The sequence below is a fragment of the Musca vetustissima genome, unplaced genomic scaffold (genome assembly GCF_032173495.1).
Source record: "Musca vetustissima isolate MV318-11 ecotype Yass unplaced genomic scaffold, APGP_CSIRO_Mvet_v1 utg22990, whole genome shotgun sequence".
Lineage (NCBI taxonomy): Eukaryota > Metazoa > Arthropoda > Insecta > Diptera > Muscidae > Musca > Musca vetustissima.
Window position 1 is genome coordinate 431,012 of NW_026883958.1, and position 72,089 is coordinate 503,100.

Sequence of the window (72,089 nt, forward strand, 5' to 3'; positions counted from 1 at the left end):
ATGGTCAATGTCCAATGTCGCTCAAAATGTTAACAGTTAAATACAGCAACAATGACATTGGCAAGGAAAGCAATCAAATATTCCTCTTCAATATAAAAGCCGACCATTCACTCTCTTTTCTACAAAGAGAAAAAATAACAACTCTCTGAAATTCAATGCATTTTCCCCCCACAAGAAATTCAACCAAACAGCCAACACACAACACAGCATAACACCATAAGAGAGTACGAGAATGAGTACCAGAAAACAAAACAACAACCAGAAGAAGTTAAACAAGTCTTAACGTGGCCAATATGTTGTTTGGGTTCTTGTTGCCGCTGCTGTTGTTGTTGCTAGTTTAGTTCAATGACCGACCTACTCAAGCGCGTTATACAAAAGTGGTGGAGAAAAATAAAAGAGAGCACCATACATGATAGAAAGCATTCTCTTTAAAAACAACACACAGGGTGAACACAAGCAAGCCATTTTACGATGGCATACACATGTGGGAGTTAATGCTCTCTTGCTCTGAGAGCCAACATATTTCCATTGCCAAAAACAAAACAAAAAAATTTGTAGAACGAATGTCAAGGCAGCATTGCACATGTGTGGGGTTATTGTGTGCATATGTAATGATGGTATTATTGTGTGCATATGTAATGAGTTTAAGTTCGTATGTTGTCGGTGGAGGGGTGGGGTTTTTGCGAATGTGAATGGGATAACGGTAAATTTTGGTTGTTGTTGCTTGTTTTGCCATGCTGTTTGGCTGTGTGTGTGTGGGGTCCAAGTCAAAGAGACATTATTTTTGTATACAAAAACAAAATATGTTGTTGTCGTTGCCATTGCCGTAAGGTTAGACGACATGATTAAAATGTGTTGTTCTATGGTGGTTAACAACATCGCTCATCATGAATGGCGGGCGATTGGTGATGATGTTAACCTAGTGGTTTTCGGTTAATGACCTCTCTATAAAGTTATATAAATAAAAAAAATCTACATATGAATGAAATAATAAAATAAAATAAATAATAAATAAAAAACGAACTACAACAGCATGAATGGGAAATTTGTTGATTAGGATTTCATTCAATTAATAGAGAAGAAGACAAAATGATGGATAAGGGATATGGGAAATAAAATTCTAATAAAACCCTAAAGACAAGCAAAATTTAAAAATTTTAAAATTTGAAAAAAAATATTTTTTTAGGAACATCAACAAAAATAAAATGAGCAAATGGCAATTTATAATAATCTTTATATTAAAAAGGTCAAAATAAGATTTTTTCAAGTTTACGACATTTTTGTCAAAAAAAAAAATTAAAAACCATACAATTGTAAATTTTAGAATTTCCCAACATTTTTGCTAGTTTGTTGGACTTTATTGTCAAAAATTTTATTTAAAAATTATGCAATTAGTAAAAATGTCAATTTGAGATTTATTCGACATTTTATACAATCTCAAAAAAACTTCAAAAACTTGTATACGATTATTTTAATATGTAAAAAATTGGTTTTATTAGGTTTTATACATTATCTACGAATATATATCATTTTCATACACGTTTATACCTATTTATGACATTTTATACATCTCATACAAACTTAAAAATTTTGAATTGCAATGTTTGTATTGATGTTTTTAATCAAAATATTCATTTTGCCCGGTTTTATACGTTTTCTACAGGTTAACGACATCCATGACTTCCCCACCTTTTTTTATTTCTCTATATATATCTTCTCAAAAATGTTATTGAATTATTTACAATATGTAAACCATCCATTTTGAGAGATTTTATACATTATCTACCAATATATGACATTTTTATACATATTTTTGGCATTTTATATATGTCAGACAAAAACTTAAAAATTTTAAATTGCAATATTTGTATTGATGCCTTTAGTTTAAAATTGTCAAAATATTAATTTTGCCCGATTTTATACGTTTTATACATATTTAAGACATCCACGACTTTTCCATTCATTTGTTTTTTATGTAAAAAACCAAAAAAATTATGGAATTATCCAAATATGATTAATGAATATGTAAAACATTACGTTTGTTAGGTTTTATACATTATCACACATTTTATACATATTAATGACATTTTATACATTTCATACAAACTTAAAAATTTGGAGTTACCAAGTTTATAGTAATGCTTTTAGTTTAAAATGATCAAAATACTAATATTGTCGGGTTGTATACGTTTTATACAGGTTTACAACATCCTCGACTTTTCCAAAATTTTTTTTTTTTTTAAAAAACTTTTCAAAAATTTTATGGAATTATTTACAATGTAAAACATAAATCGTATTCCTTTTTCCAAGTTTTATACGTTTTATACAGGTTTACGACGTTTGCTGCCAATAGATTTTTTTTGTTTAAACAACAATACAAAAGCTGTTGAGCCTAATATTTTGTTTTATATTTTTGGGATTTTGCGACATTTGTTACGTTTTACACAAGTTTTATACAAGTATTTGACAATTTCTAAATTTATTCAAATTTCTAAACACAATATTTGGCATTTCATTCAATTTTATGTTAAAAAGCTTTTAGTTTAAAATTATCAAAATACTAATATTGTCGGGTTGTATACGTTTTATACAGGTTTACAACATCCTCGACATTTCCAAAAAAAAAAAAAAAATTTTTTGTAAAAAAACTTTTCAACAATTTTATTGAATTATTTACAATATGTAAAACATAAATTGTATTCATTTTTCCAAGTTTTATACGTTTTATACAGGTTTACGAGATTTACGACGTTTGCTGCCAATATACATTTTTTTTTGTTTTAAAAACTATACAAAAGCTGTTGAGACTAATTTTAAATATTTTTCTTCAAATTTTTGGCATTTTGCGACATTTGTTACGTTTTACACAAGTTTTATACAAGTATTTGACATTTTCTAAATTTCTTCAAATTTCTAAACACAATATGTGGCATTTCATTCAATTTTATTTAAAAAGTTATAGTTTGCAAACAGCTCTCTTTTTATACGTCTCAATCACTCTCTCTCCCATTTGGGTTCTCTAGTCCTCTCTTGCATTGCCTCTCTCTCTCTCTCTCTGTGTGTTTATGTTCAATGAAAAAAATCGCTGTCTTACACCCAGCCACCATATCTTATGAATGGTTTTTATGACTGCTGCATAATCTCCCCGTTCTAGGACCCCATATTGCCAGTCAGTCGACCTGCCCTTATTCTCCACCCGACCGCCACCCCACCCCACCAACAAAACATAACTTCCCTACATCAACACTAAAAAGGTTGACGACCCGACACAACAAAGATTCAAGTCAAACTTTCTGCAGAGTTGCGAAAATGTCTAAGCAATGTTTTTGTTGTTGTTCTTGCTTTTGTTGCCTTTCTCCGTTGTCTGGCAGCAGCATAAGTGTCCGTGTGTGTGCGTGTCTGTGTCTGTTACAAAAAAGGAAACAAAACAATAAACAACACGATACGACTCGGCTCGACAATATGACACGAACAAAAATGCAAGCATTTTTTTACCATATCAAACACGAATGCATACGAAGCTTAAAGGAGAGCAAGAACAAAAACATTGCTATGTGTGTGTGTGTGAGTGCATTTGCAAAACACAGATAGGAATTGTTGGTGCAGATTCCTTGCTTTCCTTTGTCGAAAATCTGCAAAGGCCCAAACACACAACGCAACTGACAGCAGCATTGAAAGTTCTAACTGTTCGTAGATTTAGTCCTATCCCGGGCTGCTAACGTGTAGGGCAGGTCATGCCTAACCATAAAAATTCTCTCTAGCATAGTTTTCGAAATAAAACAGCAGCGGCAACAACAACAAAAACAAGAAAATAAATCACACACACACAACCAACTAAACGAAGTAAAAGAAGACTGATTTTTTATAAACGAAAAACAAATTAAAAATAATTCAAACCATTCAAAGATCATCATTCAAGGAAAAAACCAACAACAACAACATGCTCATCATCTCTAGTAATAAGTTATCAATAGATTTTTACAACAAACTCAAGACAAGTGTACATACGTATATATGAACAACAAAAACCAAAAAAAAAAATTGAAACGAAAAATCTAGAATTGCATTTGACATCTTTGAAAAGAATTCCTTCGAAGTGAAATTGATGAGAGATTGTGCCACCGCAATGTGTTCAGGATTCAGTAAATTGTTGCGACGATATCCTTTATATTTTCGCGATATCTTTGCATTTGTGAATATATTTAAATCGCGTTTAAAACAAACCTAAAACGAACAGAAAAGACACGAATTTCAAGAGACTGCCGTAAAGGACTATCCTAGAATACAACAATAAAACAAAAAATATTAAACAACAACAAGCAAATACCAACAAAACTGAGAGAGTGAAAGACTGATAATTTGTAATTACATTTATAAGCAAGCAATCATTACATCTATAAGTTTAGTTTATATAAAAAAAAATATTTAATAAAAAAAAAACAAAAATTATTCCTTACAACAACCAGCTACAGCAAGGTAAATAATTTTTAGAATCTATTGTAATTATTTTAAATTGGTTTTTTTAAAAAAAATATTCTTAGAAAAATATTTTTATTATTTGGAAATTATTTTTTTTTTAATGAAAAGTGTGGGCCTGAAAAGACAAGGCAACGTCACCGCGACAAAATTTACTTTCCGTGGCCAAACGAAAAGGGGGTGGCAACGCAGCAAGTCATTTCTTATTGTGCAGGTCTGGGTTGAATGCTAATGTTTGTTGTTGATTTCATTCCGATCATAGGGTGTAACGACAAAAATTCATCTGTGAATTATTAATTTATTTTGATTACTCAAAATACTTGGGGTTATTTTATCCATTATTTTTGGATAATGTTATTTTTTTTGTAATCCTGATAGTGCGGATCATTTAAATAAAACGGATAACGATTTTTTTTATTATCCAAAGTAATGAAAAATGAAAAAAGCATTCCAAATGGAGTGGATAAAGTTTTTTTTTATTATCTAAATTATTTTTAATTTATTTCCCTTGTCCAAGGAAAATGTTTTCTGTTATTAAAACAATATTTTCCTGTTATCCTCATAGGACGGATACAGTTTTTTTTATCATCCAAATAGTACGGATATCCAAATTATTCAGATAATATTTTCCAATTATCCAAAGAGGACGGATAATATTTTTTTATCCAATTATTACGGATAATGTTCTTTTCTGTTATCCAACTCTGGATAAATGTTTTTCGGTTCTTCAAACCATGCGGATAATGTTTTTTCCATTATCGAACTCATTCAAATAATATTTTTCTTTTATCCGAATAGTGCGGATAATATTTTTTATCATCCACATAGTGCGGATAATGTTCTTTTCTGTTATCCAACTCTGGATAAATGTTTTCGGCTCTTTAAAGCATGCGGATAATGGTTTTATGTTATCCACATAACTTATATAAGATTTTTCTGATATTCAATTATCTTGTTGTCCAATTATTCTGTTATCCAATTATCTGTTATCCAATATCGGATAATGTTCTTTTCTGTTATCCAACTCTGGATAAATGTTTTCGATTCTTCAAGTCATGCGGATAATGTTTTTCAGTTATCCGAATGGTACGGATAATGATTTTATGTTATCCACATAACGTATATAAGATTTTTCTGTTATCCAATTGTTACGGATAATGATTTTCTATTATCCGTATAACTCAAATAATGTTTTTATGTTATCCATATAACGTGGATAATGTCTGCATGTTATCCAAATTACGTTGATAATGATTTTATGAGAATAATAATTTTTTGGATAATGTTTTTTATTCTTCACATAATACGGATAATATTTTTATATTATCCGCATAATATGGATAATATTTTTTCGGTACAAGAAATAATGGGCTATGGTTTTTCGGTTATCCGCGTATCATGGATAACATTTTTAAAGATGTGGATAAGGTATTTCCATTATCCCAATAGTGTAGGTAATGTTTTCAGCTTATCCACCTAACGCGGATAATGTTTCTGCATTATCCAAATCATACGGATAATTATTTTTGTTTATCCACAAAAAGTGAATAATAATTTAAGTTTATCCGAATAGCATAAAAACGATTTTTAGTTTATCCGCATAATGGGATAATGAAATAAGCGCGCGGATAACATTTTTAGATTATCCAGATTACGTAAATAAGGGTTTGAAGTTATCCACACAATGCGGATAACGATGTTAGCACATTCAAAGATCGCGGATAATGTATTTAGCTTATCCGAGCAAAATTGACAAGGTTTTAGCTTATCCACACAACGTTACAAAGTGGATAACGTTTTTTGTTTATCCACACAAAGTGGATAAGGTTTTTCGCTTATCCATAACAGAGTAAATAATCTTTAAAGGTTTGGACAAGGTTTTGAATTTATTCCCACAATTGTTTTAATTTTATTACAGCCTGGGTTTTTAGTTTATCCGCACATAGTGGATAAAGTTTTTTAACTGATCCGAACAGGGTCTTATGCTTATCCGAATAATTTTGATAATATTTTGAGCTTAGCCGCACAAAGTGGACACAGTTTTGAACATATCCGCACACCATGGATAACGTTTTTAATTTATCCGCACAATGCAGACTAAATTGGATAAGCATTTTACCTAAACAAACAACATGGCTAAGGTTTTGGGTTAATGTGGAAAGCCTTTTTGATTATCCACATAGCCAAAAACAAAATTTTTTTATTCACATTTTTTTCAAATATAAAACTCTTTCAAATTTCATAACCACAGTTCCCCAAAATTTCCAAGTTCATCCTCACGCATAAAGATTTCCCGTGGTTAAATAACAGCACCCCGAAATTCTAAAATTCTCCCATTTTCTATTTTTTTTTTTTTTTCAAAATTAATTCTTCCCAAAAATAAAAATTTCCCAACACACCCCTTTGTCCAAGGAAAATGACTCTGCTTCTTCTTCATCATCATCAAAATCCTGCTACCATTGTCCTTTTGTTGTTGTTGTTGTTTGGTTGTTGCAACAACGTTGACGCCATGGCCAGGTTCAATGACCGGCATAGCTTCAATGAAAGCACCAACAAAATGAAAGCACAAACAACAACATTAAGGGCAATGCACAGAACAGAACCATACACAACATCACTGGTGTTGTCTGTGTGCGTGTGTGTGTGTTCTGGCTGCACAAAAGGATCTGCACAAAGACAGACAGGATGGCAAGCAGGCTGATGCGCGCGCATTCGTTCGTATAACGTAATCGTGAACCTGCGACAACAATGATGGTCATAAACCTTGCCGGTGAAGGGCCGGGCTGAAGCGGTTCGGTGGGGGGATAGGTGAACTTTCGGGGAGGTTGTTTTGTGAATGATGGGGAAAATTAAAAGTGAAACTTTGCTCAATTTTCCTGCAGACAAATGGTAGACGTACTACGCGACGCCTTGCCGAAAAGTTCATTGACCGAAAGCAAATGGCGTTGACGCCAGCGAGCAGATTGCATGAAACGCCGCAAGGGAGGGGAGAGGAGTGCAGTTATGTTATAACTAAAATGGAAAGCAATGGAAATTCTAAAGGAACAAACTTAGCATAGCCTGACTGGCTGCCTATCTGCATGGCATCCATGGACCTTGTCCGAGGTTTTAGTTTGTTGTTGTTGTTGCTGCTGTTTTATTATTATTGTTGTTCTTGTTGTTTGAAAAGTCAACGCCCGTTTGCTTGGGTTGTTGTAACACTAACACTACACACTCTGTATTGTGTAAGGACCCTTTTTTGTGTGGCATCAGCGGCTAGACATGACGACGCAAGAGTGCAATATTCTTGCTTTCTAGCCAAAACACTGAGAAGTGGCTGGAGGGGGCAAGGGGGCGAGCTGTGCACCACAGACTATGTGTATTGGCTCGTTTGTCTTTCGCTTTTCATTTGGGTGTGTATACCGAAGGATACAAACGACCACCACGACGAGGACGATGACGATGACGACGACCAAAGAGATGGAAAGGCAATGAACGGCAACGTCAACAACCGATTTGGCGCTGGTTCAATAACCTGAACACTGAACTCTACAAGAACAATAACAACATGAACTTATGAGTATCCTCCGGATCCCGAGCCGGCCTGCGTTCGCCTCTGCCTGCCATTCGTTATGGGCGATTTATGTATTAAAAGCGAAAAGCAATGGAAGTCAGCATAAAATAAAATCATATGCAACTCATAAGGATACAAGGCGAACCCAAACACTAAAAGGGTTCATGTGTGTGTGTTTGGGAAAAAATTTTCTGTCTGACGTGTTTGTTTTCTCTGGTTGTTGACATTCAAATGGGTGCGACTAGACAATGGATTTTACAACAACAACCAGCCAGTGTCTGGTAAAGTTTTGTTGTTGTTGTTGTTCGCCAAAACAAAGGGGGAGGGGATGGCTGGAGGTCGGTCTCAAGTTGTTGGCAATATTTATTACACAATTTATATACATATATGTGGAAATGCCTTAAACCATTAACGTTTACATTGACCTACCTCCCCCTTTACCGCTCCTCTCAAAAGTTCATTCAACTTTGACTTGGGGTTAACTGAAAGTTCAGTCCTGGCTAAGGCTGCTGAGTCTGCTGTTGTTATTGATATTATTCCAGCCGGAAATAAATGAATACCAATTTTAGAATAAATAATTGTTTGCAATATTTTTCTGATCGTCATTAACAAACGCCCTTTTTTCCCGCAAATGTTTTTAATTGCAACGTAAAAAACACTTTCACTGCGCAATAGTTAATTAAATATTTTGTTGTTGTTGTTTTCGTTTTTATTTTAATTGTTTATTATTGGCTTTGAAGGAGATAGTGGCAAACAAAAAAAAAAGACAATTACTGATAAGAATTGAATTGGAATTCTTAGACAAAGAAGCCCTTTTTGAAAATTGACTCAGGGGTACTTTTGCTGTAGATTTTGAAAAGATTGAAACAAACATGACAGATAAAGGAAATTGAAAAAATCCATATATTTAAATTTATATGAAAATTTTGAATATTGGCATTTCAAATTAAAGAAAATTGATTTCAAAGTGAAAAACAAAAAACTTTGTCAATTTTAAAATCTTTTTTTTTTTTTTTTTTTTTAAATATTGAAATATTTTTGCAGCATTAAAAAATTATTACCATAAAAAATTAAGTATAATTAAAAAAATTGAAAATTAAAAATTATGGCTTATTTTAGGAAATTTATTATTTTTTTTAAAATAAATAATTTTGAAATGGCAAAACAATCAGTACAATAAATACTACAAATTCGCACAATTAATATAGCATATTTTATCCAAAAATATATATTGATAAAGTCAATTAAATCGTCATTTACTTTAATTTAATTTAATCGTTTTTATTTATTTTTATTTACTTTTTTTGAAAAATTCCTGACCTTCTTAATAATATTTTCCAAGAAAAAAAAACGTTTTTCAATTTCTCATTCGCATTTTCTCGAAATCGATCAAAGTTCACATATTTCCATTAAAAAATTATATAATTTTACTACACACATTCGTGTTGCAATGTACACGACCCATCACATCCACCCACAACCCCAACAAATTCTCCACCCCCCCCATTCAAATGAACAACACACCACACATTCATTGCATGTGTAGTATTTTGTGCATACACATGCACGCACAATAGCAATAATATGCGAGTAATTGCATACAAGCGAAAGTGACAATAACAACAAATATACTCACACCTCAGACAACATGTGAGCTCTCATAAACAGCAGACAAGCAAGAGAGGGAGAGAGAGAGCAAGCAAGACAACCCCACCATATTACAGGAACATGCATAACAACCCTTTCTAATGGCAATGAGATTCGAATGCATGCATTCTCTTAACTAGGGAGAGACAAGATTTATACTCTTTTATGTTGATGTCGGAGCACGCCTGCGCTTTAAGTTGTTGCCGATGAAAACATTACCAATTTTTCAAGGTTAAAGTGCAATGATATGCAAGAGATGGCAAACAACGATTGAAACAGTAGACAGAGTCGCAGCCTCCAACTCCCTAATTTTACACACACACACACACACAGCATACAATGGAGGACAACGACAACATGACAAATATTATCTCACATACAACAACACACCAGTAAATTCAAGGTCAATGGAGTAAAGGGAGGGAGATGTTTGCCATTAACACTATATAGAGAGAAGAGAATTGAGGTGCAGGAAGAGGGTTTTTTAAGGTGATTCGAAAGGGGTTGGGGAGTAAAATTGAGATGTAGGGAAAGGGTTTTTTTTTAACGTTGGGGAGTAAAATTCTATAAAATGCCTTATTAGACTCTAGTGAAGTTGAACCAACATTTATGAATTAAAAAAATAATAAATAAAAATAAAAAAATAAATAATAAATAAAAAAATTAAAGGGGAATTTGACCAAACCGTTTTTAGTTATTTTTTTAATATAATTTTTTGTAATTTAATTATAAAATAGGTATAATTAACACAAAAATATTATTTCTTTTCAAAAAGTACAAACAATTGTAAAAATCCCCAAAACCGACCAAATTTAAATTTATAAAAAATTATACTTATTTCTTTGTGAGAATTTTTTTTTATTTTATATTGATATCAGACATAATAAACAATTATAATTTAGTTTTTTTAATTTATTTCTTTATAATTATTATTAGTTTTTTTGAAATGTTGAATTAAAAAATCAAAAAATGTCCAAAAAACACCAAATTCCAAATAATAAAAAAAAATCGATCAGAACTCTAAATTTCAACATTTTGTTTATACTTATAATTCATAAAAAATCAAATATAAAAAAACCTAAAAATACCCAAAAATACCCAAACCGACCAAATTCTAAAATTTATGTTTTCATCCTTTTTTTTCTTTGGAATTTTTTTTTAATGACACATTTATTGGTTAAAATCGTGTAATTGTATAAAAAAAAACAATTCTATAAAAAAATGCCAAGAACCGACCAAATTATAATTTTCGACAAATTTTGAATAAAAATTTAGCTTAAGTAAAATAATTTCTATTAATTTTGAGTAAAATTTTCCAAAATCTTCAATATTCCTAAATTTAATTATTTGGAATTTTTTTGTTTCTAAATATTGACATTATTGTATAAAATTAAAATTTAAGTAAAAATACAAAATTTACCAAAACCCGAACAAACATATCAATTGGTATAAAAATATCGACCAAATTCTCAAATATACATTCTTTGGCGAATTTAGCTTGTACGCAACATATATTTTAAACATTTAAATGGAATTCTAACTTTTTGTACCAATTTTGGGTAAAATGGCCCAAAACCTCCAAAAATTGGTCAAATTTCCAATTTAGTATTTTTTATGGAAAATTTATGTTTTTTCTAATAATTTCTAAAGTAAAACGGTCAAATATAAACCTTATTTTTTTTTAATAATGAAAATTTTTCCAATTAAAAAATTCCAATAAACCAGGAGTTTCCCAAAACTTCGAAATCAATACCGGCTAGATGTCAAAGGTTGTAAAATTCTACGTTTTTTTTTTATAAAAACTATCACACCAGGAAATTTATACTTTCTTCAAACTACTGCTTCCCACTTAAAATACCTCTCTCTCCTCCTCGCTCAGAGAAGCAAACTTTTACTTTACTTTACATTTCATTTAATTTTTTTTTCAATTGCTTCGTTTTTATTTAAACAAAACAAAATCAGACAAATAAAAAAAAAGATTTCCTATATTTACTTAATATTGTGCATTGCATTGTTCTTTCTGGTTGCTCTTCCCTAATGCACAAACAAACAAACACATGCACACACATATCACGCTACATGCACTTACATATTTACCCAACACTACACACTAAGTGCATTGTATTAGAGAGAAGATGAAAAAAAAACACTGTGATGGCCTTGAAAGCTTATCAATTTCATTTGTAAAGCTTTGTGTGTTTACATAGAATTTAGTTAGAGGTTTGAGATAAAAAAAATGGGCAAGAGCATGAGAGCGCATGAGAGAGAGAGGGCAACAAATAACGAGTGCATGGAAAAATAAACAAAACAAAACAAAAAAATAACTCAGAGTGAAACCGCATTACATGATGGAGTGCAGCAACAAATAACGATAAAGAGCAGTTGGATGGGCTTTTGTAAATAAAATGACGTTTTTTTATTTTATTTTCTTTTAATTTTTTTGCTGGTGATTTTGAAATAAATTAATCATTACCACCTTGCTAATAATAATATTGACTTTTTTGTTGTTATTATTTTTTTATATAATTATCATTATCATCATCCCTTGGTATTTCTTTTTGTAACAAAAAAAAAAAATAAATAAAATTACATACTTCCTGGTTGATGATTGCATCATTTATTATTTTTTTGTTTTTGTTTTGTGTTTTTGGTTGGCTTTATGGCAGCAGATGCTTTACAACCATTGCCGCCATAATGCTGTCTAAAACCTTGTTCCTCTCCCCCTTAGCTCTTGTCATCACAATCATCACATAGCTGGTTTTGCCAAAATAGCAACGCAATTCTTTTCTTTTTTTGAAAAATCTAAAATGAAAACATAAAATTTCAGATCTATTGGTCGCCAGACCCCATTCATAGTTGTGTTGCTGTTGATTTTTTTTTATCGAAACGCTATCGCGTCGTAGATGTTTTTCATTTCATTTGCCATTATTTCATAGCTTTTGCTGGTTTATTGGCAAACGGCGCCGCCACCACCGCCTTTTATTGCTGATGTTGTTTTTTTGTTGTATTTTTTCAAAAGAGAACTATTTTAAAATTAGAAAAAAATGTGCATTCGCCGCAATTGTTGTGGTTTGCATTGCTAATTTTTGCACTTGCACTTGGCACGCATTTTTAATACACAAAACTAGAACAATAATACAAAAACGATTTTAGCAACAGCAGTGCCGGCTAGAAAATCATGAAACACAGGAGAACAAAAAAAATGAAATAAATAAAAATGAAAAATTATTATATTATTGAGAAATTACAAATCATACCAAAATTTAGTGCCAAAAAAATTCCTATTTTTTAAAAAAAAAAATATTTTGGATTTAAAAAAAAATTATATGCAATAAAAAAATTGATAAAATCACATTTTTTATATGTTTCATAAAAATTTGTATTTTTTACATATATATATATATATATATTTTGAAACGTTAAAAATATATTTTTTCACAAAACAAGAGTTTGTAAAAAAATATTTTTTTATTCATAAATATTTAAAATTTAAAAAAGAGGAGTTCTTTATTTTTTTTTACTTTATTTTTTTTTATTTTTTTTTTTTGAAACCTAAAAAAATATATTTTTTCACAAAACAAGGGTCAGTAAAAAAATATTTTTATTTATTCTTAAATGTTTAAAATTTGAAAAAAGAGGAGTTCTTTAATTTTTTTTTTTTTTTTTAATTTAAAGAAAAAGTGTTTTAATAATGCATGTATTTTTGAATCATATTTTTTGAAACATATTTTTAATAAATAGGGGATTTAAAAAATTATACATTTTTTAAATTTTAATAAAGCGGGGATTAAAAAAATTTTATTTTTTTTAATTTTTATAAAGTTTGAGTTACAAAAATATAATTTTTTCGATTCTCTCCACTCTTGGCTTGTTAATATTTTTATTTATTTTATTTTTTTTTTTTGTATTTGTATTTAAATTTGTTATTTAATATATTTTCCTTATTTAAAAATCTTTACAAATAATCCGTTCTGTTGCCTAGTGTAAATGCCAAATAAGTCTTTAGTCATTTGATGTTTTCGATTTTATGAATTTTTACAATTGCATTTGTCTTGTAAGTCATATTTTGTTTTGCTTCCTACTCGCATTTAAAAATAATACGATCTCTTGTAGCAAATACCTCTTTTTTCACGCGCTCTCTCTCTCCTATCCACCCTTTACACAAACAAAATATTAGAAGATGACCACAAGATCACTCACGAAAAGTGGTGCGTATGAGCAATTCATATGAATGGCAGGCATGATGATGATGGTACTGATGAGGTGGCGTATAAGTTTCCGTAATTAAGAAAACTTTTCCGCCTTGTGATCATACAGAGAAAGTCATTACACATACACACATATGTGCGTGTGTGTGTGTGTGCGGACATTTGAGAACCAGGAAATCTTAACAATGAGTACTTGTGTAAATTGAGAGTAATTTACAGTAATGTCTAAACGAAGTCATTTAGAGAATAACGCAAGTGGACAGAAAAGCATTAAAGCGCATCATGACCTTGAAACAAAAAATAATAAAATAAAGCATAAAAAAATATTATCACAAAAAAACATATTTTTGCAAAAAAAAAAAACATTTATAAAAATTATTGTTTTTTTAATTAATAAAATTTCTATTTAGAAAAAAAATTAAAAGAAACAAATTCCCTTCCTCAAAAGGTGAGCGTCCGCATTCTAGTTTTTATTTGTTTTCATTTTTTTCTTTTCCTTTTGATTTGCTATTTGTTTTACAATTCGTTCAAGTTGAATGTCAATGCAATTGTGTAGAGACACACACACCCATGCACACATACTCACATGCATTCTTATCATATGAAAACAAAATCATCCAATGGACGGTTAGCCGTCGCCTATGAATGTGCTCGAACAACATTATCTAGCGATTTTTTTTCAATAAAATGAAATGTCCTTCAAAAGAGATGTGTGAGTTTTTTTTTGCTATGTTGAGCGCCAACGTCTCTGTCATCTTCATTTTGTAATAGCGCTTAAAATGTAGGAATAAAAAAAAGTGGCAAATAAACCGTTTTATTTGGCGCGCTGTTTACAATACACTTAGCTATAAATAATATTTTCCCCCACAACACACACATACACACTCAGAAAAAAATCATATCAGAGACTGAGAGAGCATGAGGGTATAGAAGTGAGAAAATGCAAACTAAAAAAATTATGAGATCTTCTAATAACCAACTGACGTTCGTTTATTGCCGGCATTACATGGTATGTTATTAGGGTTGGACAAAAAAAAATAAAATTAAAAAAATATATATTTAAAAAAACAAACAAAATGAAAGTCCAAAAACAAAAATCACATAAAAAATTTAAAATGATAGAAAAATCTAAAAGGGGAAAATTATTACATTAAAATATTAAAACATTAATTTACAATAGAAAAAAATAAAATCTGAACAATAAAAAAATCCCTTCATTTAGAATACTATTAGGGTGGGACGAAAAAAATTCAATAAAATTAAGAAAAAACTCCAAGAAGGTAGAAAAAATCTAGGAGGGGAAAATTATTTAATTAAAAAATTACAGGAGAAAAAATAAACTCTTAAAAAAATTTTTTAAGAGTCATTTTTTTATAAAGAATATTCAAAAAATACCCTATAAATTGTAACTCATCTCTAAAAAAATTTAATTGATCATCTTCATATTCAGTAAAAATTTACTTTCATAGAAGTTTCAATTTTTTTTTAATTATTTTTTAACATTTTCTTCGATACACCTTAATATCCTTTGTCTATATACATTATTGGCATTAAAAATGTAATTTTTATGAAATTTCAATTTTGTTAAATTTTTTTATTTTATATCACATTTTTTCGTCCCACCCTAATATTTTTAATAATTTCCAGTAAAAATGACAAATTTTTGTAAAATTTCAATTTTTGAAGTTATTATTTTATATTACTTTTTTTTCGCTCCACCCTAATATATCGCATCTATATATGGTCATCATAATTTGCGGTAAAAATTCAGATTTTTTTTAAATTTTTTTATGTCACATTTTTTCATATGTCCAATATACAGAAAAAAAATTAAATTTGAAAAAAAAATAAATTTCAAATATTATTTTTTTTTCTCAATTTGACAAAAATAATTAAAATGTTTAAAATAATTTTTTTTCTTTAATATCGCCCATCTATATATAATATAATAATTTCCAATAATAAAAATCCCAATTTGAAAAAAAAATAAAATGTTTAAAATAATTTTTTGTGCTTCAATTTTTTCGTTCCACCCTAATATCATTATAATTTGCAGTAAAAATGACAATTTTTTATAAAATTTGAATTTTTTAAATTATTCTTACGTATTAAAGTTTTGTTCCACCCTAATATATCACATCTATATATGGTCATAACAATTTACAGTAAAAATTCAGATTTTTGTAAAAAAATAATTTTTATATAACATTTTTTTCCATTCCACCCAAATATCTCCCACCTATATGTATATGGCCATCATAATATCCAGTAAAAGTTTAAATTTAAAAAAAAACACAAAAATTTCGAAAATTATTTTTTTCACTTTTTTCGTTCCACCCTAATATCTCCCATTTATGGTCATAAAAATTTCCAATAAAAATCTCAATTTGAAAAAAATAATTAAAATTTTTAAAAATTGTTTTTTTGTGCTTCAATTTCTTTCGTTCCACCCTAATATACCTGCCAGACTATATATACCTCATTGTTATGGTCATCTAATACAGCATATTAATGTCGTCTTCATATTATGTGTGTTTTTGTATTTTTTTCTGCAATTACAAATCATGATTATATGCACTCTCTTGTTTGCTCTCTTCTCACTCTCCTCAGTAGAATCTACTCTCTCAGTAGAAATTTGCTTTGCATTATATAGTATTTATTTACGAATAAACACTTTGAAATGCATTTTTTTGTCAATTACACAGACAGACTGACCAACACACAAACAGACATAGACATGTCGTTTCGTTTTCATTTTTCATATAATCAGAGAGTGACAAGCAATACTTCCTTGTTCGAATATATAGTATATATGAAAATTTATAGACGATTTAAGGGTGGTCGGATTTCTTTTTTTTTTTTTTTTGTAATACCGGTAAATATTTAGACATAGGGAAGAAAGTTCTTAATAAATATGACATATAAAAGTGACACTTATTAGACATAAGTGACATCGTAATGATATAAAAATAATACCCTTGATGAAACAATAATCTCCTTCTGGGGGAAACATAATTCCCTATTGAAAAAAAAATATTTTCCTTTTGGGAAAAAATATTCCTTTTTAGAGAGAAATTTTTTCTTAATGGGAATATTATTCTGGAAGAAATTTTTTATATTTTAAGGTTATAAAAAATTATTTCTTAAGAAAAATTGTTGACATTTTTTTATTTGAACTTCTTCAATTCCCTGTTTTTTTTTTTAAATTTTAAAAATATCTCTCTTGCCAAGCGGAAAAAATAACAAAAAATTATGGCGCCATTTCAAAAAAAAATTGTCACAACAATTCCCCGCCCTTCACAAGCCGGCTGCCTCCTAAAGCTTTTCAATATAAAAAAAGAATAATAATTTATGATACCAATCTAAAATATTATTATTATTAAAAAATGGCTTATCTTATCTCTACGGCTAGGATTTCAATATTTATAAAAGCTGTTCCTGTTTTTTAGTGTTATTGTTGTGACCTACACCACCAATAAATGGGGTATAACAAAGAAGAGCTAATGTCGGTGGTCGTTTAATTCTTCTGCGCTAACTACACACACTCACACACAAATGACGATGATGATCATATCATCATTGTTATTATCAATTGAGGCGCTTCGGGACCGCTAGCCAACTAACACCAATACAACTAGAATAGAAGCTTGCACTGCCGTGCATATGACTGACGGACAGTGTGGTGTCGTAGCTTATTTTTGCCGAATAGTTTTTTTGTTGCAGTTGTTGTTATTAGTTTTTTTTTTTGCATTATGTAGTTAAACGTTTTTCGCGGTTTCGCAGTTTTCCGCATGTTTCGGCATTTAGAATGTTTTTGCAAGTGGCTCGGACGGTTATGTTACGTTATTGAACAGTATAAACGGGTGCGTCTAGAGAACGTTGTCAATAGCTGAAGCAAAATAAATAGAAATGAAAAGCTAGTTGCGCATTGATTTGCAGTGGAAGAAATGAAAAGTTGTATTCTAATTGAAGAGACAAGACCCCTTTTATTATTCTTTTAAAATAATAAATTTTCAAAAAAGGGAAAGTCAAACAATTTTATTAAAAAAATAAAAGTTTTTAAACAGAAAATAAAAAAAATGGTGACTTCAACAATGAAAGAGATTTTTTACAAAACGTTTTTATTTAGCAAATGGATTTTTACGCAATAAAGAACAAATGATCCTTGCGCTCGCAAATAACAAACCAAAAAAATTAAGTAATTTATAAAAAAATAATTAATTTATAAAAAACTCAATTAATTTATAAAAAAAATTATAAAAATAAAAATATTGTGTTCATTTTTTTCATGTAAGTTTTTTATCGTATAATTTTTTTTTATTAATAAAAAAATAATGTGCACATCCCAAAATACTATTATCCTCATGCGTTAATTTATACTCTTTCCGCTAAAAATCATTCTCTTGAGCTCTCACTTAAGTTCTCTCTCTCTCTCGCGGTTGTTCTGCCTGTGTGTCGTTTAAAACACGGAAGAGGAAGACCACAAAATAAAAGCTTTAATGTGCATCTTCTTAACAGTTGAGGGGGGTTAGAACATCTCCACACAAAAATTCCACACTCAGGCTCTCTCTCTCCCATACACACACATAGAGTGCAACTAATATTAATTACAGAGTTGGGAAGATGTAATTAACTCAAAAATTGCCTATTAAATAGGGGAAAAAATTAAAATTGTTAAAAAAATAATTTTTAATGACGGAAAAAATTAAAAAAAAAATATTTTAAAAGGTTGGTAAATAGAAAAAAATTTTTTTTTAATTAAAAAAAATATATCGGATGACGTTTTATATTTATTTATTTTTGGTTTGAACATTTTTTTAATTTTAAAATTTAATGTTTTACAAAAAAAAAAAATAAATTTAAAAAACGATTTTTAATTCAATAAAAATTTCAGAAATTTTGCAAACAAAATATTAAAAAAAAATTAAAATAATTAATTTATTACTTTTAAAAATTCAATAAAAAAATACACCAAATGCTATTTTAAATATAGGTGTTGATTTTTTGTTTTCTTGATTTTCCTAAAAAAATATTTTTTACAAAATTTTTTTCTAATGGAAAATTAATTTTTAAAATTATTGGAGAATATAAAATGAAGAAAATAAAATTATAATATGTCGTTTTTAAGTTTTTTTTTTTGATTTCTTCATTTTATTAGTTGTAAAAAATCAAAACAATAACAAAAAATATTTTTTTAATTTTTAGAAATTAAAAAAAAACAATTTAAAAAAAATTAAATTTTTTTGAAATTTTATATTTCCAATTAGGTTGTTAATTATTTACAAATTTTCTTTGCTTTTTTTTAAAAACATATTTGTCCTAACATTTTACCTAAATTATCGTTTTTTTAATTTTCAAAAAAAAATAATTATATTGAATAAAATCTTTGTTTTAAAAAATAAAATAAAAAATTATTAAAATTGTATAAGGTTTTTAAAAAAATTACAAATTAAAAAAAAAAAAACATTATTTGAATATTGTTTAGAATTTTTATAACTAAAAAATGAAATGAAACAAATTTCTACAAAAAAAATTTTATAAAATTGTTTATTTATTTATATGTAATTTTGAAAAATTAACAAAAATTTCTGTTAATTTTGTATTCAAAAAAATTTTTACACAATTATTATATTTTCTCGTCAATTTTTTTTTTTGCGCAAATTGAAATTTTTTCTTCCAGTAAATATTTTTTTATTGAATTTTTAAAAGTAATAGTAAATATATTTTTTTTTTTTTTTTTTTTTTTTTTTTAAATTTTTTTTTTTTTTTTTTATTTTTTTTTTTTTTTTTTTTTTTTTTTGAATTAAAAATCGTGTGAGATTTTCTCGAAACCTTCGACAAACATCCCATCCCTGCTCTCTGTTAGATTTCTCTGTGTTTTTGTTGCGGCTGCAATGCATTTTGCCTTTTATTTACATTTGATGCGTCTATGAATGCGTATGTGGGTGTGTGTGTGGGTGTGTCTGTGTGTGTGTGCGAGTTGAGTGTAAATGAGTTAATACACTCAGCACACTTGCACACTCACACCACCAAAGGCATATGCAACAGTCAGCGCCAACCACCCTCTTCAACCATACACACACACACACCCATACACTAGTTCAACGATATGGGTCAGTAGGTAGTGTGGTTGAAGGGACTTCAAAAGTCAGTGGGAGGGGGCCTCTGCTAAAATTTCAATTTCCGCATTTATACTTCTGGTATTAGTGTTCACAGCGGCTAGAACTTTTAGTTGGAGTAAAGTTTTTTTTTTAATTTGCACACCACAAAAAATCTATTACAACCACACCAAATGTAAAAAATAAAATAAATAAGCACACACTTGAAAATTGCCAACAATGTCTAGGTTTAGTTCTAATTGGGGGCATTCTATGAATCAAGTGCAATTTGGCATGTGGTCGCGTAAGGGTGTCAGGAGAAAAAAAAACGAAACGTAACAAAAAATAAAAATGCATTTAATTTTCAAAAAAGCCATGAGGCCCTAATAACAACAACAATAACACAAGTGAAACACAAAGTTACAACAACGAAATCAACTACCTCGTTTTATAAAAACAATTTAAGAATTTTTTTTCACAATTTTGTTATATTAAAAAATAGGTAAGTTTTTTTTATGCTTTTGTGAAAGAAAGAAAACTTTCTGGATGAAAGAAAAGCTTTGCTAGAAAATTTTTACTCAAAAAATCGCACACACACACAAACGCAGCCAAAAAAAACTAAAAGTGAGTCTTATTAATTATAGTATCAGCCACACATACACACACTCAAACATACACAACTACACACAAACTCGGACAAAACAAATTACGCACCAACACTTTCAAGTGCAATGAAACCAAAATTGTCTTCACCCCTTTTTCAGCAAGGGAAGTAAAAGGGGGAAGTGATTAGTTAAGGAAGGGGATGACGGGCCAGGGGAGAGCCAATCAGACAGAAAACGACGAGAACGACGAACAACTAAACTAAAGTAAAAGTGAATTTCTATAAAAATGCAAATGCATTCAAGTGTGGGAAGAATATGAAAGACCGCAAAATACCAAATGCAAAAAAAAGGGAGAACGGGGAAGGGGCAAGGGGGTGCATGTAATGCAAACACTTACACATTTACGCAAATAGTATTACAATGAAAAGATGAAAAAATATATATATATAAGCAACAAGCTAACCAGCAAAAGGGTACTGGCCAGGCTGGCTGGATAACCTTGAACTTTAGTTTTAAACTTTTCCAAAAGAAAATGAAATACAAAAGAATCAACAAAGAATTTTAGAAATTAATTAATTGTTTTTTTAATTTAAAATTTTTTATGTTAAATTTAAAATGTTAATAATTTATTATGCTTTCCTTTTATTCTTCCCCTTTCTTACAGATTAATAAAACATTTATATATAACAACAACAAATAACTATCCAAAGGCCCCCCTTTTTTGGTAAAGAAACCAAGAAAAAAAAATCAAATCCCCATTTTTTTGGATAACGGAATCAAATATACGGAAAACGCTCAAAAAATCCTTATAACTCCCCCCAACTTTAACCTCACACACATACACACACACACACAAAACCAGCAACATGAATATACAAACGGAAACCACAAATTGCAGTCGTAGCCAGAACAACAGCAACAACAATCATCATGCTGCCACAAATACCAACAACAAACACAACAATGAACAAATCGCTGCCGCCAGCAGTTCAACGGGTCTAGCCAATCGGCCAGAGGCCCGTAGTCCCTCGCCGGATGGCACCCAAGATTACGATGTAACCCGTATGAGAGAAGAAGACTTTGAACGTTTGGCCGTCTACATTGTGCCCGATGTCCAGTGTGAACGAGGCCTACCAAATCGGGCCGATAAAACCCTGCCACGCAGTTTAACACTCAAACCCTCGCTGGTATTTTCATCAGCTAATGTAAAGGTACATTTCGGCGAAAAACAACAACAACAAATAAAAAAAAATATTTAATCATTTTTATTGCATTTTTTTCTCTCTTCCAGACTGAAGGTGTTTGGAGCACCGGCGTCATACCCAGAGGCACCCGTTTTGGTCCCTTTGAGGGTGTGCCAACACCACACTATCCCAATGATCCCAATACGGCGCGTTACTTTTGGAGGGTAAGTTTTGTCTTTATTTTTTTTTTCATTTCTCTTATAATTATCACTCTCTCTGCCGTTTCCTTGTTTACTCTCTGCGGCAATCATCTCATCATCATTTTTGTGAAGCATTTTATGGCACTTTTTCTACATAGGAAAATATCCTTCTCTTAGAAAAAATTTCTCTCTCACTCTCTTTTCAAAAATATGTGAGAGAACATTAATCCAGGAGAGTCTTTAACGGAGAATTTACATATAACGGTTAGAAATGGAAAACATTTCTAACTATGGATACGACAAGAGGTCATCTACAGGCATCGGATAATATAAAAAAATGTCTATATGCCTTAGATACTATTAAAATTTTATCCGCATTTTTGGGAAAAGTCCGTGTGACTCCCAAACATATTTTACATACATTCGTTGCTAAGCCATTATTCACATAATTCGGATAACCAAAAATCGCATTATCCCCACTAAATGTGTATCATCAAATCATTACCCCATTCAACCCTCTCTCTTTCTCTCTCAATAACTATCTCTCAAATTATTCAAAATTCAACTAACCTAACAAATCATATTTTTTTCTTTATTTTTATGTTTTATGCCCAAACCCTAATGTGAATCTAACCTAAAAAAAAAATATTCCAAATTATTTATTATCCAACATCATCATCATCATCACCACCATCATCTCTACAACACACATTTGACATAAATTTATTAACAAATGGTCAGGTGCAGGGAACACGTCATATAACCTATGGGAATATAAAGGTATTATTTTTTGGTTTGCTACTCAATCGCTTGCTCTCTTTCTCTCTCTTTATCTGTCTCTATAACTTTCCTTATTTTAATTGGTGTCTAAGTCTTGATGTTTAGTTTGTTGTAATGTTTATGTAAACGAAAACGACCTCCTAAATTCATGCGGCCGGTGTCCCGAGAGATCCCAATGGCCAGGCCTGATTTAATGTGGAGAGTCATTGACTTAGTGATAACTCTCTCTCTCTGTCTATCTCATTTTCGCTGTCATTGTATTGTCTTAGTGTTGTATTGCAAGAAATAAAACAATGAGTAGTGTTCTCTCTCTCTTTCGTTTGTTTGTTTCCTTTTACTTTTTATACTCAATAGTTTCTTTATTTTTGTTCTCTTCCTCTCTGTAGATCTTCAAAGATGATGATTTCTATTATTTAGACGGCTCAGATCGTTCCCAGGCCAATTGGATGCGCTATGTGGCCTCCGCCTACAGTCTGGACACCATGAATTTGGTGGCCTGCCAACATCAGGAAAACATCTACTTCTACACCACCCGCGATATAATGCCCAACGAGGAGCTGATGGTGTGGTATTGTAAAGATTTTGCCAAACGTCTGGGTTACGATGTGGATCCAGAGCGTACTTTGTTCGGAGCCTGCAAGGAGGCAAACGAGGACGATGAGGAAGCAGAACCTGAGGATGAAGCCGAGTATCACAAAAAATCACGCTCTTGCACACCATCCTATAGTATGCCTGCTCCTGAAATTCCACCAGAAATTGCCTATAATCACATAACCTATGTTATGGGTCTGCATTTGCCACCACCGGCAGCGACATCGACCACAAACCCAATGCCAAATGGTAGGCGGTCACGTTCGCCCACATTGAGTCCTTCCCCGCCAGCCAATCCCCAACAACAACAACAGCAACAAGCACAAATTGCAACACACCCGCATATCCAACACAGCCAAGGAACGGCGGCAACGACCGCCCGTTCTCTTATTCGCCACACCCACCATCAAAGTGTTTTGCATTTAAAACAAGAACCTGCCAGCGTGATTGTTGCCGATCACTGTGAAACAAAGGAACCCATATTGGTAGGTGGTGGCGGTTCACCACTTTCCTCCCACAAGGAGGCGCCCTATGAACACCAGCTAACCCCCAATGACGGCAGTGTGCGATCGGTACGTTCCGATGAGGGTTACCACAGCAATGAATATCACGAGGATCGCTTAACGCCATCTGGTGGCGACGACAGTGATAGCGAAAGTGAACACAACTATGTATTGGACTGCTCCAAGAAGGCAATAGCTCCCAAAGAAACTGTGATTGCCCATTCGCAGAAGGCCATGGTGGCCAGCAGTTCAAACACCACCGCCGGCAACACCAACAGTAGCACAGGCGCAGCCTCTGCCGCCATTGTGGCCAATTCCATTGCCATTGCCTCCAGCGGGGAGTGCGGCAAAAATGAATACCGCAAGTTCAAAGTTAAAATGCCACTGAAATACGAGTTTAAGAATAGCATCAAGACTGAGGCAAGCAATGCCACCACCACCACCGCAGGTTCCACCACAACCAGCCTAAATGATCTACAAGCGGCCAGTTCCAGTGAAGATGAAACCATTCAAAGGCCCACTTGTACATCATCAACCCAACTGGATGAACTGATGGATGCTGCCGATTCATGTCGCTCCAGTCGTCTCATGGAATCTCCAGCTACCACCACCACCAGCCAGCCAGCTTCCAGTACCGTCATAGTCTTGGAAAATAGTCAGAAACGCACAATTGTCCCCTTGACCAAACCCTACTATGAGGCCGAATCCAGCTCACCACCACCACCAGGTGTGGCGGGTGGCCAGGGTGGCTACATACGCTATACCCCACCCTCGAGTATTTTGGAAACCATTTTAACGGGACAACATCAACACCGCCTAGAAACAGCAGCAGCCGCGGCGGCAGCAGCTGCAGCAGCCGTTGCCTGTCATCAGGCCAACTCGGCCACACCACCACCCTCCTCACCCACAGAAATGGCTTATTCCTATAAGAAATCCCATCGTTATGGCAACGCGGTGAGTCCCGATTCCTCGTCAAATAACATGGCTGTTGGCTCGGCCATCAGTGGGGAACATTCCTCCAGTCATGAAGTGGAATCCGATATTCACATGAATTCCAAGAAGGAATTGTGTTCCTCTCCTCCCGCAGCGGGACATGCTCAACATCATGTACTATTCTCACCACATGGGGTACATGCCGCCTATGTCAACGATGGTCAACATACACCACCCTATTCCACCTACTCGTCCTATTCGAACAGCAGTTTAAATGGCCAAACGGTGAGCGTTCTGCATGCCCCGACCTCAACGTTCCATTCACCACCACACAGTGCTCAATCGCCTTTCGATAGGCAATCACATTCCTCCAGTGGTTCGCAGCAGAATCTGCACATGCTCCAAGGCAGCAGCCAAATGTTGAATCATCCCCTAATGCAACCACTGACCCCACTACAACGTCTCTCCCCTCTAAGGATTTCACCACCCAGTTGCCTAAGTCCCGATGGTAATTCATGTCCACGAAGTGGCAGCCCCCTCAGTCCCAATTCGTTAGCCTCTCGTGGCTACCGTTCCCTACCCTACCCCCTGAAAAAGAAAGATGGTAAAATGCACTACGAATGCAATGTCTGCTGCAAAACCTTCGGCCAGCTGAGCAACCTGAAGGTCCATCTGCGCACCCATTCCGGTGAACGGCCCTTCAAATGCAATGTCTGTACGAAAAGTTTCACCCAATTGGCCCATTTGCAGAAACATCATTTGGTCCATACGGGTGAGAAACCACATCAGTGTGATATCTGCAAGAAGCGGTTCTCATCGACATCGAATTTGAAGACCCATCTGCGGCTGCACAGTGGTCAGAAACCGTACGCGTGTGATTTGTGTCCGCAGAAATTTACACAGTTTGTTCATTTGAAGTTGCACAAACGTCTGCACACCAACGATCGGCCTTATGTGTGTCAAGGTTGTGATAAGAAGTACATTAGTGCCTCAGGGCTGAGGACCCACTGGAAGACGACCAGTTGTAAGCCGAATAATTTGGAGGAGGAGTTGGCAATGGCGGCGGCAGCTACCACCGAATGTTTGGGTAAGGAAATTTTTTGAGATTATTTTCAATATTTGTGGGGGGTGGGGGAATTTTTGTGGAAACTTTGTTTGTCGTAAATGTGTATAAAATGTCGTAAAGTTGTAAAAAATGGCAAAAACGTATATACAATGCATTAAACATGCTTAGTTTGTCGAAAATATTTCACGGAAGTGATATTGTCGGTTTGTAAAACTTTGTATAAAATGTCGAAACCTTGTATAAAATGTTGTAAACATGTATAAAATGTCTTAAGTCTGTAATATTTCTTGAAAATATGCCATAAACTTGTATAGTTGATCGGAACATTTAATTTCGAGTTAAAAATGCATGTATAAAATGTCGTAAATTTGTATAAAAAGTCGTAAAAATGTGAAAATTATTTAAAACTTTTCAAAAACGTGTAACAATAAATATTTATGAGTGTATAAAATGTCGTAATCGTGTATAAAATGTCGTAAACATGTATAAAATATTACAAGCGCGAATATAATCCGCAAAACATTTTATATGCGTTTACAATTGCAATCACTCTGTTAAGAAAGATATGTATAAATTGTAGTAAACATGTATAATATATTGTAAACATGTCAAATTAGTCGATTTCATATTAAATATTTATTTCCATGTTTCGTGGCATATGTAAAGTTGTCGTAAACTTGTATAATACGTTGTAAACCCGTATTACATAGCAAAAAAATTGATTTTTTCTTTTAGATATATTATTAATAAATTTTATTTTTTTTTTCATTTAATTTTAGACAATGAGCACCCTGAACCCGATTCCCGTGAGGCCTTCGAACAAATGCAACAACACATGAATGTGCCCCATCTGAGGCACCTAAACGGTTCAACGGGTCAGGAACATTTAAATGGCCAACGTGTCTTAACGCATCCACAGCAGCAACATTTGGCCCATATGCAGAGTCAACATGTCAGTATGATGCATCCGCATTTACCAGCACCACACAACGCCGGCATGCTGCTGACGACAGCCAATCAACAGCAATCCCAGCCACAATCCATGCATCAGGTGGTCCATCAACAACATTTACTACAACAGCAGCAACAACAACAATCATTAAAGGTTAAACCCCAAATCCACATGATGCCCGGCTCGGGAGTACACGATGGTAATGGCCCAACTCATGCTCAGGTTGCAGCAGCGGCGGCTGCCCATGCTGCAGCGGCAGCTGCGGCTCATGCTGCCGCTTCCGGTCATTCATTGGGACCAGCTCAAGATAATCGACCCTCAGTGATAGAATCCAGTCAACCCATGATTATAGAATGTACGTAAATGCCCGAAGGCAAACCAGGAAAGCAATTGTCTCAACAAGGTCTCTAAGATCCTCGGGGACATAATGGTTGAAGCATAGCTGGAAACAATGGTGAGAATGTTAAGGTTTCGGCAAATAGGAACCTTTTCGCCCGCCAGAATCACAAAAAACCAACATCCAAACACACACACACAAATCCAATGCCTACAAACAAAACAAAAAAGAAGATTCCTCTACCAAGATAACCAAGTGCAATACACAAATCGGTATTATTAGAAATAGAGAATTTTGGAAATGGAAAAAAAAGAGAAAAGTTTTTGGACTTTGGAAATTCTCTTTTTTATTCTGAAGAAAAACAAACAAACAAAAACAAACAACAAAGAATAGAAAAATTCTTGAAAGTCGATCTCAACAATTGGCAGCCAATTATAAAGAAAAAGAATGAAAACATGAAATGAAAACACAAAATACCCGCCCTTCAAAAAAACAAAAACTCCTACCAAACAAGACTAGAAAATTAAACGGAAATTCCCTGCCCTCCCCTTTACTTTTGTAAATATTAAAAACAAAAAACAAAACAGTGTGTTTAACGCGCTTTTTCCAAGCATTCCCTCACAAAGCCCCCCTTCTGTCGCCCCCTAACAAATCTTGTCTATTATTAAAATAACAATCAAAAAATTATAATTACAACAACAAAAAACATACTCCGATATTGTCTTATAAATTATTATTATAACAACAAAAAATATGAGAAAGAGAAAAAAAGTGCATTTAATAAAAATTTATAAACATTTGATAATTTTCACCATAGCAATTTATAATAAAAACAACAACAACACCCAACATACAAATACATACATACACACATAGCATCATAATAAACCAATTTATTCATATTGAAACATACAATTAAAAAACCACAATAACAACAAATATTTGTAAATACCGTTATAACAACAAATATCAAATTACATAAAAGTTGCCTTATTTCATTAGATTTATATTATTATTATCATTAAATTAATTAGTTATATATACATATAAATATAGAATTATAATAAGTATGCAAAAAATAATAATAATTATTATTCATATAATTAAAAGAAAAACAACAACAAAAATTCATTATTTTACAAAACAGCTTAGCAGAAAAGAGGGGAAAAATGCAAAACCAAAACAACCAAAAGCAAATGATCCTTAAAAATAATAATAACTGATCTTTTTTTATAAAAAATATTGCTGATATTTTCAATAGAAAAAATCACAAACATATTTTTAAAAATATCAATGATATTTTTTTAAAGGAAAAATATATCAGTGATATTTTGTGTATGGGAAAACATGTATCACTAATATTTTTTCTGTGAGAGAATATATATAATTACCTATAGGATAAATGTGTTAGTAATATTTTTCTATTGAAAAAATGTGTATATATTTATTAAAAAAAAATATTAGTGATATATTTCAATAATATTTTTCTATAGTAAGAAAAAAACAATGATATTTTTTTTATAGTAAAAATATATCAATGATATTTTTCTATAGGAAAAATATATAGTGATATTTTTCTATAGGACAAATATATCAGTGATATTTTTCTATAGGAAAAATATATCAGTGATACTTTTGTGTCAGTGATATTTATTAAAAAAAAAATATTAGTGATATATTCTTAAATATTCAATGATATTTTTTATAGGAAAAATATATCAGTGATATTTTTCTATAGGAAAAATATATCAGTGATTTTTTTCTGTATGAAAAATATATCAGTGAAAATATATCAGTGATATTTTTCTATAGGAAAAATATATCAGTGATATTTTCCAATAGGAAAAATATATCAGTGATATTTTTCTATAGGAAAATATATCAGTGATATTTTTTCTATAGGAAAAATATATCAATGATATTTTTCTATATAAAAATATATCAATTATATTTTTTCTATAGTAAAAATATATCAGTGATATTTTCCAATAGGAAAAATATATCAGTGATATTTTTCTATAGGAAAAATATATCAGTGATATTTTTCTATAGGAAAAATATATCGGTGATATTTTTCTATAGGAAAAATATATCAGTGATATTTTTCTATATGAAAAAATACAAGTGATTTTTTTATATAGGAAAAATATATCAGTGATATTTTTCTATAGGAAAAATATATCAATTTTCTATAGTATATATCAGTAATATTTTTCTTTATGAAAAATATATCGGAGATGTTTCTCTATAATAAAAATATATCAGTGATATTTTTCTATAGGAAAAATATATCAGTGATAGTAATAGTTTTTCATCTGTAAAAATATATCAATGATATTTATTCTCAAAAAAAATATTAGTGACATATTCTTAAATATAGCAGAGATATTTGTTTATGGGAAAATACATCAATGATATTTTGTTCTTTAGTAGAAATATATCAGTGATATGTTTTCTTCTAGAAGAAATATATTTGTCATATTTCAAATACTATGCGTAAAATATATCAGCGATAGTATTTCTGTAAGCAAAATGTGTCAGTGATAATTTTTTATATAGGAAAATGTTTGTGATATTTTTTTCTTGAAGAAAAATTTATCAGTGATATTTTTTATTTAAAAAATTTTCAGTTATATTTTTCCTAAAGAATATATTAGTGACATTTTCTTAAATATATCAGTGGTGGTTTTTAGAAAAAAAACTATATCAGTGACATTTATTTAGGAAAAATTATATCAGTGATATTTTTTCCATAGGAAAATTTATCAATGTTATTTTTTTTTTATTATAAAATATATCAGAGATATTTCTTTAAAGACAAAATATATCAGAGATAATTTTTTTAAGAAAAAAATAGATTATTGATAATTTTTTTCTATAGTAAAAATACATCAGAGATATTCTTGTTATAGAATAATATATAAGCAATATTTTTCCTATAATAAACATTTTGATCAGTGATATTTTTCCAATAGAAAAAAATAAAATGATTTTTTTTCAGCCTTGAAAACTTATTTTAATTTGTTGAAAAAATTAGCATCATTTTCGTATTTTTATAAACAAATATTTTTTGCAAAAAAAGCATTTTTTCGTACAGAAAAAAATATAAGAGGTATTTTCCTCGCCTAGAAAAAATAAAAAAATAATTTTATTTGTATAAAAAGTATTTTTCGTGCAGAAAATATAAAATTCATTTAATTAAAAAAAAAACAAAATATTTTTTTTTTGTAGAAAAATAATTTTTTTTCGCACTGAAAAAAAATATTTTATATTTTTCCTCGTTTAGAAATTTTTTTTTTTTTTTTTTTGAATAATCCAAATAAATTTTAATGCACCTGAAAAATTTTTCTAAAATATTATTTATACATTTAAATAAAAATAAATTATTTTTCAATTCTAAAAAAATAGGGAAAATATTCCTTAAATTTCAATAAAACCATCTTTTTTAGGTGTTGAAAATTAAACGGATTTTTTTCTAGATGGAATCCATATTTCTAATATTTATTTTCTATGTTGAAAGAAATCTAATATTTTTATAAAAAAAAAATTATTTCCCCTCTAGTCTGAACTCTAAGTTGTTTTGTATTTTTTGTTTGTAGAATATTAAAAAAATTAGAAAATATTATTTTTTGTAAAGTTCTTATTTTTTTGTTCTATTTGTAGTGTAGTTTAATGAGAAAAAGATGAAGAGAAGAAGAAGAAAAAAATAAAAAATCGTAGCTGAAAAATCGGTGCTTTTAAAAGCCTGATTTCATTTGGCATCTGAAATTCGGCAAAAAAAATCAAACTTCAAATTCCATTCACATACACACACTTACATACCGAAAGATTCTAAATAAAAATTATAAAACTGTTCCTAAAAAATAGCAATATCTTGAAAAAATTAATAAAAAAACAAATGATGCCGCTTAGTAGGATTGCCAAATGAGACAGGTGAATATTTTTGGGAAAATATTATGTTTTTTCAAAAAAAATAATAAAAATAAAGAAAAAACTAGAAACTAAAGAAATATTATTATTATTATTAATATGATTAGAAAACAAGAAACTTGTATAAAAGAAACAATTATATATATAAAGATAGCAAAAAATTAAGCAGTATTTCTAGAAAATATAACAACATATTACCCATCCCCCAATAATTTTCTCTTATTTTCTTTAAATGTGTGAAAACCCACCGCATTTTGTTGATGTTTTGAAAAATAAAACAACTAATGTTTTTTTAAATATTCCTTATATATTCCCTCCCCTCCCTTATTCCTAATTTTAATTTAAGTAAACAAGAAAAAAATCAACCAACAAAAAAACAACAACAACACAAATAAAAAAATGAAATTTTTTGAAAATTTATAACATGAGGCTGATTAGTTTGTAAGAATAAAATATTATAATAAACAATTCATGGAAATTTTGTATAAAAAAAAAATATATATATAAATATATATAAGAAAAACGTGAACTTGTCAGAAAACAAAGCTGAACTTCTACGAATCTTTGAAGTAGAATCAGGATAGGTTTGCGTCTGATATAAAATAAAAAAATAAAATAATTACAAAAATCTAAACCACAACTAATTACTTTGTAATCATAGTTTTCCTTAAGCAACAACAACATACACATAATTATTACAAAAAAAACAAGCATATATATATTTATATTATTATACAATATTATATACAAAAAATACAACAACCAACAACAATAATATTAAATAAAACAAAACAAAAACAACAACAAATACCATAAAATTACAATAAAACAAACAAAAAAATATTTGTACGTTAAACATTTAAGATTTATACAACAACAACAACAACAAAAAAAAAGAATGGAAAAGAAACACAAACCAACAACAAGAAAATCATTTGTATGAAATAATAAAAAAACACAAAAAATTATTAAAAAAAACTATGCTTATAAATCAGAGATTTTTTTATTTTCATTTTTGAAAATTGGCAAAATAGGAAATCAGGTTTTAGTTATTTTCATTGGCCTTCTTGTGGGTATCCCTTGTATTTTGGGTGAAAAATTGGGTTACAATTTGCCCTGCAAAATTATGTCTACTATAATTGGTTGGCAAGAAGCGCGGAAGCTTCACATTTTGTCTAAGATTTTTTGAAAATAAATGAAAGAAGACTGATTTGTAAACAAAGTTCCTAATCAATTGGATTGGCAAATTGTGGCCTATGAAATTCGCCAACGATATTTAGGAATTCCGTTTTTTTCGGGTGAGACCTCGTAGTCTGATAAAAATAGAACCCGTTAAGGTCTGATGAAAAAATGAACGTTATTTCGGAATTTTTTAGGGAAAACTAAGAGGACTGATAAAAATAGAACCGTCAAAGTCTGATCATAAAAAGAACGTTTTTTTATAACTACCTTTTCTTTTTTTTTAAATAATCTCCATCAGATTTAATAAAATTAGGTCTGTTTTTTTCCAAACCACGAAAACTTCCGGAACCCGCATTCATGATATATCTCGCATTTACAGTCAAAGAAAATAGTAAACAAACCACTTACATTTGACCGAAATGGACATGATTTTTTTCGGTATTGGAACTTTTGGACGACTCCATTGATATGATTGGACCTGGGTTTCTATGCCCCAGCCCTGTACCCATAATTCGTCACAAGTTAGGTCATTTTGAGATAATCTAAATCGTCGTTGTCAATGTTCAACTATATATTTTTTTGATTACAATAATATTCTATGTCTATTTAGTAGTGTCCGTCTATATGTCACGACAGAGCCTCAAATATTTAAGATAGATCTTTGACTTTTTGCTACAACTCCTAGGGTGCTTGAAAATGAAAGTAAAATATATCGGCAAACAATTTATTCGATAATTTAGAAAAGTTTTCTCAAGCAAATTCTGCATTTTTTAAACAAGTCTCCATATAAGCGTAGCATGGGCAAAGATCTTTCCAATAATTAACTTTGGGTAATTTTTTAGTGTATCCCAAATTTTTGTATTTTAGGTATGTATTACAATATGGCTCTAATTTGATATTTGGAGTTTTCATTTTGATCTTCCTATCAATAATTATAAATATTGGTCTAATTTTGATTTTAGCCCCATATAGGCATTTTAATGATCCTAGGCGTATTTCCCATATCATTGAATTTTTCCCGTACTAATAATATTTTTTCTATAGTAAAATTTTATCGGTTATATTAATTTTTCAAGGTGGAAAGCCTCTTTTTCAAGGCTATATCAGTATAAACAGTTAAAAAAATCTAGACCCAAAACAATATTTTTGTTCTGGGCAAAAAAAAAAAAAATACCCAATATTTTTGGATACAAAAATTTATATTTTTTTCGACTTAAAAACATCTATAAAAAATTTACAGTGCTTGAAAAATATCCCTAAAATATTATTTATACAATTGAATTAAAAATTAATATTGTTTCTATTCAAAAAAAAAAAAAAAAAAAAAATCCGAAAAATATTTCTTATTAAAACTATTGAGCGGAGCAGTATTGCCGGACGGGGCCGACCACGCGATACCCTGCGCAACAGCACCTCCTCCTTACACCGACATATTTTCCGAATCTTACCAATATTCAGTACAGCCCTTCTAATCCAGATTTTCTTTAGCGTGGTTCGCCTTGTGGCCATAGATCGACTCGAAAAAAACACAAAAATTATGTTTTCGATCCACTTCATCTCAATATTTTTATGTGATCATCACTATAACTGGAACCTCTTGGAAAATTTCAAAAAGATCAGCGCTATATTTTCGCCCTCTGGTGTGCTAATGGGTTACTAAATAACATCTGAATACGAAAGCACCTGAAAATATTTAAGTGTAAATCCCACATTCGAGTACATACGATAATATAATTAGTATCAATTTAAAGGTCAACCGCTCCTCTTGGATATACTATCAGCTTCTCGGGTCTATGTCCTTCAGGGGTAAATATATACGCTATAGAATACAAATTTTTTAATTTTTTACACAAAATTCAGGGTCCATTTAACCCGCTAAATATTGACTGATCTTTATCAAAACAGGCATGCTTATTCTTTGGACCGATTCCCTTCTCCATGTATATATTCGTGATGTTTGGACCATAATAGTATAATCTGGAGCAACCAGAAAATCATACAAAAATAAAGTTTTTGGTCCTTTTCATCCACTAAATGTTAGCCGATCTTTACAAAAAAAAAAAAAAAAAAAATAGGAGTCTTCATTGGCCGGAAACCATCCCTCATGTTAAATTTGGGGAAGATTGATCCATAACTGTGGCCTGTATCGTGTTTCCGAATTATAATGGACAGACGGATGGACACACATGCCTAGATCGACTCAGCTAGTCGAGATATGACAATAGGAATACTTACTTGGGTCTAGGACCAATATTTCGCGTTACAAACTCTGCACAAATCTATAATACCCTGACAGCATAGTTGTGTAGGGTATAATAATATTTTAATGGCCCTAGTGGCCCTATACGCCCGCAATTTTTTACAATGGAAAAATTAGAAATGCGGCTTTCATTATAGAAAAATTGCGGATTCGTCTTTTTTGAACACCTGTTTCTACAGGATCTACCAGATCGAAAAAAATTTAATATGTGTTCATAAAAGAGAAGTTTCCAAAACACTTAACAGTTTTCTGCTTATACCGCGCTTTTTGTGCTAACCTAAGAAATTTCCAATCTGCCCTCGTATTTTGGTATTTCGTTTCGTCCTGCTCTCTATTTACAAGAAAAAAATCTACTAGTCGATTTTTCCAATCCAATTTTTAAAGATGCCATTAAAGGCATTTTGCAATCCATGAAAAATATGATAATAGCTTGGTGCCAAATCCGGACTGTATGGGAATGCATTAAAACTTCCTAAACAAGCTCTCGAAGTTTCTGGCGAGTCACTGTTGGCCAATTCTGACCGTTTCTGGTCAATTGTAAATGGTTTCAAACAGTTTGGTGGTCGATTTTTAGCTCCTGGGCGATGTTACAACTGCTAACATGTCGGTCAACTTCGATCATTTCTCCATTTTTTTAGGCATTTTCGACGACTGGTCTACCTGTGCCAGGTGAATTTTTTGTATCAAAAATTCCTGAACGGAATCTACGAACCAATTTTAGCCGCTTAGCTTGCATTTTCGCCTTTATCAAAGAAAAACTGTAAAATGTACCGAATTTTCTCTTTGTTGACTTTTCATTTTTAACACCCTGTAACTCACAACCGAATGCACCAAACAAAAAACAGAACAGCCATCTGCCGAAAAACTAATAACATTTGTTTCTTTGTCGATATTCTACACAATTTATTCTTTAATAAAAACACCATTATTTTTATCTGAGGACAATTTTCTATAGTCGGACAAATATACCTTGAATTTTTTCTAACATAAAAAAAAATATTCCAAATATTATTTTGCAATATGAAACAATAAAAGGAATTGTTTAAAAAAATACTCAATTTTCTCTAGATTTCAAAATATTTCTACTTTTTATATAATTGTTTATTTTTTCTTTCTTTCGATATATTTTCTACCAAAAAGAAATGGAAAAGGTTTTTGAATTTTGTTTCGTATAATTTAAAAATTCCACATGTTGGCTGAAAGTTTAAAACCGAACAAAGTAACCACTAGTTTTTTAAACGTTTAAACCTAAATATTTTATGATTCTGTCGAATTTTTTGATAATTAAAATTATAAAGACTATTTTATATTACTTTATATATAATATATCATGAAAACAATTATGTTCATATATGTTATATCATACACATCAAACATTAAAAAAAGTGAACCTTCATTATCTCTGACATTATTCATAATCTCTAAAATAAACCCCCAACAACTATCTTAATCATGTACATTCATGCATATACATAAATAATAATAAATCATAAAACTAATCCAATTATAATTTCTCTGTTCTTTTTTGATAATTATCAACAACTCTAATCCTCATGCGAATATTAATTCATATACATGTATGAATTACACAATTAATTATTTCATAACAAACAAATAAATACATACGTACATACATGAAATAATTTATAAACAAAAGGAAAACGATATTATTACAAAATCATTATGTATATTAAAAAACATAAATAATCGAATCGATTTGAACATAAGAAATGAAAATAATTTAAGTCATTTAATATTTACGCATTCTTTATTGTTTTATTTACTTTTTTATTATTATATAGAACTCATATCACGCTCATATGAATGCATTCAATATTTTTTATTATTTCAAAATAAAAACAAATAATATTTTGTATCTCAAAGATAACCACAAAAAAATAAAGAAATGAAAAAGCTTACAATCGAAAACAATGAATTACAAAAAAACAAGCAACAACAACAAAAATACATAAATTAAATGTTGTTTCATTGAAGTTGGGTTTTTGGTCAGGGTGGGAAGAGGTACATGCATCTATTTATTTAAAGAGGGTCCCGTTTTTCCCAGCTTTGTAGATAAAAGAAGATAATCGATATTCAAATGATTACGTTGTTATCGTCAATATAGTTGTATATGAACAGTGTTACCGTTACACTGCATTATTGTCAGAACACATTTTTATCGACGCACGATAAATATGTTAGAATTTACGATATATCGAATATAGTAAAGACAACAATCACCTAGCATTTACCGACATCTAGTGAACAAAATAAACTATAAATAATAGTATTGTCGATAATGCAATTGGTGGCACTCAGTTATCGACTCTGGGAATATAAAAATTTTGTAAACTTCGACCCGTACGTACATTTTATGCCTACCATTCATAATGAGGATGACATTGAAAATACCTAAAATTGACCGGGTCCTTTATATGGGCGATATGTCATGGTAAATTTCTAAGATAAAAAAAAACGAAATAAAGAGAAGGCTAAGATAGACCGAAATTTATATTTTTTGGCAGGAAGAATGAGAACTCAAAATATCAACATAGAGCCTCGGTAAAAAAACATGTATGAAATATTAAAAATATCGCAAATTACGGGGTAGAATTATATGGAGTCTACCTCGAAACTTGTATTAATATTGAGATTTATTTTTAGAGAGTTTTTCTACCCAATGAGAATTCAAATTATATAAGTATAGTGAAATTGATTTTAAGCGTGGTACCGTTATATAGGTTCTATCAAAAAGTGGATTTTATCTGCATACAGGCCAAGATGGGCTATATCGGTCTACGTTTTGGACTAACCCTGATATAACTTTACCCCAACATTTACGGCATTTTGAGTTTTTATTGGTTACCAAATCTCTTCCCTATCAAAAAACCAGTGAACGGAGCAGTATAGTCGGACGGGGCCGATATGATACCCTACACAACTACCACGGAACTCTAACTTTCTGCGGTTCTATATTCTGAAATTGGCAACATTTCGTAATATTTTCACCCACTTGATCGATTATAGGTCAACAGCGCCACTATCTAACCCTGGCATATTTCCCATTTTTTTCTTGAAGTGAATTTTTACGCCATAAAATAAAAACTGGTCACTTTAGGTTTTGGTTGATTTGGCCCTCGGAATATTGACCGATCATCATCTAAACAGTCGCTCTAAGTATTTGATCACATCCCCTTCATCTTGTAAAATATACGATGTGCTGCATATAATAATTGCCTCTAGAAACTAGAAAATCTGACAAAATTAAAGTATTCCGTTCATTGCACCCTCTGAATGAAATCTCAACTTCACCGAAAACTATAGGCGTCGTCCTTGGAGGGGCCATCCCCTTCAAAGAATAAGCACGCCTGTTTTGATAAAGATGGGTGTGGAAAATGACAAAATTTGTATTCTATGCTGAAGGGCATAGATAGTGTGTCTAAGAGGAGTGGTTGGCCTTTAAATGAATACCAATTTTATTGTCGTATGCACACGGATGTGGGAGTTACACGTAAATATTTACAGGTGATTACACATTAAGATATTATTTAATAAGCCATTACCACAGAGCTATGATTCCGCCCTCTAGGAAATATAGATCTGATCGCTTTGAAATGTTCCATGAGGTTCCAGTTATGGCCAAGAACAACGCCTATAATTTTCTGTGATGATCAGACAATAATTTTGGGATGAAGTGGACCGAAAACTTAATTTTTTGTGTTTTTTTTTCGAGTCGACAATTATGAGCCGAACATTAATTACAACACAACCCACGAATATTCAGTACAGCCCCTCTATGGACAAGTAATTAGAGGGACTGTACTGAATATATTTGACCTCTAATCGGGCAAGAGGGTGCAACTATCATGAAATATTGCCCAGGCTCGAAATAAAAATCCGCAGAAAGTTAGAGTTCCGTGGTAGTTCTGTAGGGTATAGTATGGTCGGCCCCGTCCGACTATACTGCTACGCTTACTGGTTTAAAAATATTTTTCATCTAACAAATATGGTGCGTATTTTTTTTTTCATCTACCAAATAATAAAAGTTTTAACTTCTATTCAAGGAACCTCTATTTAATGCGTAGACTTTTTGAAAACAATTTTTGTACTTCTTATTAGAAAATCAAACTATTAAAGTTATTTTTACATAAATTTTCATGATCATTATGCAAAAGGTTCCTAAATTCGACTTTGAGTATTTTTTTATGAGGACAGTTATTCATATTATGGTGCTGATTTGTGTAGGTAAATCAAATCAATCCAGCATCAAAAATATACATATTTAAAATCACGAACCTACCCTCCCTCCTTGTGTGGATTATTTCAGCGCCCCTACGTAATTTTATAGTCTATTTTATGTTTTTTCCTTTCCTCCAAAAGCAAATGAAAACATTTGGTCACACTTTCTATTCTAATTTAAAAATAGAACAGAAACAAAAACAACAAAATTTCTCTTCTCTACGATCCTACACAAACCGCATATGTTTTAATTGGCCACTTCCTATTTTTACGCATTTAGGGGGAGTAGTGTTAGGGGGTGTCTCTGTAGGATATGCAAAAAATTGTCAGCTGCCGAACAATCTCCTAACTTTGACAATTGTATTTCCATTTCAGTTTTTGATTACATTTGTAAAATCTCATTGAGGCGTGTGTTTGGTATTATTCCACATTCCATGTGTAAATCATTTGACATCTCTGTTAGTTCAATGAATGGAGGGGAGGAAAATGACATTGTAATACTTGTGGTTAGAATGAAATGGAAATCAGTGCAATGGACAGATAATTTCCGTTTTAATTCGGAATTCCAAATTCAGCATACATTTAATGTTATATGTAGGGTCTCTATGGACCTCTATTAAAAATTGTCAAGAACAAGTTCTTTAAAAACCAAAACCATGAAAATTAAATTACAATAACTTTTTGTTTTCCCCTAAAAGCGGTAAAAATGGGGAATATTTTGATAAGTTTCTGCAAGGATTTTTTTAACCCTCCAAGGACTTTGAATTCTACATTACAGTCTCTTCTGAACTTGTGGCAAAAGTGTTCAAATTACCAAAAGGCGGCGGGACCATTGTATAGGAGTTTGGTCAAAATATGGATCTATATTGTTAAATTTTGTCTCACTCCATGAATTCGGAATGTCAAATTATAGGGTCAAGGTTAAAACATTTAGAATGTTTGTATAATTTTCGGCCAAAATTATTTTTCACCTTACGATACTAGGAATTTCACATTACAGCCCCTTCCGTTTGGAAAATGTGGCAAAGAACAAACTTTGAAATACCGAAAATGCGGTGAAGCTATTATAGGGAAGCCAACTAAAAGTCTGGATTTATCTTGATAATTTTCTGTAGGTTTTTTCACCCGCCAAGAACGCGGAATGCCAAATGCCCATAAAAACGGAGCGGGATCTGTATGTATGGTCTAGGCTAAAACATTGAAATATTTGGATAATATTCTGTAAAAATTTTTTCACCCTCCGATACTCGGAATTTCACATTACAGGACCTTCGGTTTTGGAAAAGACTTCTATCTGCCTTTCGAGGAATGATTTTCATCTTTAGATACACACAAGTATCTTCAGAGTATTAATGACCAACAGAGAGTATTCTGATAAAGAGGGTCTTATGTCTCTAGAAGTCCATCAGAGGGTCTTTTGTTCGTAGAAGACCATAAAGGGTATTTTGTCTACAAAAAGTTTTCTCTCTACAGAATATTCACAGAGGGTCTTCTGCCTGTGGATGACACACAGAAAATTTTGTCTATAGAAGACACAGAGAGTGTCTTATGTTGATAAAAGTCCAACCGATGGTATTCTGTTGATACAAGACCCTATGCCTACGGAGTATTATTATTGGTATAATAATACCCTCAAAGGTTATTCTATCTATAGAAGGTCCAGAAAGTATATTTTCAATTGAGGAAGTACCGAAGAAGAACCTCATATGTACTCCTGTCAGTAGAAGACCCACAGAGGATCTACCTTCTGCCTGTAGAAGAAAAAACGGAGGGTCTTATGTTCATAGAAGGGTTCCTCTGTTCATAGAAGGGCTCTTCTATTCATAGAAGTTCCACATCATTATCTTCTGTCTATGAAAGGTCCACAGAGTTTATTATATCTATAAAAGGCCAACAAAGAACATTGTTTCCAAAGCAAGTCTATAACGTATCTTCAGTCTGTGGATGATCCATATAAGATCTTGTGGCTATAGGGGACACAAAGAGGGTATCTTTTGTCCGTAGAAGAACAACGGATCTCCTATCTATAGAAAATTAGCTACAGAGTGCGTTATATTTAGGGGGATTTTTTTCTATGTATAGAAATGTAAAAATATAACTCATAGGGTCTCCTGTAGGCATTAGACCCACAACAAATAATGTACATTTTGTCAGTATAAGTTCGACAGAATTACTTTTGTCTATAGAAGACCCACCAGCGTTTTTTAGTTTATATGACCCACTGGAGTGTGCTCTACTCGTCTTCAGAAAAATACATTTTATCCGAAGAAGATCGTCATAATGTTTTCCGCATATAGACGACCCAAAGAGACGCTTCTGTCTGTAGCAGAACCCATATAGGCCATATAGGCTCGGCTGTCCGTAGCAGGCCCACAGTAACATATCTCAAAAATAGTTAGAAGACCCATAGATGTTTTACAAATATGCTACCTATAGAAGACCTTCAGATGACCCCAAAAGACGCTTCTATATGCTGCAGACTCATATAGGCCGTCAGATCGTAGAAGGCCCATAGTAACATATGACCGTCTATAAAAGTCCCACAAATGGTACTTTAATATCCCCAATGAATATTTTGTCTATAGAGTTCCTTCCAAATGTCTTTTGTTTATAGAACACCAGGAGAGGGGTCTTATATTTAATTTTTTTCTGAGGATCTTTAAAATTATATATTCTATCTAAGAAGTCTCTATGTTGGCCTTCTTTGTATACCACCAGAATACCCAACTAATCTACAAAAGACCCAAAATGGCTCAGATCCGTAAAAAGTACTTCATTTCCGGGAGGAGACCACTGGGCATATATGAACCTTTTTTCTGTTGTAAGCACAAACTTATTGTGAAAATACACCTTCGTAGCTGGGGGAACTATGTCGGTGTCAAGGCTTTAATCCATCGTATACCTATTGAAGAACCTTCTATCAATAGAAGTCCCACGGTATTCGATGGAGAACAAGACGAAGGTTTTATCTTGCAAAAATCCGACTTCACACTATTTTCCATAGTTAGTTCTAACTAAGTTCCACTGTACTTGACAAAGGTTTATGTCTTAACTATTCTCCCCCATCGAAATTCATTCTCATTGTTTTGTTGTTGGAAAAACAAAGAAAATCTATGGCGCAACACAACCATCATAGATCAAACCACCAACAAGCTGTGCGTACGGAAACCCAAAATTTCATTGAGAGCTAGACAAATTTTGATTTAGAGTGGCAATGGTGGTGGTGGTTGTGACACGGCGACAACCATAACACCGAATCGGTATCATATCACAACAATATTTTTTGTAGCATGAATGAATGAAAATCGCCTGAATGACTGACTGACTGACTAGATGATTGGTTTGTTGGTTGTTTGACTGAAAGAACGAAAGAAAGCCTTGTTTGAGCGTTTCGTAGAAGTTGTGATCTGGATAGTTGCCTGCTTGTTGCTTATGAGAGAATTCGGCCTTTGGTAGATTCTTATTTTTGGGAATCTATGGATTATTTTGGTGTGTATGAACTGTGGAGGGATAGACAGATGGATTGGATGGATGGATGGGCAAATGAATTAACGCACACGGCCAAATGGTTAGCTGGATGAATAGATGAACGAGCAGACAAACGAACAAACATACAGACAGATGGACGGACGGACTGATGAACGAACGAACGGACTAGAGTAAACTGCGTATTGATAAAATGTTTGATATTCTTTTTTATTGTTGTATTGTATTTCAGCTGGTGCTGTTGTCGTTGTTGTTGTCGTCATTATGCGGTGGTAGTAAAACCATAGCTGACATGGGATTTTTCTGTATGGTAGTTGTTGCTGCTCTTAAGACTGCTGTAAGCAACAACAACAACTTGAGTAGCAGCGGCAGCTAGTTTCTGTAGTTTTGGATTTAGTTTGGAAATAGTTTGCCATTGAATTTTCGGGGGTTCTTAGAAATAGTTAAACTCAAACAAACATCAGTGTGGCTGTGTGCGTTGTGCGTGTAACATTTGTGTGCATTCGGCAGAAGAAAAAAAACGTAGAGAAACTCCAAAAAGAAGAAAAAACAATAACACGCATCAGAAACAAATAATCATTAATAGAGCAATAACAAGATAAATACATTTTGGAAGAATTTTGAAAATAAAAAGAAATAAAAAATAAATATTAAATAAATAAATTTTATAAGTGCCTATAATAGTCATTAAAATATTCGAAAGAAATCAAAATTATAACAAAACAAAGTACAGTTCGTATAATATGGCCAATAATACAACAGCAACAAATACTCCGCATAGTCCGGAAAAAAGTGAAACTTCATTGGAAAATCAAAACTCACAATGTGAAAATGCTGAAACGGATAACAATCATCCCTTAGGAAGTAACAGTGGTAGGACAAGATTACGTCCTGAGGGTAAGTGCGATAGTTATATGGTTTTCAATCAACAAGTCCACATTTTGGGAGACTTTAAAAAACTGTATATTCATTTAAGATCATTTAGAGGTGGTGCTATGCATAGATGTAATATTGAAAACATTCTATCTGTGGAACTAGAACATTATTGCCCACATATTGACCTTAAAGGAGGAGGTACAAAAAGTGGACTTTTTTTCTACAAAATTAAAAATATATTTCGAACAGATATTCTTAAAAATATTTACGCTTAAAAAGGCTGAATTAAAAAAAATCCACATTTTTTTCTACTAAAGAAGAAATAGGTTCTCTGGTCTGTAGATTATCCAATAAGGCCCTCCAAATTTCTTTGGTTTATAGAAAACCAAGAGACGGTCTTATATCTATAATTTTTTACTGCAGAGTGTATTCTATTTGTACAATTATATATTCTATATAAGAAGACTCTCAGATGGTCTTCTATGTATGATAAACTGACCAGATTACCCAACTAACCAAACATAAGACCCACACAATGGCTCAATGGCCCATATACAAAATTTCATTGCCGGGAGGAGACCACTGAGCTTATGTGTGCACAGGGCTAGATTTTTTTCCTAAAAAATCCACTTTCTTTTTTTCTATAAAAGATCCAATGGGTTCTCTGGTCTATAGGTTATCAAATTAGGTCTCATATCGGTATAAGACCTATAGAGGGCCTTATGTCTATGAGGTACCTAATAGGGTATTCTCTCAATAGAAAATTCAATGGGGCTTTTATTGGTATACGACCCACAGAGAGGATTCTGTCAACAGGGAACCCAAAAAGGATATTCTATTTGGATAATACCAACAGTCTATTGAAAATGCTCCTATATAAGAAAACCTACAAAGTGGGTCTACAGAAGACTCAAAGAAGTATTTCTGTCTGTAAAAACGCACATAATATATAAGAACCACAGACGATCGTCTGGCTTTAAAAAAGCCCACAGAGGGTCTTCTATCTGTAGAAGATCCAAAAATGGCATTCCGTTTGAAGAATAACCAACTTGGTTATCCGGTCTGTAGGTTCTCCAATTAGGACTTATATCGGTATAAGACCCATAGAGGGCCTTATGTCTATGAGGTACCTAATAGGGTCTTCACTCAATAGAAGATTCAATGGGGCTTTTATTGGTATACGACCCACAGAGAGGATTCTGTCAACAGGGAACCCAAAAAGGATATTCTATTTGGATAATACCAACAGAGATTTTCTGTCTATTGAAGACGCTCATATATAAGAAAACCTACAAAGTGGGTCTACAGAAGACTCAAAGAAGTCTTTCTGTTTGTTTTCTGCCTGTAAAAAACGCACATAATGTATAAGAACTACAGACGATCGTCTGGCTATAAAAGGCCCCACAGATGTTCTTCTATCTGTAGAAGATCTAAAAATGGCATTCCGTTTGAAGAATAAAGGTCGCATGTCTATAGAAAAGTCAAGAGGACCTTCTATATACAGGGCTTTCAATTTATTGAATATCCAAACATAAAATTATGACCCTCAGAAGGTCACATGTGAATGGAAGAAGCAAAGATATAATGCCTTCTGTTTGTAGAAGATCCACAGAGGATCGACTGACTATAAAATTTCTGCCGAGGATATTTTGTCTATAGAGATCCCCATATAATATGTTGTCTACAGAAGGCACACAACTCCTCTGTAGATATTTTTAGGAGATCCACTGTATGTCGAAGATCCCAAATAGGATCTATAATCCAAAGAAGTCAAGCTTAAGGACTTGACTTCCTATACTATACTTCTATACACATTAGGCTGATAAAAATCCACGCATCATAAAAAGGAGCATTTCAAATCCACATTTTAAATCCACGCCTTATATGAGGTTTAAAAAAATCTTCACGAAATCACGTCGCATGTTAGGCCTTAAATAATATTCCTTAAAAAATCCACACCTTAGGTTTTTTTTCTAATAAATTAACAAATTAAAAATCCACACCTTGTTTGTAATTTTTTTTTTTATATAAAAATATTACGAAAAATCATAAACATAATTATTATATTATTTATTTTTTTTGTTTTTGAAAAGTCACTGAACTTTTTAGTTCTACCCTCGTAGTCTAACAAGCGGAAATATGTTTTTTTATCACAAAACAGGACATTATCAAAAAAGATCTCTCAAAAAATCATAAAAAAGACAATGAAATCAAATCTGGAAAAAAAGTGTTCCATTAACAAACAAAACCAACCAATATTGTGTGTGCAATGCAAAAATACAAACAAACACATGCACAAAAATTCTTTTATTTTGTTTTAAGTTCAAAAAGAAAACAATGGGAAAACAGGAAAACAAATCCCAAAAACAAAAATTCCATTCACACGCTGAAAAATGTGTGCGTTTTTTGAATGAAGCAATAAAATGCTATACGGAATGTTTGTGATAACGCCACCATGCCCAACAAGTAAACTGTCAGGCTGTGATGCGACCACCATGTTTGATACGACCGACTAATAGAATAACATGCGTGGTTGTTGCTCGAAAATGTTAACAATTTGGGTCATTATCAAATACTAAAAAATCCACGCCTCCTGATAAGCCTTGAAAAAATATTCTTTAAAAAATCCACGCCTCCTGATAAGCCTTGAAAAAATATTCTTTAAAAAATCCACGCCTACTGATAAGCCTTGAAAAAATATTCTTTAAAAAATCCACGCCTGGGTGATAAGCCTTGAAAAAAAAAAATATTCTTTAGAAAATCCACGCCTCCTGATAAGCCTTGAAAAAATATTCTTTAAAAAATCCACGCCTGGGTAATAAGCCTTGAAAAAATATTCTTTAAAAAATCCACGCCTCCTGATAAGCCTTGAAAAAATATTCTTTAAAAAATCCACGCCTGGGTGATAAGCCTTGAAAAAATATTCTTTAAAAAATCCACGCCTGGGTGATAAGCCTTGAAAAAATATTCTTTAAAAAATCCACGCCTACTGATAAGCCTTGAAAAAATATTCTTTAAAAAATCCACGCCTGGGTGATAAGCCTTGAAAAAATATTCTTTAAAAAATCCACGCCTGGGTGATAAGCCTTGAAAAAATATTCTTTAAAAAATCCACGCCTGGGTGATAAGCCTTGAAAAAATATTCTTTAAAAAATCCACGCCTGGGTGATAAGCCTTGAAAAAATATTATTTAAAAAATCCACGCCTGGGTGATAAGCCTTGAAAAAATATTCTTTAAAAAATCCACGCCTGGGTGATAAGCCTTGAAAAAATATTCTTTAAAAAATCCACGCCTGGGTGATAAGCCTTGAAAAAATATTCTTTAAAAAATCCACGCCTGGGTGATAAGCCTTGAAAAAATATTCTTTAAAAAATCCACGCCTGGGTGATAAGCCTTGAAAAAATATTCTTTAAAAAATCCACGCCTGGGTGATAAGCCTTGAAAAAATATTCTTTAAAAAATCCACGCCTACCATTGAAAATTATTCAGATCAAGAATAAATATGAAGTCTCAACGTGAAGCAAAGTGCATGATTACAAAAATTGGTCGAATTTTGGTAGAAAATTTCAAACCTAAAACGGTAACATTGTCATTGGCTTAGGGATTATTCTTTTAGATCAACGTTCACCAAACAGGCGCCCGTGGGCGCTTTGGGAGAGTACCAATACAATCACAGTTCTGTGTTCGAACTCAACATTACTCTCGACATCGAACATGTCGTTTGCTTTGCAATGCTTTAACATATACGATCTTTGCCGAGAGAGCGAAAATTACTCTCCCAACCGAACTATGCGTGTGTCCAACACAATCATAGCAGTTTGCATATGTATTGTTGGCTATCCCTGTTTTAGATACAAAACTGATATCTATGTATTCGTATTCTTACACACACACATACACATGCATGTGATCTAAATGGCCACTTCAACCGGAGAGATAACGAAAAATATCCGATAGTGTTGAAACCAAAACAAAGGCATATCATCTCGTACAACGAACAATACCAATTAGTCTGATCAAACATTATGATGAAGAAAATCAAATGAAGCACAAAACGTATGTTGACAAAAAGGGGAACACCCACAGAACGAAAAATAGTTTTTATACCTATCGAGGGGATACAATGACACTACGTTAACTCATTCATTAAATATGGGTGCATTTAATGAATGAATTAACACGGTGATAGTTGAGATTCCGAAAGTGCAGTGGAACCTTCATAAAATCTGAAATTTAAAAATGTTAAGAAGTTCGTACGTACTAACAATTTTATTCCTTTTGCTATGATGTGGACATTTGTATTCTCTCCGAAAACGAAATACCAAATTCCGACTAATTCGGCTAAGACCTTAAATATGACAAAAAACGAGGTGGCTCCTTTATACCAGGGTTCTAGGCTAAAAAATAAACCTATGTTTAAAAATGTGGGTTAGAAATATTTTCCATACTGAAAAAAGTGGATCTATGTTTAGTTAAAATTGTCTGCGAAAAAGTTTATTAGACGTTTCGAAGACGAAATGTCAGATAACAGTCCTGTCGGTTGGAAAATATGGGTAAATCCTAAAAAACGAAAAATTTACATTATGCACAGGCTGCGATTTCGATTCCATTGATGATAAAAATAAATAGATAAGGCGCATTTAATATCATTCCAAGCTGTAATGGAATAGGTTCCACTGTCCATTCAAATATTTTGATAAACACACATTTATGACATACATATTTTCATATAAATAAAGGCGTGAATGTTTGTGCGACGAAACATCATATCAAAACAACAAACCAACAAACCGATGAATGAAAACTTTCACATAACTTATTCCGAACTTAAATGATAACACATATAACTACCACACAAACATAGGCCTTTGTACGATAGGCCGAGGAGGGAGATGGACTCGATTGATAATTGTTTAAAATGTTTGTACAAATTAAAATAAACTTAATATGAATGAATGGTTCGTGCTACAGCGACAAACATTTATGTTTGAACTATTCCGGGAATTATGTTAATTACTTAAAATATGTTTAATGGTCTTGTAAGAAAAGTGGCATAAATATGTATGGGGTAAGCATTTCAATTTTGTTTTTACACTGAGAACAAAATCCATAAAACCAGTCAGCGGACCTGTATATTCGGACTAGGCCGAACATTTTATACCCTACACAAGTTCTACCGAACTCTAATTTTCTGCGGCAATATTTCGTGATAGTTGCACCCTCTTGCCTGATTAGAGGTCAACAACACCTGTTTCTTACACTGACATATTTTCCGAATATTGCAGTACTGCACTTCTAATTACTTGTCCATATTCCCTTTACGGTGGGTTGTGTTGTTCGGCTTATAATTGTGCCTAAAGATCGACTCGAAAAAACACAAAAAAAAAACGATTGAGCGGAGCAGTATAGTCTGCGGGGCCGACCATACCATACCCTACACAACTTCCACAGAACTATTATTTTTATGTTTATTCTGAGCCTGGGCAAGATTTCGTGATAGTTGCACCCTCTTGCCCGATTAGAGGTCAAAAACACCTCTTTCTTACACTGACATATTTTCCGAATGTTACTAATACATTGCTTTTAATTACTTGTCGATATTCCTGAGCCTGGACAATATTTCGAGATATTTGCACCCATTTTACCGATTATAGATCAACAACTTCACTTTCTAACCCTGGAATATTTTCCAATTTTTTTTCTTCAAGTGAATTTTTACGCCGTAATTTTCACTTTAGGTTTAGTTTGATTTTACCCCCGGAATATTGACCGATCATCATCTAAACAGCCGCTCTAAGTATTTGGTCAGATCCCCTTCACCTTGTAAAATATGTGATGTTCTGCATATAATCAGTTTTCCTGAATGAAATCTCAATTTCACCGAAAACTATAGGCTTTGTCCTTGACCATAATCGGAAGTTCATGTACAATTTCAAAGCTATCAGCGCGACATTTCCGTCCTCTAATGAAGAAAGAGTAATACTATGCATAATTACGTATAACTCCCACATCAGAGTACATGCAGCCATAAGTTTGGTATCAATTTGAAGGTCAACAACTCCTCTTGAATATACTATCAACTTCTCGGCTCTATGTCCTTCAGGAGTAAGTATATAAGCCCCAGAATAAAAATTTTGTAATTTTTCACACAAAAGTCAGGGTCCATTTGACCCGCTAAATATTGACCGATCTTTATCAAAACAGGAATGCTTATTCTTTGGCACGATCCTCTTCTCCATGTAAAATTTCACGATATTCGGACCATAACTGCGGCCTCTGGAGCGACCAGAAAAACCGACATAAATTAAGTATTTGGTCCATTTCATCCCTTAAATATTAACCGATCTTTACCAAAAACAATAAAAAACATATCCTCCATGCAAAATTTGGTAAAGATTGGTCCATAACTGTGGCCTGTATCGTGTTTGTAAAATGATAATGGACAGACGGACGGACGGACACACGTGTCTAACTCGACTCAGCTAGTCCAAAAATGACGATCGGTAAACTTAAAGGTGGGTCTAGGACCAATATTTCGCGGCGTTACAAACTCTAGGGGCTGCACAAAGCTATAATACCCTGACAACATAGTTGTGTAGGATATTATTAAGTTTTTGGTCAACTTCATCCCAAAAAATTATCTGATCATCATCGAAAAAGTTTGGCGTTGCCCCTGACCTGATAACTGGAACCTCATGGAACCTCTCAAAGCGATCAGTGCCATTACCACACTGATCGCTTTGAAAGGTTCCAGGTTACTAAATAATATGTAATATTTAAGTGTAACTCCCACATCCGAGTACCTACGACATTATAATTGGTATCAATTTAAAGGTCAACCATTCCTCTTGCATATACTATCAACTTCTCGGGTCTTCAGAGGTAAATATATACGCTATAGAATACACATTTTGTCATTTTTCACACAAAAGTCAGGGTCCATTTGATACGCTAAATATTGACCGACCAGGCATGCCTATTCCTTGCCAAATCCCCTTTGCCCCGATCCCCTCCTCCATGGGAATATTTAGGCCATAATTGCGGCCTCTGGAGCGACCAGAAAATCAGACAAAAATAAAGTTTTTGGTCCATTTCATCCCCTAAATATTAATCGATCCTTGCCAAAAACAATAGGGGTCTTCAATGCCCAAAACCCATTCTACATGCAAATTTTCGTGAAGATTGGTCCATAACTGTGGCTGTATCGTGTTTATAAATTATGATGGACGGTCGGACGGACACACCTGTCTAAATCAACTTTGTTAGTCGAGATATGACGATCGGTATAGTTAAAGGTGGGTCTAGGACCAATATTTCGCGGCGTTACAAACTCTTGAGGCTGCACAAAGAATACCTTGTCAACAAAGTTGTGTGTAGGGTATAATTACGTTCAACTTTAATCGCATATCATTTCAAATTTTTAAAAAACATATCCTCCATCTGTGTCGAGTCCTTCGGCGTATTTTACGCACTTAATAGGCTCTGGGTCCTTAATATAGTTTCTAAACTTCTTAAAATACCCATAAGATATTTCCCCTCTCCCAGACCATGAACTCGATTTTCTTGCATAGTGTAATTAATAAAAATATTTTATATTTTCAGATATTTCACCCCATGAAACGGCCGGCGTTCGTTATGGCAAGTGCAAATGGTTCAATGTTGCAAAGGGTTGGGGATTTTTAACACCCAATGATGGAGGTCATGAAGTATTTGTACATCAGGTAAAATTGACAAAAAAATTAGAAATATTTCTTTAAAATCTTAGAACAATATTCCTTATTATCGGGATATTGGACCTTATCCTAAAGAAACCCATAAAATTAAAGGATTTAATTGATTTTTAGAGCATTATCAAAATGTCTGGCTTTCGTTCGTTGGGAGAACAAGAAGAAGTTGAATTTGAATGCCAACTAACGGAACGAGGTCTGGAGGCTACCCGAGTTTCAGGGATTGAAGGTAATGAAAATGAAATGTTCATATAATATACGTCAATTTTTAAATAATACTTTTTTTGTTTTGTATTACAGGCAGCGACTGTCACGGTAGTACATTTCGACCACGAAGTAAAAAACGTCATCGCCGGGTACGCTGCTATAATTGTGGTGAATTTGCCAATCACATTGCTTCGAAGTGTCATCTGGGACCTCAGCCGAAACGATGTCATTTGTGCAAACAGGATGATCACTTATTTGCCAATTGTCCAACCAAGAAGGTAAGAAGACAGTCATAGGATATCGAGATTTCAGTAATGAATTTGAATAATTATTTACAGAATCAAAATGCAGATCAATCAAATGCTGAGCATGATACTGGAAATAATAATGAAGCCAATGTTGCCAATGAAATCGAAACCGATCAAAGCTAACAAAAGGAATTCTACTAAAACAAAATGGAATTGAATATGACGAAATGGTTTGGCCATTTTGGTGCCATATCTATTGTATAAAGAGGCTATACGAAACGAATGTACAATTTTAGTTACTTAGAAACTATCGTTTATTACACTATAAGAATTTGTCTTTTGTATTTTATATATTGCAAAATAAATATTTAAATTTGCAACAAAAATGTTAATTTAACAAAAAAACAAGGCTCGCTAAAATCCATGTGAGGACCGTCGAAGTTGGTCGCAATAAGCGAAATCAAATAAAGGTTAGATACTGTCCTTATAACCGTTATAAACTATTTCGACTGTAGAGCAAATTCTGTCGAAAAACGTTCCCATACTCCCAAGAAAACCGATATTTGGGAGGTACTGTAACATTGGGCTATCGTCAAATAGGGACCTCTTTTGATAATAATCGGTAGGAAGCATTGCTACCCAATGGCAATTCAAAATTAAAGGTTATTTGTTTGAAAAAAAAAAACAAGTAGAAAAGTGTCAATCGGTGCTGCCGACAGATATATACTCTTAGCCTATAGATTGTGGAAGTCTTTCAAATTACACATAGGTTTTATTATTCGCTTTAGATAATGTATATGTGTTTATAAAAAAGGAGTGAACCAATGGGTCTCATTTTCGGGATTGATCTAGGTTTGGCAAAAATAATATGTTGTGAAAAATTTGGTTCAGATCCGACATTCCATTCACTTGATATCGGATTTATAACTATTGAAAATTTTGACCATTTGACCAAAAGCAGCGGACTAGATCTAGACTTGGTAAGGATAATAAGAAAGTTCGATTCAAATCGGATGGTTCGTTCTCATAATATTATACAAGTAATTTTTAGCACAATTTTGACCATTTTGTGGGTAAGGTACCCGAAGGAGTGGACCGATATTCTCCATATTCGAAATTAAACTAAGTTTGGGAGAAATATTATGGTGCGCAAAGTTTGGATGAAATCGGTTACTCCCTCCGAGAGTTATCATGCTCACCAGCAGCCAGACGGACGGACGTTTTTAAATCAATGCCAAATTGTCTGAAACAGATTTGGTCCAAAGAAACATGGATGAGGCACATTTTTGCCCTGGAAAAGAGTATTTACCCTCATTAGCCACAAGACTGAGGCTAATATTTGGAAGCACCGTTATGTGGGATTATACCAGATATCATAGGCGCAAGATTTCAAAACTCTATCCTAAATATTGCGTTATGATTTATTGGCCCTCAGGAGAATATTTGGAGGTGTTGCAAACGGAATGATAAATTTAATATACAACCCACCTTATGGTGGAGGGTATAAATCTTGCACTATTGTAGCCTGGAGTCTTTCAATGAACCTGTTATATACAGAAGATACATTAGATTAGGGCCATTTTTATTCTGAAGCGATCCGGTTCTGTTTCGCCCCAAAAACGCAACTAGGTCATCCATTTAGTTCCATAGTTCCTTTAGTTCAATCGTTAATTAGTACATGTCACATAATTCTATCATTGAACGGAGAGATCTAGTGCCGCTCGTTCTTTTTGTTCCATAGTTATTGAGTTCAATCGTTAATTAGTACATGTACCGTCATTCAGCGGAAAGGTCTAGATGAACAAAAATGAACGACTGGAGCAGAAGGAACCAAACCTAGTAACGTCGTTCCTTTTGCGAAGTAGCTCCTTCGAAATCGTACCGGAACGTTCAACTCCACATAATATATATCTAACAGAGGGGATTTTCACTGCCAGCAACTGTAACATAATTACAACTTTCTCTAGATATTAATTATAAAATCGGAACCAAAACTAGGGTTGGGCAATCTAGTTCACGAAAAGGATCGATCTTTTTCATTCCTTTTTTTAAATGGAACTAGTTCCTTAAGGTAGTTCCTTTGCTCCATGTAGTTCCGATTACTAGATAGTTCCTTTGAATCTCTCTCTTTAATCGTTATTTTTTTTTTGTTTCGCCAACATATTTCCGATAGTAGTAAACATGTTGAGCAAAAATTTAATTAAATTCTGTTTAGGAGGATATTAGGAGGAATTCGGCTCAAGGTTAAATAAAATTCTGTATTATGATTTCTGATTTTTTTTTTTTTGTTTTATTTTTATTTTCCAATATTTCGACTGTCTTCGACAGTCATCTTCAGGGAAATACTAAAAGATACAATTATTTAATAAGGTTTTCACAGAATAATATAACACAAATATTACGTTTTGAGAGAAGCTACAGGTTTGTTACACCGCCTATACTAAACTAAACTCTAATTCGTCTGTGCTTATGAACTAAATTTCTATACATATGTGCACAGTGGTCCGTGTCAGTCTTGTAATTCATTCTCTTCTCTTGTGGTACATTTATTATATTAAGCATTTCTAAAGTAAATCGTCGTTTGTAATTGTTTTCTTGTGTCAAAATATCAACGTCTTTGAAATTTGGTGTATGCCCCGTGATTGTGCAATGTCCTGCAAGAGCCGTCTTTTGTTCTAATGGCTTGTCTGTATTTTGATCTGACTTATGACCAGAAAGTCTTGTCTTTAGTTTGGTTTTTGTTGTACCAACATATACCTTTTGGCATAAGTTGGTTTTGTCCCCGTTACATTTTATCTTATATACTACATTGCACTTGTCTTCTTTTTTTATTTTCGATTTTGTCTTGCTAAATAGGCTATTGATATTATTTTTAGATTTTAGGGCTAGTTGATAATTGGTTTTGTCATATATATTTGAATTGCTCAATATCTCGGAAAGTTCTGGTATATATGTCATTGGCTTGTACGATTTTTCTTCTTTTTCAATTTTAGCTTTATTTTTCGACTTGCAGGATTGTAGTAGTTCGTAAATTGTTCTTAATGGGAAACCATTTTTCATTAATATGTATCGTATCTTTTTTTCATTTGCTTGGTGAAATTGTCCGTCGCTTATGTTAAATAATTTTATTATTTACACAATAATAAATTGTCGAAAATATGCCCATATATTTTTAAAGGGACGAGATCATAAAAACGAACTATAGGAACTAAAGAAATTGACCTATTTTCTGTCGTTCCTTTTTCGGAATAGTTCCAATGAACTAGTTCATTTCAGAACTACCAAATTCTAACCAAAACCCTCCGACTGTGTTTATACTTTCATTATGTTGAGGAATACTATGAATTGGCTTCAATGAGACTTTATTCTTTAAATACTATGTATAAAAATTACTAAAAAAAACTCCTCAAACTACAATAATTATTCGATTTTAATAATTCTGAAAATTATAACCTCTCTAACAGCCTTCAGTTTAAACTTCATATATATGTTGCATATATTTCAAAATGACTTCTAAAAGTTTTCATTGGCACAATACTTCATATCTAGTTTCCTTTTCGTGTTACGGGTAAATGGACTATCAAGATGTCTTTACCGGTAGCATATACATAATGGATATGTTACTTCTATTGTATGGCAAATGATTAGAAAAGGACCTTTCAAGTATCAAACTGGCGTAAAAAAGGTTGCATGGCTTAAGGAAGCCGTAAGGCAAGTAAAGCTTTTAGCCATCATCAACTTCACAGACACAGTCAATGTGAATTTCATATGCTACTGACCCAGTAACAGCACTAGAAAACATAAAACCCTGTATAATATCCCCTAGTCCTTGAAGGACGAATACAATAATATTTCAAGATGAAAAACATAGAAAATTCAACTTGATTTGAAATTTAAAATAACTAACGTTTTGAATTTTTTTGAGAGTTCGAATAGCTTTCTTCAAAAAGGAAGAGAGAGAGTGCTGTATAAAAGCTTGTTTGCAGCAAGAGAGAAAATTCTTGTTATTGACAAATATCCTGTCATGCGCATTTGCCACAAGTGATAAGAAAGTTTTTTCCTTTTCTCAAATAAGTCACGTGCTAAACTATGAAATGTTTGACTCTACATTCGATATTTTACACTACAAACAAATGTTACGCGAAAGTAACGCAGAATCCCAGTGCACATTCGCCTCCCTAACCCACCTCAATAACAAACCAACAAAGAATGTATCCACCCAGTGTGTGCAAGAAAACACAGTGGAACGAGGGTTTAAAAAAGAAGTAAAAATAATATACAAAATTAACATATCGCTCATTTGCTGCAAGACAGACATAACTCAAAACCCGATTTTGTAGAAATTCGTTCGTTTTAAGTTTTCAATTTACTCACACTTTATATGCGACAGAGGAACTTCTACAGCTTCTCAATTAGAATGTGTAAGAGATATTCATATGCATTTTTTATACAACATGAGGTCTATTATAGCGAACAATCGTGCACCACTAACTCGAAGAACACGTTTTTGAGTTAAGCCTCTCTTGGAGCAAATGAACGATATATTAATGCCTAGCGGGTATGGGTTTTTAAAGACATGAATGCAGAAAAAATATTCGATCAATTCGGAATATTTTTTCATAATATTTCTGAAATACTATTAACGTATTCATAATAGACCTGTGTAAATTCATTTTAGAAGCGGTTCGCTTTTTTTGGTTTCACCACGCTAAATGAACTAGGTCACTCGTTTAGTTCCATTGTTTGTTTTAGTTCAATCGTTCATCTAGATGAATGATTGGGTCGTACGAACTAGGTGAAGTGAAATAAATATGGTCGACTGGAACAAACGAAACTAGATGAACAAAAAAACCGAAACTAATACCTATCAATCCTTTTGCAGAATAGTTCCTTTGAACTAGTTCGTTTCGGACCAATGCAATTCTAATTGCTTTAAAGCATACAAGAGCAGGTCAATAATTCCAGTCTTTAAAAATAAAGTTCATATCGTATAATATCCTTAGACTTGAAAATAATCACCGGGTTCTAAATCTAGGCTGATAAAGATTCCAATTCATGCATGCTTTAATCTATCGTCTTTTTATATGGCATCTTTGCCATTGTAAATTTTTCGTAGGAACATTTGAAACACAATAATAAAATAAATCGTGTCTAAAATACCCAATAATGGGGGGTAACCGAGGTGGACATTAAAAGTACTCTTAAAATTGGGTCTACATGTAATGGGCCTCCATTATAAATTTTCTACCAGGAAGTTTTTTTGACCTCTGTGAAAACTATGATAATATCCTTCAACAAGCGGTTCAATATTTTTCGGTCTGCTCCACAAAAGGAACTAGGTCTTTCGTTTAGTGTTCATTTTAGTTACACTGTTCATTGGTGCACGGCAGTTCATTCAGTCAATGCAGTCATTCGTGCTTCAAACCATTCAGGATTAAATATTCGCTTTATTCTTCGCGATTTTTTTTTTAAATTTGTAACGAACTGATCAACTTTAAATATACTGTTATGTAAATTCGGATAGGGCCAGGACCTTAAATATGGTCAAACATGGATATACAATGGACATTTTTAGCGAAAAAGTTTTTAACCCACTAAGAGACCGGGATGCCATAATTTAACGGACCTATATTTAGTTTCGACGAGTTTAATATTCGATTTTTTGTATTGAAAAGTCAAAAAGTTAAATTCTATTTTTGATCTTTGAGAAAATCATAAAGTCGACTTTTCAAGATCGACTTTCGATTTTCTTTGTAAATACCTGGTTTATTATCCCAAAGCCCAAATTGCCTAAAAATTACACGTTCCAAAACTTTTTTATCTGTTGACGACAATGTTCTATATGATATCTATTTTTAGTCGATTTTGTATCGCTCGGTAAAATTCGAAAATCGTTTTTGAACAAGCTTGACAAAATCAAATATCGAAAATTCGATTTTTTAGTCAAAAGCAATAATCGAAAAGTCTAAAAATCTACTTTTTGGTCAGAGGCAAATATCGAATCGAGTCTAAAAGTCGACTTTTGTACTCAACTACGGATAGTCGGATAGTCCCCATATAAGGAAGGGTACCCCCAAATTTCGGTATTTTTAAGGTTCTTGATCGCGTTTTTCAACCGAATTCGCTGCAATTGGTATTTTGTAGTCGTATATGGTAACAAATCTCTCTACCAAAAATTAATAATATTTGCCTACTTTTTGGCGTATTGTACCCTCTTTTACATTAAAATAGTTTTCTGATTTGTTTCGCGTTTTGGGTTTGGTTCTAAAACTCTATTCACCTGCGGAGGATACCGAGATAAAAAACTAGAACGTTGGGTTCGATAATGAACTATATATGAACAATAGCCCGGATTTAGTCCTAGGCCTAGCCAATGTGTTGGACGTACCAGAAGGAGTGGGCTGATATTCCCCATCTTCGAACTTGAACTAAGTTTGGATGAAATCAAAATTTTCTGAAACGGATTTGGTGCAAAGAAACATGGGTTCTAGAACCAATATTTCGATGATGTATACACCCTCGTTAGCCATAAGGCTGAGGGTATTTGGTATACATTATGGTTTACATAATCAGTCTGTAGAAAGGTCACTTTTTGGTATGTTCCCTATATTTTTATTTCAAGTACCTGTCAGTATATCTACGGTGGAGGGTATACAAAGTTCGGCCTGGCCGAACTCAACGCTTTTTCACTTGTTACTATTTTCTCCGATATCATAAAGGAAAAATTGGTAAAATAGTAAAAAATGGTAAATTCTTGCAGGTTCTGAAACAGATAACTAATAAAAAAAACGCCTTAGTAGATTTTTTCTTACATGAATCCACTGTTCGTAAATAAAACAAAACGAAACATGCCTAAAACCCCTATGCCATAAAGATGAGATTCGCAAAAAAAAAGCTTAAACAAACACATTTCGATGCATATACAACACAGATACCCAGTGGCTGGATAGATGGACGAATGGATGGAAGGATGGATACGCGAACCAAATCGTAACGAAACAAGAAATAAAAAAACAACTGTCGATGGATAGCCGATATGGATTCTCTCACTCGAGCAAACATCCTTAAGCATTTTGCCACTATATGGATTCATATGTGAGTGAGCATTCGATATTGAGATGGCAGGACAACAACAAAAACTAACAGAGAAATGTACACAAAACACAAGAAAGTTTTCATTTTTTGCCCGTTTGTTTGTTGTTTTGCAGTTGTAAATTGGCGTGCGGCACAATGCTTTGAACTGTTAGGCATTAAACTGTTATTTTTGTATTTTTTTTTTCGATGCAAGCAAAAATCGCTTTTCGAGGTTGTTCGTTCTCTTCGCCTAAGATCAGGCGAAGAAGTGCGGCAAGGGCACCCAACACCGCCACCATCACGAGCAGGCTAGGAGGCAAAAGCCAACAAAGGATAACACTGTGCCAGCCAGCCAGCATCTAACGATAGCTTTTCTTCTAAACGATGGAAGGATGCAGGCAAACGCGCAAAATAGTTGCACCGCATCAGTTGCGATTTGACTGTGTGCGCACAGCGAGCTAACGCGGCATTTAATCCTTGAAATTAAATAAAAAACAGAGAATAAGTTGTAACGTAAGCGGAGAATTGCAAAGCAAAAAACATACAAAAAATAAAAAACGGAAGAAATTTTGAAAATAAATTAACAAAAATTTAAAAAAAAAATATATAGAGTGATTATATTAAAAACAACATCATATTCCGCGACCCAAATTATCGAAACCCCATTTTTGGACCCCTCCCTTATTTGATTTTGTTATTTCCCTCAAAACAGCAATAACAACAATTAAGGCCTTTCCCATTACATAATCAAATATTGCCGGGATAACCGTAAAGACCAAAAGATAAATCAGCCTCTGAACTCCACAAGGAATTAAAAAGGCTGTGGCGGCAAAACAACAACAATAGCACTAATATTTGAATACAGGTCGCCTGGCTGCACAAAAGGATGCTTGGGTGCTTGGCCAAAGTCAATGAAACTGAACCAATCCGCAATACAGACAAGTTAAGTTTTTTGCATTGTTGTTGTTTTTGTTACTCAGCGAAAAGCCCCCAAAAAGCAGTAAAACGGGCGTGTGTGCTAAGAGCTTTTTTTGTTTTGGATTCTGTTGTTGGCTCTTCATCTCCGGCAAAGGACTGCATGCATTACTGAAGATGATGTAAAGTGTGGTGTAGTGAAGTGTACACGGGTGTGTGTGTGTATGTGTGTGCGTGAATTATTTACTGTGAGTGAGCTTGCGGAATGTTTTTTGGCGGGGAAAATCTATAATTAATTGTTAGAAGTAGAAAGTCAGGCAAATTTCGTTTTGCCCGAAAGTCAGTAGCCATCAGCAATCCCCGTTGATCTCTTCAAAGTTTAAGAAAGGATAGAAAAAGCAACAACAACATCATCATCATCGTCGACGACAACAACTACGGCACAAAAACAAAAGAAGGACCAACCCTTTTTCTGACATTTAACGCCATCAACATTCACCACTGGTTGACCTAAAAAAAACTTCAAGTGAAATAAAATTAAAACCAAAAACAAAATGAAAAAAAAAAATCTTAAATTAAAAGACAAAACCGAAAAGGTGACAGGGGCGTAGGTTATGGGTTCACGAGATTAAATTTTAAATTAATTTGTATTTTTTTTTTTTTTTTTTTTTTTGAAAATTTAAAATAATTAGTGGAATTAATGGAACAGAGGCGTAGTCAGCGAACAAAAAAAGCGATATAAAAATTTTATTTAAAAAAAATTATTAATTTTTAAAAATAAAACAATGTAATCGGTATTTAATTTGAGAATATGCATGTAGGTTCATGTGTATTTTTTACGGATAGAAAAGGAAAACAAAATATGTATATTAAAAATTAAATGATATTATGGCTTTATAAGGGGTCTTAGGGTATATAAACATTTCAGGATAATTATATCGATTTTTTAATGAAATTAGGTGGAAAATAAAATTAAAATCTAACACTAAAACAAGATGGAATTGAGGAAAAAGGTTACAAACGAGTGAGATGAGTCATAGGAGAGGTATATAACCCTTTAATGTATTTTAGTTACATATCGGATATCGGTGGTAATTTTGGTATCAATCGGCCGCCATTTACTTAAAATTGAATGAAGTTATATATGGGAGCTATATCTTAATCTGAACCGATTTAATAGAAGCTTATAATGCTGCACTAAATTGTACTCACTTCGGTGATCTATGTAAATTGTTTTTTGAATTTGTGGTGTTTGATGTTTATGAAATTGATTTATTTGATTTATATGAAATCGGGCGAATAAGCTATATCCAAATCTGAACCCATTCTTGCTCTTAGACCGAATAAATGGGACGTGCCAAATATCATATCAACTAATGTATACTCTAACTAGAGGTATATTTTGATTCCTTCTGCGGTATGAAAATCCGAAAAATATTTTGTTTTTGCAAAATAGTAAGGCTGAATCCCAGTTTGTTGTTTTTATAAAAAAAAAAACAACTATTTATTAGTGGGGAATGTATGACATTGTCCGTGGAGGGGTAAGGCAGGGAAGACTATAGTTTCGGATCTCGCCACTGATCCTCATCAGTTCCCTTATTTTTTTTGTTGGGATATTCTCCCCAGAAGCTATTTATAGCTTCTTTACAAAAAACCTTTCAAACCCAAAATTTCTCTTGTGACAATTCGAAGTTCTTACGTCACCAGCGATACGACCCCAATGAGAAGTTCGTTTCGTTGGCGCCTGACTTCGTGGTCCACAAGGCATTTGCAGACAACTACAACTACTATTTTGCAAAAACAAAATACAAATGGTATCCCAAATAACCCGCCAACACTACTGAATCCGAAAAAAATATAAAATAAAATAAAAAAATCAGCCAGGAACTTCAACATATCGAAAATGGGCCGAAACCCTTATATGAGGCCTATGTCGAAAAATATATACCATAGGTCTGAAAACTCGAAAGGCTACTTTCTATATAGTTTGGAAAATAAGAATAGGACCATCAAAATACCTAAAATGTGGCGACTTATTTAAATGCAATAATAACTTATAGCCAATTCTGTTGGAAAATGCAAATAGGTATATGAAAATACCAAACATGTGGTTGAACCTTTATGTAAGGGCTATGCCCAAAATATCGACATAATATGAAAATTGTCTGTGAAGAATGTTTTTCATTCAATATGGTCATGAAAAAACGTGACCTTCTATAGAAAAAAGTCTATAAAATAGTTTTCCATCCTCTACGAGCCCAGAATGCCAAATTACAGACCATTCGACTACAAACCTTTCGGATTATATCAAGCCTTTTTTGCGAGATCAAACTCCCACGGATGTTTAAGGGCATCACTGGAACATCAGAATCCGAAAATTCCAACCGTGTTAGAAAGAGTACATGTCTGGCTCTCGTATGAACTAGGATTATTGACTTCGCTTAAAAATTAACAAAATGGCGGACCTTTAATAACATTTTTTGGGAAATCCGACTTTTTCGCCGATTGACTTTATCCTAGTTCATACGAGAGCTATACACTCCCAGAGAAACGTGTCAAAATTTGAAACCGATTGGATTATTAGTTTTTGAGTTACCGTTCCCGTCATTCGTAAATAACTGTTTCGAGAAAATGCGTTTAAAGTTCGAGAAGTCCTCTTGCCGTCACTTAACGCTAGCACAATAAATCTGTTATATCTTCAAGAGATGTTGAGATTTTCACTTGTAATTGGGTGGGGACATTCTAGAATTAGAGTAGATTAGAATTAAATCAAAAGAATGTTTGACACCGAGAATGGGGAGGGGGGGGTTCCCTTAAAGGGAGGGGGTCCCCTTAAAGTATGCCGTATATGTGGGTTATTTGAAAATGATGTCCTATAATAATCATTTTTACAGGGCTTTCGGTAGGACTGATCGGATTATTGATTGTCTGATGATCCGAAATTCCTCGAAAACTTATTATGAAACCCATTTCCACCTAAAAAGCTAAATTATCGCATTTGGAGCCATTCCCACATGATGGTCTAGCAAACGTAGTAGCTACAGGTCGATCAATCTGGCTATGTCGATGTCCAAGAAAAGATGGTATAGTTTATGGTTCATTCGCCGGCAATATTCACCATCAACGCAGATCGGCCCATAGATCTACCGGACAATTTTTTCTCTCAAACACTTCAAGAGCTGCCTCATCTGCTTGCGCAAGTACCCATGCTTCAAATCCATATCATTCTACCAACAGTTACGTTAATTAACAGCGTTATTCAAAGATGATAAGTAAGCTCGATCCGTCGACTATTTCGATGTCCAAGAATAGTTGGTATAGCTTATGGTTCATTCGACGGCGATATTCACCATCGACACAGATCGGCCCATAGATCTTCCGGAGAATTTTTCTCTCAAACACTCCAAGAGCTGCCCCATCTGCTTGCGCAAGTACCCATCCATACAATTGTATCAACAGTTACGTTAATTAACAGCGTTATCCGAAGATGATAAATAATTGTTTATAGTCGGAGTTGGAAGGTATTGATTAGGTCAACATTTACTTTTACCAAGACTATGCTACATGCCACAAAAGCTTCGAAATCATAATTGTTTTTGAGAAAGGTTTCCAGATCGTGATATCTCTCCAAAAGGTTATTACAACAATTGACCACTGAGATCTTGTTATTTAATATTTTCGAACTTCTTCCTTTGGGACTACGTGAAAGTTAAGGGTTACGCCAACAGCCAAGCGCCGATTTAAGACCTCAATAATCAATGAGGTTATTATTAAGTGGCTACCCCACGTTTGTAATATAATTCAATACATTTCCTTCCACATAGTATGAACAAAAAATTGCCCAAAATAAATCAACAACATCCCGTTGTCCCCAAATCAATAATTTTCAATTAAATTTCTGACTACGCTGCTGCATCTATCCGCAAATTAAGCAACCTGCTGCGGCTGCTGCAGCTGCAATCGACGACAGCGACCCTACCACAGAGCATGTGACCCAGTCTACCCAGAAAACCCTTATCAAATTCACAGGGCAAAATAGCGACAATAATAACAACAACAATCAATGGGTTTCCTTGACATCGTCAACAATGTTGTTGTGTGTCCGTCCGTCCGTTCGTCGTCGTTGTCGCTGTAGTCGTCAACATTGTTGTTGAAGACAATGAGAATGATGTGACGCGATGCAATGCGGTGAGGTCCATTGCAGTATGACTTGACTATTTCAATTGCCTATATACAAATGCATACAAACACACACACAATCACACCTATACAGAACTATCTGCATGGTAAAGGCGAAAAATGTTCAAATAACAATTCAAATGTATTTCATTATTATTTTTGTTGTTGCTGTTGTTGTTGTCGTCGTTGTCATTTTCGTTTTTGCTGCAGTTTTGTTTGATGTACATACGCATGGTTTATCCTTTTAATGTAATTATTGTCCTTCTTTGCCGTTCCTTTCGGTCCGTTCTCTATTGAATAGCAAACAACAACAACAACAAAATGTTTAACATTTATTTCAACTAAACATCAAACTATCATCAATGTTAGCAGATTTGCCTTATGTTTTATTCTATTTTGTTATTTTTATTGTCGTAGTTGTTGCTGGTGGTAATGTTGCCGCTACTGCTCTTGCTTGTCCTGCTGACATCGCCTTTGTTGTTATTATTAAACATTCAACGAAGGACATAGCACGTAATATGAAACGAGCGCAACGCACACACACACACACACAAAAGGCACTCCCATGTAACCTATTTCCTAATGCCATTCAAAAACAAAAAAAGGCAACAACAACAAAAAAATGAATAGAAACACAGGCACAGAAGCAGCAGCAGCAAACATAAAACCACACACTCTCACGCCAATGAGTGGGGCTGAGCTGGGGCACAGTAGTATATAAAGATGGAACAGAGAAGAAATTTAACTTCAGAGTAATTTGATCATCGGCTAACTAATTGAAATATACTGAAAGGATTTCGAAAGTATATTTTAGGACCAATATAAAGGTGTAGTTTTTTTAAAGAAAAATTTTAGGATCATAATTTAGGTGTTGATTTTTTAAAAGAAATTTAAGCCATGAATTTTTCGCAAAAAAAAATCGATACTAAGAGGCGTAGTTTTTTACTATAAGTGGTCGATTTTTAGGCCCACTGATGCTATTTGGGCCCCAATTAAGAAGTTGTTTTTGGATTTCTTTTAATTATTTTTAAAGGAGATAGTTAAGGCGTTGATTAAAAAATACTTAGAGGTATTTTTAAGGCTGGGACTTTAAAAAGAATAATTTTCATGTGAGGATTTTTTCAAATTTTGCAGTGTACCAACGATACGATTTAATATCCCTTTTTTTATTTCACGTTTCTCTTATTCAAATCAAATAAGATACCAGTAATGACTACATGATACCCTTCACCACTACGGGTATATTAAACAGGACTATTAACATGAAATTGGAGGAACTATGTGATATTTATCTAAATGTGATCGGACTTAATTCAGTACGCTATACAATATTAGAACTTTGGTACATTATTTACATTAAATCGGACGAAAATATATATCTAGATCTGAGCCGATTTTCACGACGAAACAATATATGGGAGCTATATCTAAATCTGAACCGATTTTCACGAAACTTGGCAGACATCACTCCAGGTTCAATTTAGTATGCCATGCCAAATTTCGATGTAATCGAAAGATATATAGCGACTTTAGTGCACAATTTATATTAAATCGGACGAATATATATATGGGAGCTATATCTAAATCTGAACCAATTTTCACGAAACTTGGCAGACATCACTCTAGGCTCAATTCAGTACGTTATGCGAAATTTCTTGCAAATCGAAAGACATATAGGAAGTTTGGTGGACCATTTACATAAAATCGGACGAAACTATATATTGGAGCTATATCTAAATCAGGACCGATTTTCACGAAACTTGGCAGACATCACTCTAAGCTCAATTTAGTCCGTTATGCCAAATTTCGTGCAAATCTAAAGATATATAGGGACATTGGTGCACCATTCGGACGAAAATATATATGGGAGCTATATCTAAATCTGAACCGATTTTTCCCAATTTCAATAGGGTTCGTCCTTGGACGAAATAAATGAACTGTACCAAATTTCATCCAAATCAGATCATAAATGCAACCTGTACTTTGTTTTCAATTTAACATCTACAGACGGATGGACGGACATGCATAAATCGACTCAGAAAGTGATTCTATGCATATTCTCAAAAGGAACCATGGGTCTATCTCGTTTCCTTTTGCCTGTTACAAACATATGCCCAAAGACATAATACCCTGTACCACAGTGTGGTGAAGGGTATAAAAATGGTTTTGCACAAAAAAAATCGAAAAAAGGCATTGATGTGAGATGTGGAAAAAACTGTTACGATTTCTAAATGAAAAAAGCTGTATTCATGTATATATATATATATATATATAAACCTTAGCACTCACACACATACACCCATTTAAACATACTCACGGCAAATCCACGGATATATCAAATATGAGTAGGGACCGGCAGTGTTATATATGTATGTATATTGACATAAAATCAATCTAAAACTATCCTCGATTAATGATGAACGTACGAATGAATGAACGAGTGAACGAGTTGGGAATGTGCCCGTTGTTGTTGTTTTTTTTATTTTTGCCACTGGCTTTCACTGAATAGTAACGGAAATGCCAACCATGAAAGACATGGAAATTCCAATGTTGTTTTTATTTTGTTCATCGATTTAAGCAACAACATCGACAAACGACATTTATTCTGAACGATTTAACAATATTTTATTCCACACATTTCAACATTGTTTGTGTATACTTTTTTTAATATTTAAAGTGCTCTCCAAACGTGGTGTAACATTTTGAACCTAAAACAAACAAATAAACAAAAGGATTTCAATAGCATTTAAAAATTGGTGTGAAGTTTTTTTAAATGATTTTTTCGTGAAATAAATCCAGATGAACTAGAATTGAATTAAATCGCCAACATTTCAACATTGTCATCGACAAACAAGCTGTCAATTGCATATTGATATCTAACCTTCTGTCACTGTGAAGGTGCAGCTGAACAAATTGCTGGCTGTATTTTAACTACATCACCCTTCTCACAATCCGTTGCAAGGAAATTCATAACCGGTAAGTGCAATTTAATAATAATTTACAGATATTTTCAAATGACATTGAAAGGATATTCAATGAAATATTTTGTGTGTGTGTGAATTTCAAAGCAAGATGTTTGGAAAAAGCTGTACTAAAAAGCTTTTTTTTTTAATCGATGGTAACATTTTTAATTTAATCTTAGATAAAGAATTTCGCAAATTTTTCTAGACCGTTATCATGAGTTCTTGAGACAAAATGAATTTAAGAAAACATACTCCTTAAAAAGTGTGAAAACATGCCGGTCAACTGCGATCATTTCTCCGATTTAATGCGAGGTGCATCTTTAATATCAAAATATTTAAATCGAACTTAAAGTATATAAAGTATGTAAGTGTAAAGGTTACATTTGTTCAGTTAAAATTGATAAGAAACCAAAAATTAAGAGGCTTGAAAGCAAATAGGTTTTAAAGGTGCCCCCCCCCCTCTCCTTACTTACTTAGCTGGCTTGTGACAGAACTTTCGTTCCATAAACCGAGATTAAAAAAGATTTCCAGGCGCGTCGGTCTTTTGCTCAGTTTTTCCAATTTGAAAGGCTATATTCGGCAATATTGTCTTCCACTTGATTTTTCCTTCTTAACCATCAGCTGGTTTGCTTTTATATGCCTTCTGGGCTGGGGCATCTTCATCCATTCTCACAACATGACCTAGCCAACGTAGTCGCTGCAGCTCAATACGTCTAACAATGTCGATGTCCGAAAATAGCTGGTACAACGCATGGTACATTCGACGGCGATATTCACCGTCAACGAGATCGGCCCATAGTTCTTTCGGAAAAATTTTCTCTCAAACACTCCAAGAGATGCCTCATCTGCTTGCGCAAATACCCATGCTTCAGATCCCTATAACAGCACGGGTGAAAATTTGGTCAATGGTGGATTTTCCAGTTCTGAAGCCTCATTGGTATGGTCCATTATTGACCATTCATTGACTTCAATCGTTCCCACAGCACATTGGATAGCACTTTATATGCGATGGGAAGGAGAGTTATTCCTATATAGTTGGCATATATCGTCTTGTCTCCTTTTTTGTACACGGGACACAGGATGCTGAGGTTCCAATCATTGGGCATGCATTCTTCTAGCCAAATTGTACTAATCAGCTGGTGCATGCTCCTTACCAGCATCTGACCACCAGTCTTGAATAGTTCGGTACCTGCAACTTTATTGTTCTTCAGCCGATTGATTGCTATTCTGACTTCAGCTTGGCTAGGTGGAGAACCAATAATAGTAGATGAGGGTATAGAGTATACCCTCATCTACTATTATTGGTTCTGGGGTATCCTCTTCACCGCTATTATTTGATACCAGAAGTTTTCCAAAACCCTCCTTCCAGATCCTCAGCACGCCGTCTGTATCTGTCACCACGTTTTCTTCTTCATCTCTACAGGAGGATGAGCCTGCACCAAAGCCTTCGGTTTGGTGTTTTATACCCGTTGGTAGAATTTTCGGACTTCATTCTGACTCCTGTACATCACGCTCACGTTTTTCTTGTTCTTTCTACTTTTTTTCTGAAAATACGTTTCTCCTCTCTCCTTTTCTCCCGATAGTTCTCCATCACATTACATGATGCTACTGTCCGCAGGGTTGCCCTATACGCTGCGTTATTCATATCAATGGGTGCTTTCGTGAAACAGTTTGGTAAGTTGAGCGGAGTAGTCTTCTGCTACCTGTTGTGTTTGCAGCTTTCCAACGTCAAATTTCCGTGTTACATTAGATCGCACCTTTGATGCTACATTAAGACGGGTGCGTACCTTGACTGCACAAGGTAATGGTTCGATTCGATATTCGCCCCCGGATCGATTGCCTGATGTTTCTTCATGGAGGCTGAATTTTCCGACGGTGGGGCCAAAGATATTTCCCTCCCGATTTTTGCATTAAAATCCCCTAGCAGAATTTTAATATCATGGCCAGGGCAACAGTCATATGCTGTTTCTAGGCACTCGTAAAATATATCTTTGGTCTGCTCATCTTTATCTTCGGTCGGAGCATGGACGTCGGACGTCTAAAACACTGGATTAATGCCTTCCGTCTATCACAACATGATCGATTTGATTTCTCGTTGTTCGATCGGGAAAAATCCAAGTGACCTTGTGTATATCGATATGCTTGAATCTGGTGCTGCTAACTACCATGTTTTTTGCTGCCGCGAAATCAATCAACCTCACGCCATTGTGTGATGTTTCTTCTTGGTGGCTGAATTTTCAGACGGTGGGGCCAAAGATATTTTCCCTTCCGATTTTTGCATTAAAATCTCCTAGCAGAATTTTAATGTCATGGCCAGGGCAACGGTCAAAAATGCTGTTTTTGATTTATGTATATATGTCTTTGGTCTTTTAAATGGAATTTATTTAAAAATAAAATGATCTATGAACTACTGGAGTTTGGAGACGAGGTCTTTAATTCTCCTTCTTTTAAATGGAATTTATTTAAAAATAAAATCATCTGTACAATTTTTAAAAATAAATATATACCTTTTTGGTGTTGAAGATTCTCAAAACCTCAAATATGAAATTTTCATTTATTAACATACCCACCGAATGGAAAATGTGATCCGTTTGTTGTTCAAGCATTCGTCATTCCACGTATCAAAAGGAGTGGTATCATGGTAGTATGATCGTATCCTCATTAAGTAACAAACTTGTCTAATGCTTCAAATTTCCCAAATATCTGTTATAATTGGTGTAAACGGTGCAACAACTAGTCTCATTTTATTTTCCCCAACGTTCTCTTTGATGTATTTTATTTTATCTTTTCACAAATTCCATTCTATTCTAAAGAGTGATGAAACGTTTTTCTTTCATTTTTTTGATGCGACACATGCCATATGTCATCACATTCCTGTCGACTATTTAAGTGTTATATGTCCGTACATCGCCAACAAGTACCGACCATCAGCTACTCTGACATATCTATTTGAATGCAGAGATTTTTTTGTTATAATGCAGCAATGGACAGCAGCATTCAAGTTAATCACTTATAAACCAAACTAAAAAAATACAAACTAACAATTGCAGCTAGTACAAATGGTCCGGCCAGGACGTGTCGTGTCGGGTCCGGTCGGTTGATTGTGACCTACCAGCCTTTGATCTCACAAAAGATTTCAAATGAAATGTTACATTTATATTTTTTGTGTACCTTATAAATGCGGGTTAAAAGCAAAGATTTAATATTTTACAATATCTCCGCAAGACAGAAAGCGATGAAGGACATTCAGACGAACATATAATGTGGATAAGAAAATAGTAGAAAAAATATACGTTTGGTGGGTGTGTATGTATGTCTTTATTTAATATTTAATTTATAATTAGCCTAAAGTATTTTATTGCAGGTTTCTTAACAAATTCTTATATATGTACATATATGGGCATTAGACACCTCAAGGGGGTTTTAAATAAACTCTTAAGCTAAACGTATAGGCCACTTGATGGCCTTCGATTAAAACTGATAATATATGACAGCTATTATTTAACGCAGTATATTTTATGACTCGAATAATAACAACAATAAAACATAGTTGCAACATAGGCTACTAGAGTGGTACAAGAATGAACAGTTGATAAAGGTGTTAAGCTCTAGGTCGGTATGAAAATTTGTTACTCACTTAAAATTTAAAATATCTATATAAAGCCAATTCGATTAGAAATCGCATATAAAAGGGTACCGACATTTGGAGGATATTCTGAAAAGTCGATCAATGATGATAATAATTTTTGAGGAGAGTTACATTTTTATGATAGTCAACTCGGTTGGGAATCGTGTCCAAAATTCTCAGAATACCAATAAGAATATCCTAAAAGACGAACAAACATTATTATTACCGTCAATTTAGTTGGAGAAAAATATTGCTGACGGCCAGGCACTAACTTTTTTATCCAGAATACAGATCGGCAAAAGTAATGTTTACTGAATATTCGTGAAATCCTTTCCTGTTAAAGTACTCGATAAGAAATTTATCCAGTCCCTCGTTAATTCGTTAGCTTTCTAATTATACCCTACACAACTATGTCAGGGTATTATAGCTTTGTACAGCCCCAAAAATTTGTAACGCCGCGAAATATTGTTCCTAGACCCACCTTTAAATATACCGATCGTCATATCTCGACTAGCTGAGTCGATCTAGACATGTGTGTCCGTCCGTCTGTCCATTATAATTTGTAAACACAATACAGCCCACAGTTATGGACCAATCTTCACGAAATTTTGCATGTAGGATCGGTTCTGGCCAATGAAGGCCCCTTTTGTTTTTGGTAAAGATCGGTTAATATTTAGGGGATTAAATGGACCAAATACTTAATTTTTGTAGTTTTTTCTGGTCGCTCCAGAGGACGCAATTTTGCCCTCGAATTTTGTACTCGAATGTGGGAGTTACACTTAAATATTTACAGGTCCTTACCTATTCAGATATTATTTAGTAACCCATTACCACATTAGAGGGCGGAAATATAACGCTGATGGCTTTGACATTTTCCATGAAGTTCCAGTTATGGCCAAGGACAACGCCTATAAGTTTCGATGATGATCAGCTAATAATTTTGGGATGAAATGGACCGAAACAAAATTGTTTGCGTTTTTTTTTTTTTTTTTTTTTTGATTCGATTTATAGGCCACAATTATATGCCGAACATCACAACACTACCCATGGTAAAGGGAATATGGACATGTAATTCCGAATATTATTCCGAATATTATGTTCAATACTGTCCCTGTGTATTGAACATAATATTCGGAAAATATGTTAGTGTTAGGAGGAGGTGCTATTGATCTCAAATCGGGAAAGAGAGAGCAACTGTCCAGGTACGGAATAAAAATCCACAGCTAGTTAGAGTTCCGTGGTAGTTGTGTAGGGTATCGTATGGTCGGCCACATCCGACTACACTGCTGCGCTCACTTGTTTTGTTATATGAAGCAGTGTTCTGGTAAATATCAAAAGATATAGTCCGAAAGTCCAAATAGGGTATGGCTTTACAATCGTCAACTAGTTATTGGGTAAATAATCGCAAGCTTACATTCTTGTTCCACATGGATAGACTCCGATATCCTTCTTCCAACTGATACCCGTATGTATGTAATTGAAAAGCCCAGAGGAGTGGCCTTAGCCGTCTCCAATAGGGAACAGGAAATATATATCTCATTTAAATCTGTTCGACATTTTGCCAATAACCCGTGTTATTTCGCAGCAACACGTTTTATACGTCCTAAAAACTTCTGTTTTGTTATTAATATGTGAGATTAGTCATTTTTTGAAATGGCTAATGGTTAGTCCTTGCCAAACAGAAGGAGTGGATCATTCATTGAATTAAATATACGTTAGGTTAATATATTACGATGTGTAGAGATTTGATTAAATCGGATAATCTTTTAGCTTTTCATCGCATTTAGATGTTTTCAAAATATCTCGAAAAAAGTAATGCTTATTTGATCCCCTTTTTTCCGAAAGCTACCAGAAGTAGTGCACTAATAAAAACATTACCATGTTCAAGGATAGAATCTGGGGATGAAGGTACCAGAACAAGTGATTCTCTATTTTCTTCAAACTTGATCTAAGGGTTAGGAAAATAATATGTAGTATTATTGGAAACATTTGTTTAACATTGGTTTACTCACTTCAAAAGTTTTCGTGCCCGCAAGCTAAA

At 33.0% G+C, this 72,089-nt stretch overlaps 2 protein-coding genes across 2 annotated transcripts; both read left to right on the forward strand.

The window, feature by feature from the left end:
- The first annotated feature begins 21,453 nt into the window (after positions 1 to 21,453).
- Positions 21,454 to 42,606, forward strand: LOC133330952 (uncharacterized). Its single transcript, XM_061539350.1, has 7 exons — positions 21,454 to 21,798; positions 21,879 to 21,995; positions 22,713 to 22,751; positions 23,138 to 25,865; positions 26,624 to 27,151; positions 39,120 to 39,238; positions 42,463 to 42,606. The coding sequence occupies exons 1-7, from the start codon at positions 21,454 to 21,456 to the stop codon at positions 42,604 to 42,606; spliced, it is 4,020 nt and encodes a 1,339-aa protein (XP_061395334.1).
- Positions 42,607 to 42,973: 367 nt separating this feature from the next.
- LOC133330954 (protein lin-28 homolog) lies at positions 42,974 to 51,472 on the forward strand. The gene is made up of 5 exons (XM_061539351.1): positions 42,974 to 43,127; positions 50,710 to 50,828; positions 50,952 to 51,063; positions 51,135 to 51,319; positions 51,380 to 51,472. Exons 1-5 carry the CDS (start codon positions 42,974 to 42,976, stop codon positions 51,470 to 51,472), a joined length of 663 nt encoding a protein of 220 aa, XP_061395335.1.
- The last annotated feature ends 20,617 nt before the right edge of the window (positions 51,473 to 72,089 follow it).

Bases quoted from the DNA above. Each gene is read 5' to 3' on its own strand.
- LOC133330952 (XM_061539350.1), top strand. From the start codon at position 21,454: ATGAATATACAAACGGAAACCACAAATTGCAGTCGTAGCCAGAACAAC. The intron at 21,799-21,878 runs GTACATTTCGGC...TCTCTCTTCCAG, and splicing joins TTTCATCAGCTAATGTAAAG to ACTGAAGGTGTTTGGAGCAC. The intron at 25,866-26,623 runs GTAAGGAAATTT...ATTTAATTTTAG, and splicing joins AGCTACCACCGAATGTTTGG to ACAATGAGCACCCTGAACCC.
- LOC133330954 (XM_061539351.1), top strand. From the start codon at position 42,974: ATGGCCAATAATACAACAGCAACAAATACTCCGCATAGTCCGGAAAAA. The intron at 43,128-50,709 runs GTAAGTGCGATA...TTATATTTTCAG, and splicing joins GACAAGATTACGTCCTGAGG to ATATTTCACCCCATGAAACG. The intron at 51,320-51,379 runs GTAAGAAGACAG...AATTATTTACAG, and splicing joins CCAATTGTCCAACCAAGAAG to AATCAAAATGCAGATCAATC.